Below are 72,089 nucleotides of genomic sequence, written 5' to 3' on the forward strand. Positions count from 1 at the left end.
GAGGTGCCCAAGACCTCCACACCTTTCTTTCATGGGTTAGAGTGAGTGACCCGAGGAGAAAGAAGGCGCTGCAGTTTTTTTATACGTAGATCATTTAATGGGGTGGATGGTGATTGAGCCGCCCCTATAAATAGCAGGTGTTTATACGTGGAGCATTTGTAGGGACGATTCAATCACCTGCCGCCCCTACAAATACCAACACCGGGGGCGGTTGGTGAGTGAGCCGCCCCTACAAATCAGACCCATTTGTAGGGGCGGCTCGTATTACCAGCCGCCCCTGCTGTTCCATTTGTAGAGGTGGCTGATCTCTAGGCTCCCGAGTACGTCACTATAGAGGCGGCTCCATCACCAGCCGCCCCTACAAAAAAATTTGCTCCGTTGCTACAAACCGTTTTCACGTAGTGCATAACTTTGTAAATCAAGTTTGTATCAATTAACTAGTACACCAGTAAATATGAAGTTATTTTGAATCAATTGCAATAGGCTCTAAAATTTGGCTGAAAAAGACGATTTCAAATATGATGGGAAATTAAAAGTTTAAAAAGGATTTTTAGTGTCAGTTCAGTTTGAGCGGAAGCGCACTTGCAAATAGATTTTCAGGGAAGCGGACTGTTTAAGCCAACAACCCATGAAAATGTGTTTTTAGTAGCGGTTGCATTGCCATAGACGTCGTTGAAAAACCAGTTCCAAGGACACCTCTGCAATTGCAACCGCATCTAGAAACTTGGTTGAGGGACGGTTGTCATACAAACAACCGGCACTGAAAATCAATTTACATGGGCGACTCTGTTAAGCAACCACCCTTAAAAATTAATTCGCAAAGGTGATTATCTATAGCAACCTTCCCTGAAAATCTTATTTTTAGGGAGTGGATATTTAACGGAACCGTCCTTAGAAATTGTTTTCTAGAGATGGTTAGATGTCCATTCTACAAAAGGCATATCTTTACAATTGATGGCATTATGGCGATTTTTTGAACCGGCTCTGAAAACCGTTTTTGACCATCGGCAAAAATCATTCCTATACTAGTGGCAGTGTTCTTCATTGTTATTACATTACAATCAAGCTAGCTTTACTTCTCCCACAATTTTTCTTTTCTCTATTCATCACATTCAGAAAAGCAAATCCCCAAAGACACTATCTTTATTTTCAAAATACTACAGGATACAGGAGCTTTGCCGAGTGTCAAGGGCACTCGGCAAAGCCCCCAAAACACTCGGCAAACCGTTTGTCGAGTGTTACACTCGGCAAACGGTTTAATGACAAACGTTGTTTTGCTGAGTATTTTTTATCGGGCACTCGACAAAGACTTTGTCGAGTGCCCCAAAAACACTCGGCAAACATTTTTTGAAAAAAATAAAAAAAACAAGCACCAGCCACCGGCCGCCACCACCGACCGCCACCACCACCAAGGCCACCTCCTGCTCTGCCTCCATCCATGCCACCACCTCCACCACCACCCATGCCGCCTCCCCATAGCAGCGTCGTCCTCCCCGCAACGCCCGACGCAGCCGCGCCACCTCCCCATGGTCCCGTCGGCCTCCTTGCGCCGTCCTCCCTGTGCTGGATCAGAGTTGGGAGAGATAGGAGAAAAGCTCGCCGAAACCCTAGATCTAGGAGGAGGAGGGCCTACCTCATCGGGGTCACTGGATCCGCGCCGCCGCCACACCGGGGTTGCCGCACCAGGGCCCGTCTGTGCCAGCTCTGCCGCGCCTGGGGTCGCTGTGCCGGGCCACTGCGCTGAGGGCCTCCCGCTGCTGTCCATGGCGCGGTGGGCGCGGTGGGGCGCAAGGAGGAGCGCAGTGGGGCGTCGTGGGTGGGCGTGGTGGGAGGCGGCGGGGCCGGATCCGGAGGGGAGGGGTGGCGCGGCGACCGGATTTGAGGAAATCCAGGGCGGAGGAAGGGAGGAGGGGGCCGGGAGCGGCGGCCAGATCCGACGAGGGAGGGAGGGAAGAGGGTTTCGGGAGCGGAGGGGAGGGGTGGTGGCCGGAGGAGAAGAGGGCGTCCGGGAGAGGAGGGGAAGGAGGCAGTGCCGGCAGGAGGAGGGGTGCTGGGGGCCGGGAGGAGAGGGGAAGAAGAAGGGGTGGGGACGGGAGGGGTGGGGCGCTGGGGACGGGAGGGGTGGTAGGATATTTTTTGTTTGCCGAGTGTCCAAGATCGGGGCACTCGGCAATGTTTTTTTTTATTTTTTTTCTTCTCCTTTTCTAAAAAAAAGAATTTATTTCTTTACCGACGGTTCTAGATCTGAGCACTCGGCAAAGTTTTTTTTTTATTTTTTTTTCTTCTCCTTCTTTTCCAGAAAAAAGATTTTATTTATTTGCCAAGTGTTTTTTTTGACACTCGGCAAACCCCCTCTTTGCTGAGTGTTTTTTTTAACACTCGGCAAACCACATCTTTGCCGAGTGTTTTTTTTTCGAGTGTTTGTAGCGCAGCACTCGGCAAAGATATTGTTCGCTGAGTACCCGAGGGAATACACTCGGCAAATATAAAAAAAAACACTCGGCAAATTTGAGGATTCCGGTATACAACATTACTTACCAGCTTGAAGACTTAATTTAATTGAGCAATCGCATGACTGCCATAAAAGTGATATACTATATAGGAGCTGCAACAGTTCAAACCGTTTTAATAAACATACATAAATTTTGCATGTATTCCGTGCAATTATCCTCCTGCCTTGATCAAGCATGTCAGTATGTGTGTCACTCAATGATGACTCAGCTGCATCCGTTTGGTCCGAAGCCAATCCTCCCTCCATCCACATCGAACACGACGTTGTGCGCCCTCTGCTGCATGTTTCCGACGATAACGAGACCCGCCGAATTGGTGGGCACGAAGGCCAAGCACGCGAGCGTCAGGGATGGCCCTGAGTCACCTTCTACCGGGAACACGAATACGATCCCGGACGCGTCCACGTCAATCCTCGCGCCGCCACCAAACTCGAGCGCCACCCGCGGCGCCGTCACGACGTCCTGCCCCGTCACGTCGTAGCACGTGTCCAGCAATTCCATGTACCCCTCCGGCAGCATCGTGTTCTCGCCCATGTGGCTCCTGAACTCGTCGCGGAGGGGGTAGTACGCGGCGGCCGGCATGTGCGTGACCACCGTGCCGGAGTCGATGACCGCTCCCACGGAGAAAGCCGACGCCGGTATAGGCAGGGCCGCGCCGTTGACGGAGATGCCGGCGAGGTTCACCACGTACACAGAGCTCAGCCGAGAGATAGTGGTTATCAGAGGCGTGAAGGACAGGTTCGACTACTGAGGAGCGGCGGCGCCGATGGTGAGGTATCCCGTGGAGCTCCCGCGTGGAGGGAGGCAGTACGAGAAGACTCCGCCGCCGCCGCCGCTGTTGCCCTGGCGTGTCTGCAAGAGGATGGACGAGGCGCCCCGGCCTAGACCAAGCAGACCGGCGACACCCATGTCCGTGTCGTTGAAGCCAGAAATATACTCATGGCTGCACCCAAACACGACTCCGGTGGCAGGCGGCGCTACCGGCGACAGAGTGAAAGTCTCCTCGGAAAGGTTACCCCGAGTCACAGATTTGTCGCCATACTTGACGCTGTACTGGCACGAGGTCCCCCCGCAGCTGGTTTTCTGTGCGCCACCGATGTGGCACTCCGGCGCGCTGCACGGGATGCCGACGTACGTCGAAGACTTGCTCGGGTCGAACAAGGGCTCTTCCTGCGGATAGCAGGAGGAGTCGAGGCACGGCAGGCACTGCGCCCAGGTGTGGTCGCTGCCGGTGTCGAAGAGGACCGTGAAGTTGCGCGGTGGGGTTCCGATGCCGATGGTGACCACGTACTCGAGACTCTCGATGGCGAGGCCGAGACGGGCGGGGATGGTGGTGGTTGTGGTCTCCGCCCCGGTGAGGCGCCGGTGGATGGACCGGACTCGGTGGCGGTCTCGGTGCAGGATGGCAGTAGTGTAGTGGTGGTTCGGCACTGTCTCGTGGTCGCCGGTTTGCAGGCACGCGCGGCGGACGATTTGGAGGGTGCTTCCAGCTGCTCCATGACGAGACACTGGAGGATCAAATTAATTAATCTTTCTTAAAATGATCAACTGTGACATTAAAACACAAGTTAACCTGGAACAGCAGATGCCGAAGAACACATCGAGATAGACAGCAGAGACTGGACGCTGATGGTATGACGGTCCTGCTGCCTCGCCGCGAGAACCTGTTGAGAGGACATGAATAAGAGGAGCAGTGCCAAATGTAGGATCCAGTAAGCAGCCATGATCGGCGACTTGCTCGAGCTCTTTACAGCCTTTAGCAACGGATCGGTACGGTGTCCTCTTGTTATACCAGCCTGCGTGCTTACGAGTCATTGCTTTTGGATTGTATATACCGTGGAGTAACGACAGAAGATCGCAGAAACCAAAGTGGTGCCACAAAGGAATTGCCATCCAACAGCTTTCGGCTTAGGATTACACGGCTGATCCTGGAACAAGAGACTGATGTCCTACGGGATGTATTTTGGTACATAAGGAAATTGCTTCGCAGTTCCCACGAGACAGATATGTTATCGGATTCACCTCATAAATATGTTTAGGAAATTGCTTCGTTCAGAGTTTAAGTTACACTCCAATCCATCTCAATACATGTGGATTGATGCGAATCCAATTACACCCAAACAAGTTATTAAAGTATGTCAGGGGCCTATTAGGCCTAGGCTGGCTGGATAGCCCGTTCGTGTTAGGGTTAATTAGAGATAAGGGTTGCTTGCTTAGGGGTAAGTAAGCATTGCTTAGGAGTCAAATAAACTTCTATATAAGAGAGGAGATGTATCAATCTAAAGGAAGAATTAAGAAGAAAAATCCCTTCTCTCTGGCTCGGTCATGGGCAAGGCCCCCGGCCGGCTCCTTCTCTCCCTCGCAGCCCCAGCCACCACAAACATCTGATAGGAACAGTACCCATGGGTACTGTAGCACAAAAGTCTCCACCGCTCCCTCAACTCGACCCCCTCAACCCTAGCAGCCACATAACATCTGGTATCGGAGATGTCAAGTTCCGCTGCCGATGGTTCAGTCGACGATAAGACCGCGTCTCAACTGATGGTGCAAACGGTGGTGCTGCCGACCGCCCTTGAGGCCATGACGAAGACCCTCTTCGAGATAGTCCAATGGGCACGTCTAGAGGCCGTGGAAACCCGACAATTGGTGACCACTACCACCACCATGCCGTCGGGGTCCCCTACGGCTAGCCAGACTATGGGACGACAACCGTCTCCATGATCGGCGCCCAACAGATCACAATCGAGGGTGAGAAGTTGCAGCAGATCAAGTAGCCGATGGACATCGCCATGGCACCGGTGGGGAAGATGCTTACCCGCCAGGTGTCGGCGGTGGTGAGGCTGCAGGCTGCTGCACGTGGCCTCCTAGCCTGTCGGCGGGTGCGGGAGATATGCGATCTTTAGTTGATTCAGCCTTGCACCCCTTCGCAGCTCCTCCAAGTTGTGCTTCGCCGTGCGGAGGACCTCGATCTCGTCCGCTGCGTCGGGGATCCTGGTCATGGGTTTCCCCACGTCCGGCGAGCATGCTGTTTTCCCTGCGGGCAGCGAACTCAAAGTCTGCGACGGCAACGGTTGGGGAGGTGCTCCCCTCGTCATTCTCCATCGAAAGCCCTTCGCTCTTCTCTGTGCGGTGCAGACCAGCAGCCGTCCAGCAGGGAGAAGGCATGGGGTCACCGGCGGGAGCGCACCGTGTAGCGCCGCCGCATTCCGCCACTAGCTGCCGGGTGGGCGCCTCCACTGGTTACTGTTGCGAGCACTTCTAGGTGGCCATACAAATGCACCACTTTTCATCCAGATGGTGTCCATGGGATCCTTGTGGTTATAAAATCGTTGGTCTGGCGTGCGGATCGTGTCCACCTTATGTTCAGGAGTCAAAAATAATGTCCAACTTATGTTCAGGAGTCAAAAATAAAAAGTCCCAATCCATTTCAGGTTGAGAACAATAAAATAAACCGAGATGTAAAAGGCTTGTTTTTAGATAAGGTTTGTGTCGAGTTGAGTCATCGTTATAAGTTGGTTAGGTTCTAGCTCGAGGATGAGCTGCATGTCCAGATTGGGTGTAGTGTTAGAGTACGTCAAGGGCCTATTAGGCCTGGGCTGGCTGGGTTAGAGTCCGTCAGGGGTCTATTGGGTCTGGGCTGGTTGGATAGTCTGTTAGTGTTAGGGTTAATTAGAGATAAGGGTCACTTGCTTAAAGATCAAGTAACCCTGGCTTAGGAGTAAGTAAACCTCATATAAGGAGAGAAGATATAACAATCTAATCAATCAAGAATTAGAAGGAAAGACCTTCCCTCTTGCTCGGCCGTGGGCAAAGGCCCCCAGCCAGCCCTCAATTCACCCTCGCTCAACCCTAGCAGCCACATAAACACAAGGCCTTAAAGAGTTCTCTAAACTTGACCGGACGTCAGTAGCACTGATTCATAGGTCACAAATGATCCCTTAACTTGCTCGGATGTCAGTATTACAGATTCATACATCACTACCGAGGTCCCTAATAAACTCGTTCGGACATCAGTAGTACATTCATACGTCAGTGCCGAGTCCAAATTAAACCAGGTATTACCGTCAAAATTAGTTTCAACAGAGGACAATCGACAATGATGGAGTTACCGGGTATCACTTTCTAGGATTGGAACTCAGAACCTCAACATTCAGCGTCCATACCATGTGCCCTACTCCATACTATTTGAGCAATTGAGTGATGCAACACCTGTGACTATACTACTAATGTTATTCTTTTAACTACTTATTTATGAATCTTATATTGTACATTTTGTGAAATTAGTGTAACATGATACCCGTTGGGGGTTCACGGTTGCGTGTTTATATAGCCGGGAACAGCCCCAGCGCAGCTAATATAAGTTGTCTTGTGTTATAAGATGATAAGAAAAAGGAAACAACAATCAATGTTATACATCCTATTCTAGAGATACACAAGATCATGCATACAAGGAACCAATCCTACTGGTTATCAATCACACATCTTAGCACATTTGACACTCTAAACTAAAATGATCTCCAATGAAAAAGATGTGAATTGCAAAGTTGTAGGTCTTGTGAAGTACAACAACCTTGATGTTAACTTTGTGTCCAATCAACATTGTTAATCATCTCAAATCCGATCTGAAAACTTATATTGAATATTTGACATATAAACCATCTCAAATTTTTAAAAAAATTGTCAACTAGAAATTTTATTACATGTTGATTTTTTGTTTGAATCTTGAGCATTGATAATAATGATTTGGCACAATTGTTTCACTGCTATGATTAACAAAAAAAAACCCTGCTTTCTCGAACTTGGGGCATCATTTATGCAATATTACTACACCCTCTATCTCAAAATATAAGACAGCACTGACGCTCATATTGTTCCAAAAGCATGAAGAGGACCAAGAAACAGATTACAACCAAGCAAGATCGCATGGAACAAAACATCGCGGGATCTAGCCCTGTGATCAGGCTGGAGCTACCAATCTGACCTGCTGGATTCTTTACACATCTCGGAAAGAGATGCATACTCTGTCTTGTACGTATGCACTGACGAAACTGGCAGGAGAGTGCAACAAGTATGTCGTGCCCAAAACATTGTAAACCTGAACTTTGGGATAGCTGTTGAGTTGTTAGCAGTTGTGATTATTTGTCTAAACAAACGAATGCAGGATTAGCCCGGCTGGTGGTCGATACATAGACCTAATTAAAATATGAAAAAACACAGACATCAAACAGAAACACCCTTATATTGTGATGGCATTTGTGCCTTCTACGCTTAGGAGCTAGAGACTCTAGATCAGGGATGAAAAAGATCAGGAAAACTCTCTAACCACTTTTGATTTCACATTTTTTCCAAAAACAAAAAACAAAACCAAAATCGGAAAAAGCAACTATAATTTCTGGAAATCGGGAACGTAATAATCGAAAACTGATAATTCAAAATGAGAACAACAGCACACATAACATTTCAAGTGTTTAAGTCGACGCAATGGAAACTACAATACATAGTAGATGGACAAATAGTGTCAAATGTACCATGTTCAGTTGATACTAGACAGATCCATGAAGGCACAAATATATGCGTAACAGCAGTGGCCTAATTAGGTTGACTCGCAACCGTAGTTTTTTTGGACAGTCAAGAAATAAATAGCATATAAAAAAAAGAAACGAACTAGAAATGGGAAACGAAAAGTACATGAACTGATGGTCTAATGTAACGAGAAGTGCATAGATCATTAGTTTTCCTAGATTATAACTGACTACCAAATATTACTGATATGAGATGATCAACAAGCATTTGGCAGAAATAAAAAAAAAACTGGAAAAGAAAAAAATATGGATAGGCTTCGAGTGACTACACTCTGCCAGCCTATTCGCTTATTGGTTTTAGCCAACAGTGTTTTTCTATCACAACAAACCAGCACCAGCCGGACTTATCAGTTCAGAAACCAACCAACGAACAGGGCCGTACGAGTGAAAGCATCCAAAGTGGGGCTCCATCTCATCCAATGCTTCATACTGGGCTAGTAGGCTTCCGCTTTGGTTGCGGCCCATTGAGCTAGCAAAGGACGCGTCATGTCCGCGTTATGCAGCACACTGCTAAAGTTCCCACCTCACTTCTGCAAGAGAAAAGCAAGATGTTGAGTTATGCCAAAACGGAAACAAGTAAATAGGATTACCAACATTTTTTTTTTGACGAATCTGGAGGGGCCGAGGCCCCCCTACAGTGCTTTATTAAAAAGGAAGGCAAAAGTTCAATACAAGTAAGTAGAAGAAACAGAAGAAAGGTAAGTTAAGTTAGACTAGGCAGGGAGGAGTTTAAGAAACAAAAAAAGAGACAATTACCAACGAAAATGTCTCGGAAAAATTTGGGAACCATAAATGTATTTAGGAAAATGCTTTGTTTTTTCATCCCTAATCCACTGAATTTTTCAAGTTTTTGTTTTTCTTCTCAACTTTTTGGATTTTTTTCAGATTCTCATTTTTTTTGAAAATACGGTCAGTGAATATGGCAAATGACGTCATTGAGATTCATGTCCTGTTTTCATCACTATGTGATTTGTTGTGTGGGTGTGTCTACAGTTATATCCCTCTAGTTTCACACTAGAGTCGTTGTTTATCTTAATTATTCTTCTATGTCGCACCATCCCTATTATTGCCCTGTTTATTTCCCGTGGAAAAACTTTTTCCCTGCACTTTTAACTCATTTTTTTGACAAATAGATCTAAACAGGTAGGCTAAAAATGAGCAAAAGAGGAGGCTAACGTTTAGTCTATTTGCACCTCAAGTGGTGTAAAACTAAGCTAAGAGCTTTGGGGGGTGAAGGACACCTTATTTTGCACTTTTAGCCCCTTTTTTTTGCCATGATCCAAACACCCAAGCAAGTTAATAGGGTCATAGTTACTAGAAATCATATCAAACAATTATCTTAACCACACACTCTCTAAGGATACGGTACTTGGAATGCTCCCTGCTAGAGTGTTATAATGATAATATGTGCGCTTGCAGTTAACTATTTAACCATAAGAAATATCAACAACCTATACATTATAGGAGGCTCTCAAATGTAGATAGAAAAAGAGTAAAAGAACGTTTTGAAAAAAGACTCAGCAGCTAGAAAGGAAAACATCTGCCAGCTGATGGCCTGGCGCCTAACACTGATTAACTCGTGCTTAGCACCTTGCATATGTATATGATGTCCTTTTTTGCGATCCGGAGAGAAGTTGTCAAGAAATTAGACTACTTATTATACCAACTCAAAAACCAAGGTGGGCTTGGAATTCACAATTTAGACATAAAAAACACGATCCTTCTGAACAAGTGGTTTTTTTAAAGCGTTCACAACTAAGAGTACTTGGCAACAAATGCTACCCAAGAAATACTTAAGATCTAAACCTCTTTCTCAAGGTCAATGGAAGAACGAGAACTCGCATTTCTGGGCTAGCCTTATGAAGGTTGTGGAAATTAAAACCTCCATTGAAGATCAAGGTCTTTCAGTGGTACATTGATGAGGACATCATTGGCTCAAATATGACCATGCCAACTACTTCTATACCAAAGGTGCAACCATTCTATATGAGGCTTATCATTGATGCATTTGATGAATTGGTGCTCCACCATAAAATGTGTTCATTCTCATTTTCAGAATTACTTACATGGATCAAGGGAAGGCTTGATTGCATATGGAAAGCATGGAAGGTTAATGAAGTTGATTGGGGACCAAATACAAGTATTCCTAACGTCCTCTGCTAGGCCACCACATCACTTTGGTTCCAAGGACAGAAAGAGTCCAAGTCCAACACGTTTTGAAAGTTGAATTCGGACTGCAAAATAGTCCCAAATTGCGACGGTCGCCACGACTTCATACGGACTCCGATTGGGACGTTCTAGCACTTTTTAGAAAGCTTATCAAGTCTATTTTCCAACGGATCTGGACTCATGGCTATATCTTATCTGATGCTTCCGTAGTCGTCATTTCAACGCTGGGACCTTTTCTGCCTTTGGTGCTGCGTCACCCTATTTTGGGCCGATGGTCCATGTATCAAGTTGGGGTCCATTAGGGACGCGTCCTAGGGTTGGAGAACGACCCCAACACCCCCCTGGTCGTTTCCCTAGGTATTAATAAGGATTAGAGCCGCCACAAATAGATTGGGTTTTATTTTGTTGAAAGTTTAGCCATTGCTACTTCCTTGTAGATGCGTGTGTCGACTAGACCATCCGTTCTACTCGATTCAGAACCCCAACTTTGTGATTTCAGATTGGTTTTCATCTCCACATTTGCAATTGAGTTGCTTGTTCTACTTGTTCTTGCTTGTTCCTCGATTGCTTGCAGGAATTACCCTAGTGGTTTGGTTGATCGTGCTCCACAAGATCGCGACGGCCGTTGGAGGTGGTGTATCGGTTGCTAAGGCGCAGCATCCTTGGATAGTTGTAGTCGGACTGTGAACGTCATCTCCATCCCCAAATTGAGTTATCCACCTTCTCTCATCGAAAGATCGGGATTCACCCTAGCGGGTTCATATCAGTTGGTAATCAGAGCAAGGTTGATCGGTGAGAGACTTCCAGTTCTTTGTTGTTTTTAATCTCCTATAGTCCAGAAAAAGCCAAAACAAAATTAGTAGATTAGTTCTCCATAATCCCAAATACCCTTTGTGCTTAATACTATTACTGCTTAGTTAGGGCTTATTGAATTAGCGGGTGCATCGTCATGTTAAGTTGCTGGTCTTAGCGTTTAGTCGTTTAGAGTTTCAAGTTCTAGTCACGTTTCTGTCACCATAGCAGATTTGAGTTTATTTGTTTCTCTCAACGAATCCGAGTGGATTTCCAAATTCTTTTGTTTTGTTTACCACCATTATCCTAGCCACATCCTTGGAGGTTTCATCCACGTCCATATTTCCATCTACAAAAAGGAAATCCAACAAGATCAAGATAGAATTTGATTCGGAGTCCTGTTTTATCCTGAAAAAAAAGCACCATATTTCCTTTGTCAGGAGTCTGAATAGGGAGTTTAAATACAATCTGGAAACCTTAACTTGTCCTCTTTCCAACGGATCAGAGCTTGCTCCGAAATTCATTCTGAGCGCTTCGCAATTGCCCTGGAGATTTGCGCGTCTGCTGGTTTTGCAAAACAGCCACTTGTTTGACTTTGCTACTGAATCACCCTTCCTAAGGAAACATTTAATTGTTTTAAGTAGCTTGTTAATTCTTGTTGCAAAAATTTCAGTTTTGTGCTAGTTGAAAAAAAACAGAAAAAAAAGATAGAAGAAAGAAAGAAAAGAAAGAAAGAAAAGAAAGATAGAAAGAAAGAAAGAAAGAAAAGAAAGAGAAAGAAGAAGAGAAGGGTTTTCTTTTGTTGTTATTCCTGTCCTTGTGATCCTTCTTTGCTGCAGCTCAGTGACTTTGTTTGTATCCAGGCTCGCGTCTCTAGCATGTACTAGCCTAGGACCAGCATAATAACGTCGTTGAGCATTTGTTCAATTTGCTTGCAACTAACGTGGTTCTAGTACTTCCTTTCTTTAGCCCACCTACAGCTCCACATATTCGACTACAGCTTGAGAGGTTTTTGTTGCTGCGGCACCGATACACTTCGCTCCACGGTTATAGACTTGTTGGTTGCCGTCACCTCCTGTTTGGCTTGGTAAGAACTTGTAAGGGCTTGTTTTAACAAGTTGAGTTTGAGAGAATTACAACCAACACATCCTAGTAGTTGATAGGAGGATACATATTATTTTTGTGTTTCTTGTTTTCTACTAATCATGGCAGGTGATATGGAGATTTTTGAGCTATTGAAACTAGACCCTCATATTCAGGATGTCATTCAACACTTGCCGTTATATGATGGTAAGTTTGATCCTCAAGCTTACATTGATTGGGAGTTAAAAGTAGACAATGAATTTAATGAGCATGACCTGTCCAAGAAACAAAAGATTTGTATTGCCTCCAATGTTTTGACTGAATTTGCTTTGCTAGAATGGAAACACATTCGTAGGCACAAGAAAGTTCTAGAATCTTGGGAAGACTTCAAAATTCTTTTTAGAGATGCATTCATTCCTGCATATTATGTTGATTATTTGCTTGCAAAATTAGACAACTTGAAGCAGGGTAGTAAGACTGTGAAACAATACTACCATGATTTTAAGATTTGTATCATGTTTGGTGGATTGGATGAATGCATGGAAGATGTTATGAGTAGGTTCATGAGAGGGCTCAATTCTGAAATTCGAACCTTGTTAATTAGCAAATCATATTGCTATATTGGTCAATTGTTTTGTCTTGCTCTCAATGCTGAAAAAGAAATTCTATTATCTGTGAATACTTGCCAGAATGATGTGACCCATAATGTCCAAAATTTGTCCTCATCATACATGCATAGGGGCGTAGTGTTAACCAAAGACAGCTAAACGTAATGGCAACAAACAGTGTTGTTCTATTTAACAAAGATGATACAATTAAGTCGTTCGTTAAGTGTCATATTACTCGCGTTGTATGGTCTGTATTTGGAAAGACAACAAACAATGTTGTTTTTTTTAACAAAGATGAGATAATTAAGCACTTGTCTTTAAGTGTCGTACTACTCATGAGGTCTGGTCTGTTATTCGGACGACTTCAGGTTTGTCTAAACCACATAGTGTATCAAGCATGTTTGGGTCTTGGCTCTGGGTCTTAGTATAGAAATACAATCATTATCTTTGCTAGGAGTAGAAGCTACATGTCGATTGCTTTGGTTATGTAGGAACAACCTGATTTTTTAAAAAAAAAAGAAACGGATTTCTTTTTCTTTACAGGTTATCTACTCGGCTATATATTGGCTTTGTATATGGACTGTTCCGCAAAAACCGATATTACATGTTTTGGTTGCAGCGGCATATCAACTATTGACACGGGTGGCCATGGAGTTTTATACCCAAATATGTGGATAGTAATCTAGTCTTCGGATTAAGTGCTATTAGTGTGTCTAAACTTTTTTTTAAAAATCTTTGGTTTGGCTATGTGTATCCTGCTAATACAGAGACTAGGAATGTTTCAAAATCTTCGTATCATCTCAACGTAACGATTTTAAAATGAATAAAAAAATTCCCTCATCGAAATATACTTTAAATTTGTGCATTTCAACCATTCAATCTCACCGTCTTATGTGCTTCTCAATTCATCAGATTAAAAATACTAGGACATATTGTTTCTATGTTTTCTCTATTCCAAATTTTCTAGAATTGTGCATTTGGAAGAGCAATGTATCCCAATGCAGCACAAGTTCGAGCATAGCTGACACCGGTCCTCTTGTGCAAGCAAGGCCACGGACGTCCTTTATTTGTGACACATGAAGGTTACCTTCCATGGTACCCGCTACGCGTCATGTGGTTGGTAAGATAGCAGTTTCTTGCTATTAATCCAGTTGGTAGGAGTCTCTCTCTCTCATCTCTCTCTCTCTCTCTCCTCTCCTCTCTCCTCTCTCTCTCTTCTCTCCAGTCCTCGTATCTGCCTCTCTCTCTCTCTCTCTCTCTCGCTCTCCTCTCTCTCTATCTCATAGTATATATACTATATATATATATATTATATATTATATATATATATATATATATATATATATATATATCCAAAGCTTATTCTCATCCTTTGCACCTAATAATTAGTTCAAAATCCAAAAAAAGAGAGAGGCTTTGGCTACTGTGTATATATCCTGTAACTACTAACATGATTGGCCTTCTCACCAAATCACTATATTAAATCGTTTGGCCAGACCAAGTGACCAGGAAATTAGAGCGATGAAAGCTACCGGCGAGATTCCCACACACACTCAAACATGATACAGAACCTTTCTCTTATATAAAAGGGCGATGATTGGCCTGTCCTCAGTCCTCACTCCTCACCGCACGGCCTCAAGAGGAAGCTTTCAGCTCGGGCGAGACCTCGGGAACGCCATGGGGATGGGGTTGCTTCCTCTTCTTGCTGCCTGCTGCTCCCTCCTGCTCACGGTCGCAGCTCCTGCCCGGGACATCACCAGCGTCTGCGCTTCGCAAATCAGTGGTACATATATTTCTGTTATAGCTTAATCTTGTTTAATTTGTACTCGTTTTAACTCTCTGCTCACGATTGCACTTGCACCAGTATGGCAGTTTGCAATCGTAGTCAATTGAGTGGTAGACGAACTAGGAATCCTCAGAGTCAGAGGATGTATATACATGTCCATCCAGAGTGCATACAGGAGCTAGCTAGTACTGAATTTTTTACAGTGAAAGACAATTTTTTCAATAGCTCTATATATAGTTTGCGATAGTCACATCAAATTCAAAAGACGTGAAATGATGGTTTGTTCTTTATTGGATTAATTATCAGATGTTTGTGTGGGTGTGTATATATATATATATTCGTCTGCAATCACTTTCTTTCTACGGCACTTGCAAAGACTACGGTCTTCTTCAGGCAATAAAGAATAAAGTGTACGTCAGTTGACAGACCGCATAGACTATAGAAGTATAGAACCAACCAACAGACCGTGAAACTTATATCAGGGACATGATAGACTTTCTCGAGAGAGATCAAATCAAATGTTTGAAGTGCCCCACTTTCCCTCTTGTCTCAAACGTCGTGTGAGTGAGTGTGACCCACTGAATGCAAGCATGCATTCATTGGATATTTGGATTAGGGTGTAGCAGCAGGGAGACGGCGGTGCGTTACTGCTGCCAGATCGATTTGCGCCATGATTTTCCACATGGATATCATATTGTGGCGTTTATATATATCCTGTGTTCCTGTGAGCGTAGTTGTTGCCACCTGCAATTCAGCGGCAACGGAACAGCAACAAATGTGTTTGTACTCAAGATGGTAAAACACCATACGTAAACAGTGCCATATAGTATTTCTTTTAAGATTTTGTTTTGGAGATCTAGTGCAAGCTTGGATAGCGAGAAGGGGCGTGTGGTAGACTGTAGTACGTAGATGCTGTGTCAAATGTCACTCGCTAGGTCCATAACTTTTTATATATATTTTTTTCTTATTGAAGGCTGATTGATTAATAATTATGATGTTGTGTGTGCTCCTAACGAGCCACTTTTTGTCCTTTGTCTTGTCATGCATGATAAGGCCGGGAAGACTGACCAAGCATTATATTATATATAGTTCCATATATTTTCTTTTCTCTGGTGGTTATACTTGTATTAATTAAGTTATTTTAATCCAATTAATAATTAATGGTAATTAATAAATAAGTAAAAATCCATTATCCATATCATAAAAAAATGCCAATATGATGATCTTCCAAATTATATTTCACTTTGTTTTATCCTAAGTTATTAAACTTCTTTAACATTAGCCAATGCAATTTTATAGAAAAAAAAAACAAACATCTATGGTATCAAAATAGTTTCATTATTAGATTCTCAATGAAATATCCTTGATAGTCTACTTATTTGAAATTGTAGATGTCAATATTTTTAAGAAAAAAACAAGTCAAAGTAAAAAACTTAGGACAAAACTAAATTGAGTTTTAATTTGGAACCGATAGAGTACCCCTTATGAACAGTTAGCGTTATGCCTTTGTACATGCCCTGGGACACCCTGAAGGACCATGGGTAGATTGCACCCAAACTTATCATCGCCTGATGTCCCACCTTAATCATGTAGTATGGACCTAGGTTATAATCCAGCATAGTACAGTCTTCCTCTTCCTTTGTCCTTTTTCTTCTTTTGCAGTGCATCAAACATACAAGGTGGCGCCTATTAAAAAGTTGCAACAGTTGTCCTATTAATTTTAAAGTAGGTGTCACATATGTTTTATTTGTGGTCCTCTTACATATCTAGTTGTTGGGAGTAAAGAAATCGCATGGCCCACTCTTGAATTCAAGGACTCATGTTTTTTCCCTCCCAAACACAGTATATACACACATATGCTCACCTGCACTCATATTCGTATTCATATATATACATGTACGCACGTCGCACATCCATATCTTTATGAGCACCTCTGAAAATTTAAACTAGCAGATCTCGAGATTGGCAAAGTCATCACCACAAATGTCTCGATGGTACGTGTTGCCTACCATTGTAAAAATAGCTTCGTTAAATCTTGAAATAAATATATGAAATATATATAAGCATTCATGTCAAGTCAAGAACTTCAAGTGTTTCGTCACAAAAAAACCTAACCAGCAGAGCTGCAATCAGTTCACGATCCCTTCAAGCTATATAGAGCCAGACCAAAACTAAGAGGATCTTTCTCAATATTTTGTCTCTAGATCATTAGGTTGACCTATAACTAATCGAATTAAACTAACTTAGATTTTCAAGTAAGAAAAGCAAAAGGGCATGAATTATATATTGATATAATACCTCGCATTGGCCATTGGTACGCACTTGGTTCATCACTGCGGCACTGCCTAAAATGTGTTGGTTAAGTACAGTACAGCTTCTTTACCTTTTTTTTTATGAGAAGTACAGCTCATGTACTTGTTTGGACGTGCATGCTAGGAAGAATAGACTCTGCATTGTGTACATGGGCAGGAAAACGGAAGCACAGAGATAAATGGATAAGATAATTAAGAATGTGTGAATGGTTTCCCTTCACCTGTAACCATCAACCTCTCTATTTCACTCTTGTTGACGTGTTTCTCTGGGTCGGACTTCGACACACGCGGTTGCTGTGAGACGTCGTGACGGATTAGACTGCCTCTTTGATGTCACGCGTCAGCTATTGAAGGAAGCAACTCTCACCGTCATAGAAGTATACAAATTCCTTAGTTTAACTAATTTATACCTAATAATAAAGAGGCAAAATTTCAGTCTATTTTTTGTACCCATTTTTTGGTATGGCCTCCTCTAACTAACTCCGTGAATATGGAAATTGTTTCACCTCTCTATGTCTCTCATGTTATATATATAATAACAGATGTAGGGCTTTTTAGGTAACCTAGATAGGTACGAATCCTAATCAAATAGATCCTAGAAAAAAAGTTTTTTTAACCTGTCGTTTTTGCTTTTTTATTCAATCGGTCGTGGCATCCAATCCGTTTCCGTTTCCGTTTCCTGTTTTGTCTGTTTTTTTTGTTTTTTTTTTTTGCTTTGTGTTTTTTTCCTGTCTGTCCATAGGATACTTTTCCTTTCATTTTTTTTCCTTTTCATCAGTTAGCAACTTCAAAGTTCTTATCTCTTTTTCTGTTTCTTTTGTGTTTGTTTCCTATCCTATAAATATCTATATATCTATTATCTATTACCTATAATATATATAGCCGAGCTCATCTCCAGACAAGATCACGACTAGATAACAGATTGCTCGGATATAAAAACATGTTTCATGGCGAATTTTAGGTAGTTTGGTACATCATCTAAAAGACGCAAATAATGTTTCAAATCCTTGATATAAATGGTATGTGGCTCTAACTGATATATTTTGTGAGGAAAAAAATATCTACAATTTTAGGTAGTTTAGTCCAATTTACACCTTAAAAGATTTTTTTTGGTTTCTCTAAGTACAAATTGAGTTTTAGTTTCAAATTTTGTGTGGTGATAGAGGACAACATATTTGTGCTCGAAGTATACATTAGCATTTTTCATTATTATATGTTTTGTAAGATATTATATATCTCTAGTGTTAATTTATTATTAAATTTCCAAAGCTATCAAAATACTAGGAAAAAAAACTTAGACATATTTTTCTAACATAACCTAGATGTCCTCTATCAGGTCACAAAATTTGATATTATTACTCGACTTATACATGGAGAAACAAAAATAATAAATCCTATCGAGGGCTAAACTAGCAAATGAAATAGATGGAGGGAGTAAATTGAATTAAATGTTAATTTAGGGTTATCTCGACATAGACCAAATTTCGAGGGAGTAATTTGGACTTTTTCCTTATTATATATAATAGATAGAGCAGTTACGTTCACAGTCACGCAATCCGTTGTTTCGTTCGTGGTGCCCGTTTCCATTTGTGCAGCGCTGTATCGTCGTCTCTCACTGGTTCAGTGCGTGCTAGCTAGCTGCATGCGTCCACGCTGCTGAATGAATCTCTTTCAATTGGTGCTGGGTCGCTGTCACATTTCGCGATCGATCGGCGCGGGACGACAGACCACCCACCAGAATTTGTGGGGGACACACCGCCACAATCATCAACCGGGCAAACGGTGCACGGCAACTAGCTAGCCAGCTGCTTGGCACCGTAGCTTGCTGCTGCTGTTAGCTAAGCTAGCCGAGGACGTAATCATTGGTGCTTGGTGCGTTGCATTGTTCTAGTATAATGACTCCACGAGCTATAGCAGTTTCTGAAATGGCCAAGGGACTCGGACTTTCGGCATTTGAAGTATATTAAGCTTTTTGTCACATCCCTTAAAAAAAGCCTTTTGTCACATGAAAACGATATGATAGTGCTATAGTATACATTTTTTTTCAATTGCTATGACGCGTACCGAACGCACGTCAGACTACCATTCACGACTTCACCGACCGCGCCTCGTCTTATCTGCCTGTCCGACGTCGCTTCACTTCACCCGCTCCCCCCGCACTCGCACTTCACCCGCTCCGCCCGTTGCCCCGCAGTCGCTCTCTCCCACAGTCGCACTTCGCCCATTCCCCCGCCCTCGCTCTCTCCTACACTTGCTCTCCGCGCCGCTTTCCTGCCCGCTCTTCGTGCCGTCGCCGCAGCGAGCTCCCTCCCACCCTCAGTCCTCTCCGTCCCTCGCCCCTCCGCGACCTCCCTCCCTCCCTCCGTCCCTCGCCCTCCATGACCTCCATGCACCCCCACTCTCCTTGCGACCCAGCTCCCGCACCCCACCGGAGACGAGGACGACAGCGGCGGCTCCGACGAGGTAGGTTGCGGAGGGATCTGGATATGAGGTCTTGCTCCTCCTCCTCTGGATCTGGATCTGAGCCCTCCTCCCCCCTTCTCCTCTGGATCTGAGCCCTCCTCCTCCTCCTCCTCCTCCTCCTCCTCCTCATCTGGATCTAAGGGATGCAGCAGTGGCTAGGGTTCCAGGCGAGCTCTCAGGGGGTCAGATCTCGCCGTGTCGTAATGGTTTTTTTGGATATTGCAACAAATGATTTCGAATGTTGCAATGGTTCTTTTTTGTTGTTGCAACAGATGTTTTTCTGATGTTGCGGTAGTACTACTTGAGATGTTGCAGTATAGTTTTAGTTGCTTCAATCTCATGTCGCGGTAGTTGTTCCATGTTGTTGCAAGTGTTTTTATTTCGAGTGTTGTTTCATATGCTTCACACCAGTGTTGCAATAATATGTTCCAAATGTTTCAGCTCCTTCAACCTATTTGTTGCAGCAGTTTGTTCGGTGTTGTTGCAATAATATGTTCTAAATGTTTCAGCTCCTTCAACCTATTGTTGCAGCAGTTTGTTCCGTGTTGTTGCAATAATATGTTCATGGTGTTTCAGCTGTTTTAGCCTAATGTTTCACCTGTTGTTCCTTTGTTGTTGCAATAATATGCTCATTGTGTTTCAACTGCTTCATCCTAATGTTGCAGCTGTTGTTCCTTGTTGTTGCAATATACATGTTCATGGCGTTTCATCTGCTTCAGCCTAATATTGTAGTAGTTGTTTTCCGTATTGTTGCATGTGTTTTATTCTAGCTTTCTATGTTGTTTGGACGGGGAGGGGCGAGCCGGGACGAACGGGGGCGCGTGGTTTGCCAGGGCCTAGCGGGCGGAGGTGCTGGGGCCGGTGGACGTGGGGTGTTGTGGCTGTGGGGGGCGCTGGGCATGCAGCATGCTCGTCGCGGGCGTGGGGCGGACGGGATAGGCTGCGGGGGCGATCTGGGGGCGTGTGAACACAGAGGCTAGCGGGGCTCTTCGTAGGCATCGTAGGTCGTGGGTTCGTCAGTATTAGCGGGGCTCTTCGTTTGACGAAGACGCAGCAGCGGTAGTTCGCGCGAGCGCGCAATCTCAGGGCGGCGGCGGCGGTCCATGATGCTGCCCCGCCCTCGTACCATCGCCCAGCGACGAAGGCAGCGGTGGGGCTGGGGGGGGGGGGGGGGGCTCTAGCCCCCCTACCGATCCTGGGCACGTGGAGCCCCCCAAGCCCTCTCTTAAAATTATATATATATATATATATATATATATATATATATATATATATATTAGGTAGGAGGGGCTAAGGTTAAGAGAAAATAAAAAATCTCTATTCTTTTGTTCAGTCCCTCCTAAATTTTTTTCTAGCTTTGTCACTGTCATCGCCAGCGGGTCCGCTCCTTGCACGCGTCACGGGTGGCGTGCTGGTAGCGTGTGGTGCGGAACTGGAAAGGAGACGGGCGCACTGAGGGAGTGCATCCACAGAACAGTCCGATAGATCTGTATCCGTTGAACGTCCGGCCGCCGGGGCTTCTCATAGCAAAATGTTTGATACAATGGTCAATAATATGTAACGGAGGCTATATCGATATCCCAAACCGTTGGTAAAAATGAACGAGTAACTAGCCCAGGACTGACATATATTCTTTTGCAGATTTCCCGCACCGGAATAGCTCGGGCCTCCACCTGACGCTGCACCACCCGCAGAGCCCCTGCTCGCCGGCGCCGCTCCCGTCCGACCTCCCCTTCTCCACAGTCCTCACCCACGACGATGCGCGCGTCGCCCACCTCGCCTCGCGTCTCGCCGCCAGTAAGACGCCGCCCCGCCGCCCGACATCGCTCCGCAAGCCGAAGGCCGCCGGCGGCAAACTCGACGACTCCCTGGCCTCCGTACCGCTCACGCCGGGAACGTCCGTGGGCGTGGGGAACTACGTCACCGAGCTTGGCCTCGGCACGCCTGCCACCTCCTACGCCATGGTCGTCGACACGGGCTCGTCGCTCACCTGGCTGCAGTGCTTGCCCTGCGTCGTATCGTGCCACCGCCAGGTGGGCCCGCTCTACGACCCCAGGGCTTCCAGCACCTACAGCCTCCGTGCCGTGCTCGGCATCGCAGTGCGACGAGCTCCAGGCCGCTACGCTCAACCCGTCCGCCTGCTCCGTCAGAAACTGTCTGCATCTACCAGGCCAGCTACGGCGACAGCTCCTTCTCCGTCGGCTACCTCAGCAAGGACACCGTCTCCTTCGGCTCCAGCAGCTACCCGAACTTCTACTACGGCTGCGGCCAGGACAACGAGGGGCTCTTCGGCCGCTCCGCGGGACTCATCGGCCTCGCGCGCAACAAGCTCTCGCTGCTCTACCAGCTCGCGCCCAGCTTCGGCTACTCCTTCTCCTACTGCCTCCCGACGTCGGCGTCAACGGGGTACCTCTCCATCGGGCCCTATAACTCTGGGCAGTACTCGTACACGCACATGGCCTCGAGCTCTCTCGACGCCTCACTCTACTTCGTCATCCTGTCCGGGGTGTCGGTCGGCGGGAGCCCACTCGCGGTCTCCACGTCGGAGTACAGCAGCCTGCCCACGATCATAGACTCGGGCACGGTGATCACGCGCCTGCCGACGGCCGTGTACACGGCGCTGAGCAAGGCGGTGGCCGCGGCCATGGCAGGGGTGCAGAGCGCGCCGGCGTTCTCCATCCTGGACACGTGCTTCGAGGGCCAGGCGTCGCAGCTGCGCGTGCCGGCCGTGGCCATGACGTTCGCGGGCGGCGCCTCCCTCAAGCTGGCGACGCGGAACGTGCTCATAGACGTGGACGACTCCACGACGTGCCTGGCGTTTGCGCCCACCGACAGCATGACCATCATCGGCAACACGCAGCAGCAGACGTTCAGCGTCATCTACGACGTCGCGCAATCCAGGATCGGCTTTGCGGCAGGTGGTTGCAGCTGAATATATAGCTGACGGGTGAACTCACGTGACCTCTACTATGCAGCAGGGCAGCTCAAGCTTGGTAATTGAAAATGCATACAAAACACATGTAAATTCATTGAAGTTTATGAAATGGTAATGCTACAAGCTACTGTATTGTTGATTTTACGCTCCTGGCAAATTGTACATCCTTTTACAGGTAAATTGGAGTGTGTATAGATTTTTACAGGTGTAAGGTCAAAAACAGAAATGTAATGCTTGGATGATTTGGTCTATTATTTATATTCTTGCCCTGCCTTTATCACTGTGATAATAACGAGTGATAAGCGACACTACGACACGAAGGTACACAGAAAGCATACACAAGTGATACTTAAAACAATCAACATCACAGCTGTAGGACTAGAGACGTGTCAATCCACCACGCGTCTCTGTTTAGTTTGTCCAGCCCACGTAGGTATAACACCTGTCACTGATGAATTAACAACAGAGACTCAGTGTAGCCATCTCTGATATCTTATAGATGCGCCTCTTTGAAGCCCGTCTTTGCTAGGAAACGCACTAGAGATGGGTACTGAAGTGACCATGACGCCTAGGGAGTGAATCAGGCTTTCAAAAAATCTACTTCTAAAACCAAGGCCTCTAATTTTTATCTAGTTAAAACCTATGCTAATAAATAATCTATCTAGATGTGCAACTAAGGTTTTGCTAGGTGTTAATAATCTAAATAATTTAGGATTAACCCAGTGCCCTTTGTTTAGTACAACACACTTTCATATTTTGGACATAATGCATACAAAACACATGTAAATTCATTGAAGTCTATGAAGTGATAATGTTACAAGCTACTATATTGTTGATTTTACGCTCATGGCAATTGTACATCCTTTTACAAGTAAATTGGTGTGTGTATAGATTTTTACCGTTGTAAAGGTCAAAACAAAAATGTAATGCTGGGATGATTTGGTCTATTATTTATATTCTTGCCCTTGCTTTATCATTGTGAGAATAACGAGTGATATATTGTCAAGCGACACGCCGACACTATGACAAAAAGGTACAAATGATGCATTCGACCCAAGTGGGGTTGGCCGAGGCCCAATAAATTAAGGCTGCCCGGACCCCAACAGTTCTCAGGCACACCCACTCGGGGGAAGGCCCAATGTCCCTAAAAGACTAGTCCAATAGGGGAAGGGTGGCTCTCCCTTTTAAGGTGGCTTCCTCCTCCCAAGCTAAGCAAGGTGGGATTATTCAGAGGCTCACACGGTCGCCGCCCGACTACAACTAGGCCACTTGGCCCCTTTGTTGCGTCTTTGCCAGCAGTTAATAGTGGAGGATGTCCTCATCATTCCCACCCCCTTAAACAAGGGCCCAGCTTTGATACCAAATGATACATTCAACCCAAGTGGGGTTGGCCGAGGCCCAATAAATTAAGGCTGCCCGGACCCCAACAGTTCTCAGGCACACCCACTCGGGGAAAGGCCCAATGTCCCTAAAAGACTAGTCCAATAGGGGAAGGGTGGCTCTCCCTTTTAAGGTGGCTTCCTCCTCCCAAGCTAAGCAAGGTGGGATTATTCAGAGGCTCACACGGTCGCCGCCCGACTACAACTAGGCCACTTGGCCCCTTTGTTGCGTCTTTGCCAGCGGTTAATAGTGGAGGATGTCCTCATCAACAAAGAAAGCATACATAAGTGATACTAACCATCAACATCACATATGTAGATTAGAGACGTGTCAATCCACTATGCGTCTATGTATAGTTTGTACATCCCATGAGTCTTTGATGAATTAACAACAAAGACTCGTCTATCAGTAGCCATCTATGATATTTGATAGATGCGCCCCTTTGAAGCCCAGTCTTTGCTAGGAAACGCATTAGAGATGGGTACAATTTTAAAGACATGTGAAATTTGGTACACTGTCTCTTATTTGATTTATGTTTCGGAGACGCTTATTTTATTAGTAGTGGGTGAAGTTTTCCACATCTCTCATTGTTGATAGTATCAGGGACGCATTGTATCAAGCCCCATCTTGGTGTACATCCTTATATTAGAGGTGCATTAAGTTAATACGAGTCTCTAAGAGACCGCCTAACCTACGGCTTGTTACTCACTAGCTAGCAAGAGCACTACCTAGTAGCACCACCCTGCCGAGCTAGTTGTCGAAAAAGTTCCAATGGATGCAAGGTGAAATTGGACTTAGGCATTGTGGAGATCGACAGTAATCAACACCTCAAGCAAGACATTGGAGCTGCTATAGACTGACCAACACTTGATGCTACAAGTCCAAGATGAGATGAAAGAAGCCGGGATGCGAGGACATGAAGAAACAAAGCAAAACCAGCCAACTTAGTACCACCAAAAGTTCTAGTGCTTAGTGGTTTTGCACCATCGAAAAAAGCGGTCAGCAGTCAACCAGAGTCAATTGTGCCACCGAAAATCTCCAGTGACCCCAAAGAAGTTGCACTAGATAAAGAGGTCGCGTATATGAGGTATTTGTGTCACCGGAAATGCCTGGTGCAACGCACTGGATAAAAGGTCTTCTTCAGTGAGTTCTTGCAGAGGAACCAGGGCATAACACATAGGAAATTTCTGGTGAGCACTGAAAAAGGAGCACCGGACAAAATGTTGCCCAACGGACAGCTAACGGCTAGTTCCAACAGCCACAAGAAATCTCCAATGGGGCCTAACCACTAGAAATCTTCGGTGGGACCACCAAAAATTATGGTGCAGTGCACAGAATGCTGCACCAACGGCTAGTTCTCAAGTGGGGACTATCTATACCCCCCAAATTGGCCATTTGAAGGGGTGAGGAGCCAAGGGATCATTCCAAGGGAGTTGTTGCTCCACTCTAGTTCTCTTGCCACCATATGAACTTAAGTAATCATTAGTTGATAGTGTAGGTGCTTTGTAAAGTACTTAGGCTAGTTAGACACTGCTAAATGTGCTTGCTCTAGGTTTAGGGCTAGTGATTAGTGATGTTTGCCCACCTATCACCACTCGGTGCTTGTGTGTACCATTATTGTACATCGGAGGGGCTTGTAGTCTTGCAGGCCAAGATCACGCGAACCGTGTTCGTGGTGTGGCTGCCACCGTGTATCGGAGGAAAACTGAGGCCCGCGATGGTTTGGCCAGATGCTCGATAATGAAGACAACTGAGAGTGTTCCAGGAGAGGCCATCTCAGAGACTCACTTGCGCATGAGGAAGGCCCAAGGGTTATCCACAAAGTTACCCGACCGGGAGCTTGGCCCTCGCGAAGGGCTCCAACGAGGATTAGGGGAAGCGTGAGCTTATCAATACCTCTTTAAAAATATCAGAGTCATCGATGGGAATTTACATCTTATCTCATTTAAGCTTCTGCATTTTTATTGTGTACTTAGGTTGTGTGCTTTACTATTCTAGTTTAGCTTGCTAGGATAGTTAATAGGATTGGAACCTAGGTTGGATAAGACTTTTGTGGTAGAGAACTAGAGATAGAAACACACTTAGTGTCGTTGTTTTGAGAACCAACTAGTAAATTTATTACTACGCTACTCAAGGGAATCGATGGCTAGCACTCAGAACACAGAGGATTTATACGGGTTCAGGACTAAGCCCTATGTCTAGTTGCTGGAGACCTATGAGTACGTGTTCCTCAATGCCAAAGTGCTCCAAAAGGCTTACAACAGGGGGTGTACAAGCTATAGTCTTACTGGCAGTAAGTGTTCGAGGAAGGGGAAGATGAATGTCTAGAGTCCAATCTACTGAGAGTCGATCGACCAGAGTCCCCTATGGAAGAAGGCCTGGCTCCCCTTATATAGTCGTGAGGGCCAAGTTACATGCAGAGTGGGGTTCTCCTAGGTCGAGTGGCTAGGATCCTGAGGGATGGAGAACCTAGCGTTCTTCCTAAGCAGACTATCTAGTCTTGTCATTGAGGCATGGTCGTCTTGTGCTTGCTCCTTATGCCAAGGGGTGATCGTACGGTGGAGGTACTGTTCCAGCTATGGCGGCGCATGGGGAGTGGTGGTTGCTTACCAACTCCCCTGCCTGGTATGGCTTGCTTGCTATCATCATGGTCTTTGTCCTAGCGCTCCATTTCTTTAGGGAGAAGGATGGCACTATACGAGGAGAGTTGCCCGCTCCCTAGGTCAGGATCCCATTGCCCTAACCTCCTAGGGTCAGATCGGGGTCATAGGATCTAGTCAGAAGGGAGAGCTGACTCCTTATTGTGGCCCCCACGTCATGGCGGGTATGATCGTACATCCATCCATCAGGCTAGATGGGACTTGGGCAGTGCAGAGCCACACGGCATGGCATAGTTGTGCCCTGGTGTGGTCTTGTCTACAGCGAAGTGCTGATCGAGGTGACACTCTGTCGTAGGGTCGGACAGTCAGAGGGGTTGTCGTCCTTCCTATACTTGGCGGAGTGCGCGTGCACGTCCCCTCTAGGCAGACGTGATGAATGTGCTTTTCCCACCTCTCGTCCTTTCCTTAGCGGCTAAGGAAAGGGGAGGTTGTGATACCACGTGGTGCGAGAGGTGGGAGAGGTCGAGGTGGACCTCGTACGGCCCGGAGCTCTCCCACCTCGTGCTGGCCATAGTTTAAGAGTAGAAGTTTTAGAAAGACTAATTCAACACCCCCCTCTTAGGCATCACAGACCGTACAAGTGATATCAGAGTCGGTTAGCTCAATTTGGACCTTTGGCTTAACCACCATTGAGTACACATTACTAAGAGAGGGAAGGATGGATACCCTCTAGGCCTCCACACTTTGATGGCACCCATATTGGAGTGCTTGAATGGTTTGCTACCTAAAAGCGGTTGATCTAGGTGTTTGGGGAGTCACTTGTGATGGAAGAAGCCCCTAAAAATCCTGAGAAACCCACTACAAGTGATGAAAAAGAAATTCATCTAAATGCAAGAGGTAAAAATTGCTTGTATGAATCTTTTAGCATAGACATCTTTAACCAAGTGTTCATCCTAACTAAAGCAAATGAAATTTGGTTAAAGTTGCATGAGATCCGAGATGGTACAAGCAATCCCTGTGAGAAAAAACATTGTCTAACTAGGCAAACCTATGATTCCTTTAAAATGAAAGAAAATGAGACTATAAGAGACCTGTATTCCTATTTGAATCTAATTGTCGATGGGTCGAACTCTATAGGTTTGACAAAGTTAGAAGATGTGAACATTATGAGGAAGATCATCTCCATGATTCCACATGACAAATATGCATCAGTCATTACCATTCTTCACAACAAGGATGACTTGAGCAAAATGACCCCCACACTTACCATAAGCAAGCTTGTGGCATTTGAGATGTCACGAAAGATGGGTCAAGAAGAAGCTGCTTCATTAAGCAAAAGCATAGCTCTCACATGTGATGAGCACAAGAAGATTAAGGGCAAGAAGCAAGTTGAGATAAGCTCAAGGTCAAGTAAAGAAGAAGAAGATGATGAAGCTTCCACATCCTCCTCCTCCAATGATGAAGAAGTGATGCATTTGATTGAAGGAGTGAAGAGGATGCTTCGCAAGATGAGAGCCAAGGGTGCGCCCATCACAATTGAAGATATCATGTTTACCAACCAAAGAAGAAGGCAAAGAAAGAATGGATGCTTTGGTTGCGGTAGAAAGGGGCACTTTGTGGAGGATTATTGAAACAAGTGCTGGTGCTTCTTAGCGTAAGCAGAAAGGTCCGCAAGCGCATGGAAGTACCGGTTATAGCACTTCACCCAGAAGTATTCAAGGTATCATATTCTTCCAAAGGAACGGATGTGTAAGTAGTCTCTTAGCTAGTTTTCCCAGAAAGATAAGATGAAGAGTAACTCGGGTAGTGAGGTTCTTCATAGGGTAGAAACCTTAAGTGAAGATAACTTTGCTACTACAAACTCACTTCGGGCATCGGGTTGCACCTAGTCTGCTAGGCGATGCCGGCCTACAGCTCTACTGCCGTATCCGAACATGGGGGATTACTGAAGGACGGATATGGCTGTCACCACCTTCCGCCTACCCCTCAACCGGGGGATACGAGGCAAATGAAGGTAACCTCTACTTAGACACCACATCTACGCTATTGGTCACTACTCTAGCAGTTGGCCAAGAACTTTTGTCTTTATCAGGAGTCCTCTACTAGAGCACCCACCACGAGGATAGATGATGAACCCGCAAGTAAGTAGTAACAACGATAACTTGCTTAAGAAATCAATACCGAAGTTGAACACGAACTTCTTACTCCAACTAGTAAGACGATCGTAGAGGTACAAGTGTAGAGGGGGCTGACAAGTCCTGGCACTCTGTCCACCTGATGTACAAGGCTTGTCGAGTACAAGAAGTAGAGGGAACCGCTACTCCTGCTATTCCTCTAACTCTTCCTCCTCACTCCCTACTCTAGTCTAGCTAGAAGCTAATGGAAATGTGGCTTGCTCTTCTTTTCTTCCAATGTGTATGATCCTTATGAATGTGAACAGGGGCCCTCCTTTTATAGCTTGAGGAGGTCGGTTTGGTGAGGTATTTTAGGAAAGCACCCATGCAACCGACCTCCCTGTGCATTGAATGCACTGCCTGAGCAAGGTGGGGCCAAGCTGAGCTGGGGGCGCTGGGCCAGCCCACTCGCCATCGCCTTGCTCTGGTGGGTTGCGGGCTGGGCCTGAGTAGCTCCCATGCTAATGCTTGGCCCAAATTCGTCGGTTGTTTTGGGCTTTGCTTGAATGTGCCTTCTCGGTTGCGCATTTTAGTGTGCTTTCACGTGTTGCCCTGCAAAACACATAAGTACCAAAACTCGTGGAGATTGCAGTGCTTTTGGTCTTTCAAACGCAAAGAAGCAAAGCTAAGGGAGGAGTTGCACATGCTACAAAATTCCCATTAAGGTCGGTTGTGTGTTGTTTAAATTCCTTTTGAATTGGTACCAATAACCAACTATTGATGCTTTAGTACTAAGTAACTATATGTGTTTGCTTATTTAACTTTGCAGGCCTGAAATTCCATGGCAACTCTTGTGACTTCTACACTACCCATCACATGGCCTTAGCAATGGTGGCCGCAACTTTAGAAAATCCCGAGGTATATATATGTGTATGCATCTAATTCGCTTGTATATAGAAAAGCCAAAACATCTTATAATTCGGAACGGAGAGGGTACTAAACATCCTGTGAATTCCGAAGTTAATCTTCCAATTCGCTTGTATCCTTTTTTATTCCCGTCCTCAGTCAGTTCTTTGGTCTCTCGTTTATTTCTCCGACGTTTATTGAATCCTTGAGTCAGATATTCGCCTTCGCATTCAGACGGTAGAAGCAGAAGATTACGGATTCAACATTTACACCTCAGTATTTAAACTCATGAATTTAAATATGAATAATTTGTATGGATTGCTAATTTTAGAGTTTGAATTGCTGTGGCGAAAATAACAAAATATATGAATATGTGTGACAAGAATGTATGGTCCTAGTTTGACAGCCCTCGCTAGAGTTTTGGTTAAAAAAACAAAACCATAAGGAGAGTCCTCGATTCAAAAGTAGAGGCTATAATTTGAACTTTGAGGGCTATCTCGAGTGCTCAAGTGAGCAAAAATCATGGTGTGGACACTGATCATATATCAGTTGGTTAGGGTTCTTTGTGGTGGAACCTACCCACACAGGTTTAAGTCCTCGACTTGGCACAGGTGCTCGTAATTTCTGAGATTTATTCTAGGATTTAACGGCGCTATGCTTTTAGTGGTAGGACAACGTCCCTGTCGACGACGAGACACCTGTGGTGACTTCGTGAATCTCAAGATGTGCCGGCTCAATTCTTCGAATGTACTTATAGGGGTAGGATTTGCGTAATTGTGTTCATAGGGGTAAGTACATGCGTGTTGTGGACGTCTTTGCTATATTGTGTAATTCTCAAAAAAAATAATCATGGTGTGGTAGTATGTTGTACTACTCAACAGATTGCTCGGAGTCAGAGTACCTCCTGTAGGTAGCCATATGTAATTTCCTTCTAGAGTAGAAGCTTCCTTCTAAGCCACAGGATATGTTTGCATACTACTCCACAGGATATGTTCGTTTGAACTTATTAGCCATGGTTAAGTGTTCTCTCATAACAAAACAACATCGACCGGCTTATCAGTCGTAAAAACCATCAGCCGAATAGCTTGTGGCTTCTTCGTGCATTGTAGCAAAAAGCCAGAGTTATTTAGTACTCTCTCCGATCAAAATTATAAGATGTTTTAATTTTTCTAGATATATAACTTTTGCTATGTACTTGAATATTACACTATATCTAGTCTAGATATATAATAAAAACAATGTATTTAGAAAAGTAAAAACATATTAGCCATGTTCGGCTTGCTGAAACTTGGCTGAAATTGGCTGAAAAACAATGTTCTAGCTGAATTGTTGTGAGAGAAAAATATTATTTCGGTTGAAAAAAGAAGTCGAACAGACCAGTTTTAAGGTAAGCTGAACAGAGCCATTATAATTTAGAATGGAGGAAGTACGGAATAACTCTGGCTCTTTGCTAAGAAGCCATAGCCTGTAAAGCCAAAAATAATAACTTCTTAAGCTCCTAATTCAAAAAGTCAAAACAAATTATCCTCCCTCCGCTCCAAACTATAAGTCACATTGTTTTTTTTTATGGTTCATCCATTTTGCTCTATATTTAAACATATTATTATATCTACTAGATACATAGCAACATTGATGTAAAAAAAAGTCAAAATAACTTATAATTTAAAACAGAGGGATTAATCTAAAGTGGTGGAAGTACTAAATAACGCTGGCTCTTTGTTACGATGCACGAGAAAGCCATAACCGGTAAAGCCAAAAATAATAACTCCTAATTTATTTTAAGAGGAGAGATAAAAACGGTTCCTTACAACGGATGAAAGAGCCAGAGCCGACATCGGCCGGAGCTCCACCAAAACAGATTTATTTAGTACTTCCTAAATACAACTTGGAACGGGGAGGGGGAGGAGGGCTTGCTTTGGATACTACTCGGGGTCCAGCACAACAAAAGGCCCAACAAGCATGCTACCACTATAGGGCGAACCACTTCAGCTAAGCAATCAAACGACGACCATGCAACATCTACACAACAAATTTCATAAGCATACAAACATCAGATTCAACTTAACATGCAAAGTTCTGACTTTATGGATTCATCTCACGCTATAACGAATTGAAATCTAACTTATGATTTCAATCCTGACACCTTATACCTATCTCAAAGCAGAGTAGCAGACTATTGGTGTCTATAAAATACAATTCTTTATGTACACATAACAGGGTACAAGATCCTTTACGGGAATACCAAGCTTAATTAAATTTGATTTGGGATGCCTAATCTGGGTTGATTATCAGCAAGGGAAACACAAGACGGCCAACACATATTTTCTTTGATTGACCTTCATAGGAGTGAGTCGAGGTATGAATAGTCATAGAGGCGGCCAAACTGAAGTAGGCTTCCATATGTCCTATCCGAGATTCCAACGTAAAGTGTGTCCGTGTCGGGGCTGAAAGACATACCGGATACCTCACCAAAGAAATCCAGCTCCTGTCTCTTATTGTAGTCACTTTTGATGTCAAAGATGTGGACAAAGTCTGCTGCCTCTGCCATCGACAAGAACTGCCCATCAGATGTAAAACGAATAGATCTTATTGCTCCAACGTTGCCTCTCAAGACATGGACAGACTGGGAGAGATTTCTGGCATCCCAAATCCGGCAAGTTTTGTCTTGGTTACCAGTGGCGAATGTCAGACCATCTGGGCTCCAAGCCGATGCAAAGGAGTAATCCAAGTGACCTTTCACGGAATGAATAGTCTGCTTCCAGATAAAAGGCATATTAACTGGAATCCATGCACTAACACATATTCTGACTTTTAAACCGATTTTTGCAACAAAACACTCACCTTTCCTGAATTAGCATCAATAAGCAAAGCATCTGTGTCATCACCAACAATAATAACAAGCTTTCCATCAGGGCTCAATGATGTGTGCTGCATCAACAAAAGGAACAGAGGTACTAAGTCAAATAGGAGAGAACATGCAAGATCTCATGAATCATTACCATTTTCAGCTCACATTTGCACCCAACTATGATACATTACAGATACAGACGAAATATGTTCTTGTGATGTCAGACACAAATAAACAGAGTGTTTAAAGTTGACAATCACTTCTGTTTTTATCCTTTGCACACTGGTAAAGAAAAAAAAAGATCAAAACACAACAGAAGATTCATTCAACAAGAATATAGTTGCAATACTAAGCATTCCCAAATTACGTTCTTACTGCACCATCAGCAATTCAGTCGTCATGTTTTCAAAGGTTGTAAACAAAATAGTAGCAAGACCAGAAACAATAAATACATTGAACAAAGTTTGTCCTATCATGGTGGTATTAGAAAAGCACCTTGTAAAGACTGCACTTAACTATGTTATAAGTTGGTCCTCGGGATGATCTAAGCTAAAAGCAAAAATACCAGGATGGTATTAGAAATGATGTGTCACTCTCATCGCCGTCGTCGACGTGAGATAGCACAGGAGGAACAGAATTCGGCAATAACAGGGAAGGGAAGGAGATACCCTTTTACCCTAGGTCAGTTCTGTATTATGAATTCAACATAGTTCTCTACATTACAGGCTCACGGCTTATACAGCTCGCACATGACACCCCTTCCTCCACACGCGGGTGGACATGCACACACAACCCATTCAGTGTCTTGGCGTACTGGCGCTTCTTGCCTTGTTACTCTCTGTACTCGGCACCCCATCCGTAGCCGCCATGACATGATGGTGTCGAAAGAGTGCTTGATAGATGTATCTTTGACAAAGTCCACACTAACCACCACCACTGGAAAACAGTTCTGCTGGCAGACATGTAATAGGCTAATAGCTTAAGGAGAGCTTTCAGGAAATTCCAGCCACATACTTGGGTGCTCAATGTCCAGATGTCCTTTTATTCAATATTAACCTATGCAATGATTCCACTATCAATTGATGTCATTTAAGCCCTTTTAGCCTATCTTTTTTCACGAATACGAAGGAGAGCTTCGTATCTTTGTATTATAGAGAGAAAGAACTGACCCCTTACAATCACCACCACCTCACTCCGAGCCGAGCCATGAGGGGTTGAATTTTACATGAACAGGACTTACTCTAAAGAAACACGGGAGAGATGAGACCTGACCCAGAAATAGCGAGGAAACAAACTAAGACAGCCCCAGCTCGTCTCCCTGACCTTGACCCAACGCTCTCAGACTTTCGAGCTCCAGCAAGACACCAGAGGTGTTGCACTTCTCTGAACATCCGGAGGTCATTGATGCACGGCCACGCGCCGTCAAAAACACATGAATTACGGTGTTTCCTATTAGGATATGTATATATCAGGATCATTAGAGAGATCCCCTAGATAGGCTAGTTGCTATGTATAGCCTAGTTTCCTTACATTAGGATAGCTTCCTTGTACAGGTAATAGCCTCCTATATTTGTACTTGCCATGTGTGCCTAATTGGCCCTATATATGAAAGGCTCCCCACCCACTTTGGGTGTGTGGTGATTCTCTCTATTCTACATGGTATCAGAGAACTAGTTCCTTTTTCTTTCTCCCCCCCTCCCGCACCACCAGCGGCCGCACCACCAGCGGCTCTCTTCCCAGGCACCATGTTGGCCTCCTCTGCCACCACTGCCTCCCACTCCTCTGGAACCTTGCCGACTGCGGACTCCATCTCCGCTCCCGCCATCCTTGTCGCCCCCTACACGACAATCTCCGTCAAATCCCATGTCCCGGTGACCTTGGAGCTGAACCACCTAAACTTCAACCAGTGGTCGCCGTTCTTCACCTCCCTCTGTGGGAAATTCGGCCTCCTCCCACACATCGACGGCATGGCGGCGGCCAGGCCCACTGACCCTGCTTGGGCCATTGCGGACTCCTGTGTTCGCAGCTGGCTCCTCGGCACTGTCGGGACCGACGTCCTCGGCCTTGCTGCGGCTCCGGACCAGACCGCGCGCGAGCTCTGGGTTGCCATTAAGCGCCTCTTCGAGGCCAACAAGGCCCCACGTGCCATCTTCCTCAGTCACAAGTTCCACTCCATGACCCAAGGCGATTCCTCCATCGACGAGTACTGCCAGCAGATGAAAGCCACCGCCGATGCGCTCCGCGACGTCGGCCGTACCATCACCGACCCGGAGCTCGTCCTCAACCTTCTGCGCGGCCTCAATCCCCGCTTCGCCAGCACTGCGGACATCGCTGACTCGCACCCGCTGCCGGACTTCGCCACCACTCGCGAGAAGCTCGTTCTCAAGGAACTTCGACTTGCCAACGAGGGCACGGTCGCCGCCCAGACAGCGTTCAACGCCACGTGCGGTCCAGCTTGTCGCTCGGCCTCCCCCACCGCGGGTGGTGGCTCCTCTGCCGGTCGCCAGGGCGGACATGTGGCGGCGGCTACGGTGGCCGCAGCAGCAGCGGCGGCGGCAGTCGCTTCAGGAAGAAGGGACGGGGCGGCCATGGTGGCGGCAGCAGCCCCCAGTCTGGGGGCGGGCCACGGGCACCCACACCGCCCGCCGGCCCCTGGTTCTGCTACGCCCCCTGGACAGTCGGGGCGCAACAGCAGCAGTGGCGCCCGCCGGCGGCGAACCTAGCCTGGCGTGGCCCCGGCGTCCTCGGCGCCCATCCTCAGGCCCATACCGCCTTCGCCCCTGCCCAGTTCTCCGACTGTGCGGCCCCTCCTCCTTCGCAGCAGACCGGTGGCTGGGATCAGGCCGGCCTCGTCGCTGCCCTGAACCAGATGTCCCTCCAGGGGTCCAACCCCTGGGTCCTCGACACCGGCGCCACAACTCACATGACGCCCTCGGATGGTATACTTCTGTCCCGTCACCCCCCTCCTGCCTCTGGCATCACGGTTGGCAATGGCAGCACCATTCCTATTACATGCCGTGGCACCTCCACACTGTCTTCTCCCGACTCTACTTTTTGCCTCACTAACGTTCTGGTTGCGCCGGCCCTCGTGCGCAATCTTCTTTCCGTTCATCAATTCACACGTGACAATGATTGTTCTATTGAATTTGACGCCTTTGGTTTTTCTGTCAAGGACCAACAGACGGGGCGCATGACTCTTCGCTGCAATAGTGGTGGCGACCTCTACACCTTCCCCTCCACACCAGCGCACCACTGCAGCATCGCCACCACCTCATCGCTAAGGCACCACCGCCTTGGTCACCCCGGTCCTTCTAGCCTCGCCACTCTACAGAGCATGTCGGTCATCTCCTGTAATAAGAGCCCATCATCTCTGTGCCATGCCTGTCAACTTGGCAAGCACGTTCGGCTCCCATTTAGTCATTCTACTTCTGTGACCACTGCTCCCTTTGCTTTAGTTCACTGTGATGTTTGGACGTCCCCGGTCCTTAGCACCTCCGGTTTTAAATATTATCTTGTTCTCCTAGATGATTTTTCCCATTATTGCTGGTCATTTCCACTTCGTCACAAATCCGAGGTGCACCGCCACATAGTTGATTTCATTGCCTACGCTCAAACACAGTTTGGCGCCACACCCAAATCATTCCAAGCTGATAATGGGACTGAGTTCGTTAACCATGCTACCACCTCCTTCCTCGCTAGCCATGGCATTACGCTACGCCTCTCATGTCCCTATACCTCTCCATAGAATGGCAAAGGCTGAACGCATGCTTCGCACCACAAATGACACCATTCGCACCATGCTTCTTCATGCGTCCATGCCTCCTCCCTACTGGGCTGAGGCTCTTGCCACTGCCACTTTCCTCCTCAATAGGCGACCATCCTCCTCCATACAAAACAATATATCATATCAGCTTCTTCACAAAACACTCCCTGACTACTCCTCGCTTCGAGTTTTTGGATGCCTCTGCTATCCAAACCTCACTGCCACCTCCCCCCACAAACTAGCCCCCCGCTCAGCACCCTGTGTCTTCCTTGGCTACCCATCTTCTCACAAAGGGTATCGCTGCCTCGACATGTCCACTCGGCGCATCATCATCTCTCGCCATGTTATTTTTGATGAATTGGTGTTCCCCTTCTCGGCAGCACCAACGGCGGCCTCCATGCCGTCTTCACTTGATTTCCTGATGCAGGGACTATCTTCCTCAACAGCACCTGCGCCCACCGCTCCGCTGCTCGCTGGCCCTACGGCTCCCACCTCCAGCGTGGACGAGTCCCCGGAGCTCCAGCACACGGCCATTCTCCAGCTGGGCCCCATGGCTCCTCCTGCGGGTGGACCCCGGTTGGGCGGCCAGCGCTTCGACACTGTCTACACTCGTCGTGCACAGCCTCCTGCAGCGCCGACCGACCAAGCAACAGCTCCTATGGTCGCAGCAGTGGCACCTGCTGCAACTCCAGCAGCACCAGCAACCGCTGTTGGCCCTGGTGCAGCAGCTTCTCGGGCTGCCGCGCGGCCTATGACGCGCTCACAGACCGGCAGTCTCCGCACCGTCGAGCGCTTCGGATTCTCCGCCTCCGCTGCCTCGCCCCTCCCGGCGAACTATCGCAGCGCACTTGCCAATCCCAATTGGTGCGCTGCGATGGCGGAAGAACATAAGGCGCAGCTCGACAATGGCACTTGGCACCTCGTCCCTCGCCCGCTTGGTGCGAACATCGTCACTGGAAAGTGGCTGTTGAAGCACAAGTTTCACGCCGACGGCTCCCTCGCCCGACACAAGGCGCGCTGGGTCGTCCGTGGCTTCTCCCAGCAGGCCGGCGTCGACTACGATGAGACATTCAGTCCGGTGGTCAAGCCGGCCACGATCCGCGCTGTCCTCAGCATCGCCGCGTCTCGGGAGTGGCCTATCCGCCAGCTCGACGTGAAGAACGCCTTCCTTCACGGCCACCTCGACGAGACGGTCTACTGCGAGCAGCCGTCCGGCTTCGTCGACCCCGCTGCCCCTGACTCTGTCTGCTTGCTGCAGAAGTCCTTGTATGGACTCAAGCAGGCGCCGCGTGCTTGGAACCAGCGCTTCACCACGTTCATCCGCAGCATCGGCTTCACCCCCTCCAAGTCCGATGCCTCCCTGTTCGTCTACAAAGTTGGCGACGCGCTGGCCTACCTCCTTCTCTACGTCGATGACATCATTGTCACCGTGTCGTCGCCGGCCCTTCTCCAGCACGTCACCGCACGCCTCCGCTCGGAGTTCGCCATGACGGACCTCGGCGACCTGCACCACTTCCTCGGCATCTCGGTGACTCGGGACAGCCGCGGGTTGTTCCTTTCCCAGCGGCAGTATGCTGTAGACCTTCTCCAGCGTGCCGGCATGTCTGAGTGCCACTCGACAGCTACCCCCGTGGATGCCCGGACCAAGTTGTCCGCCATAGAGGGCGCTGCCATCGCTGACCCCTCAGAGTACAGACGCCTTGCTGGTGCGCTCCAGTACCTCACTCTGACGAGGCCGGACCTAGCCTATGCTGTCCAGCAGGTCTGCCTCTTCATGCACGACCCCCGCGAGCCGCACCTTGCGCTGATCAAGCGCATCCTGCGGTACGTCAAAGGCTCCCTATCGTCCGGCCTGCACTTGGGCACCGGCACCATCGACCAGCTCACTGCCTACTCCGACGCTGACTGGGCTGGCTGCCCCGACACGCGCCGCTCCACCTCCGGCTTCTGCGTCTACCTCGGCGACAACCTGGTGTCTTGGCCCTCCAAGCGCCAGATGACGGTGTCTCGCTCCAGTGCCGAAGCAGAGTACCGTGCAGTGGCCCATGCTGTGGCCGAGTGCTGCTGGCTGCGTCAGCTGCTCCAGGAACTCCACATCTCGATCCCGCGTGCGACGAGCGCCGTCTACATGACTGCCAACCCCGTCCACCATCGCCGCACGAAGCACATCGAGATCGACATCCACTTCGTCCGCGAGAAGGTTGCTCTAGGACAGTTCCGAGTTCTTCATGTTCCCTCCGCGCACCAATTCGCAGACATCATGACCAAGGGTCTACCCGTCTAGCTCTTCACTGATTTCCAGACCAGTCTGTGCGTCCGTGATTCTCCCGCTGCGACTGCGGGCGGGTATTAGGATATGTATATATCAGGATCATTAGAGAGATCCCCTAGATAGGCTAGTTGCTATGTATAGCCTAGTTTCCTTACATTAGGATAGCTTCCTTGTACAGGTAATAGCCTCCTATATTTGTACTTGCCATGTGTGCCTAATTGGCCCTATATATGAAAGGCTCCCCACCCACTTTGGGTGTGTGGTGATCCTCTCTATTCTACAATTCCAGATTACTCAGGCACCCAAAATGATAATCGAGTTCAACCCTTTTCTTGTATCTTTCTGAATCTTTTTCACTGCTTTTCTCCACCAATCTGCAAAAGACAATTCATCACGACTTGGAACTCGATCTTGTAAGCCCAAAGGTGCAAGAACCTAGAACCAAAAATCCCGGGAGAACACACATGTGGTGAGCAGATGTTGAATGTCTTCTTCCTCCTGGTCACATAGTGGACACTTGGGCGGATGCGGAAGGCCTCGCCTCGCAAGTCTGTCCGCTGTCCAGCACTGGTTCCGGATTGCGAGCCAAAGAAAAACTTTGCATTTTGATGGTGCCCAGGATTTCCATAGCCGACGCCAGTGCTCAAAAGGGATTGCTCCATTGAAGAAAGCATGATAAGCAGATTTGGAGAAATTACCCGAGCCATCCAGTTTCCATATATGCACATCTTCCTCCTGGGAAAGATGTATGCTGATTTCATGTGTTCTTTGCATCCTTGTATTTTTCATGTTATAAGTCATTCTTATATTTGCCATTCGGCCATTCCTATTAATATTAATATTATGGAAGGGCAGACCTAGCATACTGGTAGTATCTACTTGTGTGCTGGAGGTCCTGGATCAATCAGACTCCCTGCGAAATTGGCAAGGTTAAGTCTGCCTAGAAATTCCCTACCCCAGAGCCCACCTTGTATGGGAGCTTTGGGACTAGTACACCATATTAATCTGAATATTATCAGACGGATCCTTCCCTATTGAGAATCCAGCAATAGCTCCGGTTGGTAGAACCTCCAGCTTACCCTGGTTCAGACCTGGGAGCTCACAGGTCATGTGGGGGTCACCCTACTCTTTAGACAAAGCCTAGAAAACAACAACAACAACAAACTCTTTAAGTCCCAAACAAGTTGGGGTAGGCTAGAGTTGAAACCCAACAGAAGCAATCAAGGTTCACGCACGTGAATAGCTGTTTTCTAAGCACTCCTATCTAAGGCTAAGTCTTTGGGTATATTCCATCCTTTCAAGTCTCCTTTTATTGCCTCTACCTAAGTCAACTTCGGTCTTCCTCTGCCCCTCTTCACGTTACTATCCTGTTTTAGGATTCCATTACGCACCGGTGCTTCTGGAGGTCTCCGTTGGACATGTCCAAACCATCTCAACCGGTGTTGTCCAAACCATCCAAACGTATATCATCGTTCCGAACTCGATTCTTCCTTATATGACCGCAAATCTAACACAACATATGCATTTCCGCGACACTTATTTGTTGAACATGTCGTCTTTTTATAGGCCAACATTCTACACCATACAACATAACAGGTCTAATCGCCGTACTACAAAACTTGCCTTTTAACTTCTATGGTACCCTTTTATCACATAGGACACCAGATGCTTGGCGTCACTTCATCCACCCTGCTTTGATTTTATGGCTAACATCTTCATCAATATCCCCGTAGCATTGATCCTAAATATCGAAAGGTATCCTTCCTAAGCACTACTTGACCTTTCAAACTAACATTTTCCTCCTCCCGAGTAGTAGTGCCGAAGTCACATCTTATATACTCAGTTTTAGTTCTACTGAATCTAAAACCTTTGGACTCCAAGGTCTCCCGCTATAACTCCAGTTTCTGATTTACTCATGTCTGACTTTCATCAACTAGCACTACATCGTCCGCGAAAAGCATACATCAAGGGATGTCCCCTTATATGTCCCTTGTAACCTCATCCATCACCAGGGCAAATAGATAAGGGCTCAAAGCTGACCCTTGATGTAGTACTATCCTAATCGGGAAGTCATCCATATCTCTATCACTTATTCGAACACTAGTCACAACATTGTTGTACATGTCCTTAATGAGCCCGACGTACTTCGTTGAGACTTTATGTTCGTCCAAGGCCCACCACATAACATTCCTTGTTATTTTATCATAAGCCTTCTCAAAGTCAATAAAAACCATGTGTAGGTCCTTCTTCTTCTTCCTATACCGCTCCATAACTTGTCTTATTAAGAAAATGGCTTACATGGTTGACCTTCTGGGCATGAAACCAAATTAGGTCATAGAGACCAGCGTAATTGCTCTCAAGCGATGCTCGATAACTCTCTCTCATAGCTTCATAGTATGGCTCATCAACTTAATTCCCCGGTAATTAGTACAACTTTGAATATCCCTTTTATTCTTGTAAATCGGTACCAATACACTTCTCCTCTACTCGTCAGGACATCTTGTTCGATCAAAAAATACTGTTGAACAGCTTGGTTAGCCATACTATAGCTATGTCTCCGAGGCATCTCCACACCTCGATTGGGATACCATCCGGTCCCATCGCCTTACCTCCTTTCATCATTTACAATGTCCTCTCTGACCTTAGATTCTTGGATTCTCCGCATAAAGCGTCTATTGGTGTCATCAAAAGAGTCATCCAACTGAAAGGTTATATCTGTATTCTCACCATTGAACAATTTATCAAAATACTCTTGCCATCGATGTCGGATCTCATCCTCCTTCAGCAAGAGATGCTCCCTTTCATCCTTAATGCACTTAACTTGGTTGAAGTCCCTTGTCTTTCTCTCACGAACCCTAACCATCCTATAAATGTCCTTCTCTCCTTCCTTCGTACTCAAATGTTGGTAAAGATCATCGTACGCTCTACCATTTGTCACATTTACAACTCGTTTTGCAGTCTTCTTTGCCACCTTATACTTCTCTATGTTGTCCACACTCCTGTCATGGTACAAGCGCCTATAGCATTCTTTCTTCTCCTTAATAGCCCTTTAGACTTCCTCGTTCCACCACCAAGTATCTTTAGCCTCACCTCCACTTCATTTGGTTACTCCACACACCTCTGAGGCCACCTTCCGAATGTTGGTTGCCATCTTCTGCCCAATGTTCGCCAAGGCGCTATTCCGCGCCCGCCTAGGCGCGCATAGTCGCTAGGCGGAGGGGTACCGCCTCGCCTAGGGGGGTAGGCGGTACCCTAGGCGGCGCGGACGTCGGGTGGTGCCGGTGGAGGAGGTAGGGATGTTGGGCGGGTGGCGGAGGCGGAGGTGCGAACGTCGGGCGATGCAGAGGGAGGAGGGAACGTTGGGTGGCACCGGGGGAGGAGGGGACGTCGAGCGGCGAGGGCAGAGCTGGAGACGTCGGGCGGCGGAGGTGTGAGCGGCGGCTGAGCAGGAGAGTGTGAATGGATGGAGGGATGAAAAAGTTGAGAACCGGACAAGGGTTGGTCGATTGGATGGGCTTGGGCTGCTTTGTTGGCCTCTTTGACTAAGTATAGGCCCACTGCTAGGGTTGGAGAAAGAGAGAGGGACCAGGAGCTCTCACCGCCGCTGCCAGTCGAGCTCGACTCGTGCCGTCCCGATCTGCTCCCGCCGCCGGTCGAGCTCGCCCCATGCCACCCCCGATCTGCTCCCGCCGCCGGTCGAGCTCGCCCCGTGTCTCCCTGATCTACTCCCACCGCCAGTCGAGCTCGTGTCGCGCTACCCCGATTTGCTCCATCAACGCCCGGTCGCCATGAGCTCGGACTCTTCCCTCGCTGCGGTGAGTCTTCCCGTGCCCCAAGCGGCCAAGCTCCTCATCTCCTCCCTCCTCTGTTCTTGCCTCCTCTGCTCCCCGCCGCCTCCTCCTTTGTTCTTCCCTCCTCTGCTCCTGGCCTCCTCCCTCCTCTGCTGTGGTTCTCAGGCTCGCCTAGGAAACGCCTAGGCAAGCCTAGGCACGCCTAGGCTCTAGGCGAAGGGTCACCGCCTAGATCCCGCCTAGCGCCTTTTGCAACCTTGCTTCTGCCACATGTTGTTTATGTCATTTTCTTCCTTCCAAGAGCCCTCTTTGATAACCCTTTCCCTGAATACCTCTGGTGTCTCCCCTTTCAGTTTCCACCACTTTGTTCTTTCAATCTTAAGCTTGTTTATCCTTACAGGCACGCACCTAAAAACGAAAGTCTACCACCAAAAGCTTATGTTGAGAAACAACACTCCCCTGGTATCACCTTACAACCCAAGCATGCTCGTTTGTCCTTTCTTCTTGCGAGAACAAAGTCAATCTGGCTAGAATATTGTCCGCTACTGAAGGCCACTAGATGAGATTTCTCACTTTCTAAAGAAAGTGTTGGCTATCATCAGGTCAAAAACTACCGCGAAGTTCAGAACTTCCTCCCCCTCCTGATTCCTACTACCATACCTAAAACCTCCATGAATTGCCTCGAAACCTAAGCTTGTAGTACCTACATGCCTATTAAGATCTCCTTCTATAAAAAGCTTCTCACTACTAGGTACAACTCTAATCAAGCCATCTAAGTCTTCCCAGAACTGTCTCTTAGCACTCTCGTCGAGGCCTACTTGGGGGGCATACGCACTAATTACGTTCAAGACCATATCACCAACGACAAGTTTGACTAAGATAATCCTATCTCCTTGCCTTCTTACTCCCACCACACCATTCTTGAGGCCCTTATCAATCAAAACTCCTACTCCATTTCTATTTGCGACTGTCCCTGTGTACCAAAGCTTGAAACCTGTATTGTCCACCTCCTTCGCCTTTTAACCATTCTATTTAGTCTCTTGAACGCATAATATATTTACACGCCTCCTAGTCGCGATATCAACTAATTCTCTTAACTTACCTGTAAGCGACCCTATATTCCAACTATCTAAACGGATCCTAGTTGGTTCGACTAGCTTTGTTACCCTTCGCACCCTGTCAACTTAGATGTGAAGATCCTTAGCTCATTTTTCACTACACCCAGGTGCCGATGTAGCGCACCACTAAGGAAACGATGACCCGATCCTTGCTCACTTGACATCATGCCCAGATCGCAACACGGTGCGTCACCAAGGGGGTGCCGACCCGGCCCTTGCCCATTTAACACCATACCCGGGTTCCGATATGGCGCTTCGCTAAGAGGGTTACGCCCCAACAGTTTTCTTTCTAGAAAACATCTTTTAAAAAAGTGAACTAGGAAACGAAGGCGGGTTTTTTTGCCCTTAAGGGCATGTGCTACCAGCACACCCACTATTGGATTCACATTGAGAAGTCTGCACACACACATCTCAATGCAGATTCGCATTGAGATGTGTGTGCCAACAGCGTAGTGCATAGGGGCACATGTCCTTAAGGGCACATTTAACTTTCTCACTAGGAAACATCTTCTCCCCATGGTAGCTTTATTTTTAGGATCCTTTTCTAGCGTTCTCGTCAATAATAAATATATAAAATTAAGGAATAAAAGAAATTGGAAAAGTAAACAGATGTACTTACATTCACTGGCCAATCAAATCGGAAATGCTTAAACAACTGATATCTTTCCATATCATACTCTCTTACCCCACAGTCATTGTTAGATGCAATGAAGTGAAGAGCTCCACTGAAAGGAACAGTGAGATCAATAAATATGAATGCCAATTGCCAATGCCAGTTTCATAAAAGTTCTGTTGACAGCAGTAGACACCAAAGGAGTAGGAATGAGAAGACAGTAGTTGAGCTAAGATTTGATTCAAATGCTCTAATTTTAGGCTCTAACTTCTACTCACTCTGTTCCAAATTGTAAGTTATTCTAGCTTTTCAAGATGCAAAGTTTTTACAATGTATCTAAACATAATCTATATCTAGGTATGTAGCAAAACGTATGTACCTAGAAAAAGCCAAAACGAACAGAGGGAGTATTTTGGAATTGGAGTCACAAGATAGGGTACGAGCGCAGCAAAAACATAATAATAAAAAAGGAATCCAAACAAGGGCCAAAATGGGCTTTTACACTTGATCTGATGTATGTTTCACAAGGTTAAATGGCTAGCCTGATCACTTACCTAGATGTATTGAATATCTCCAATGCATTGGTAATTGCATTATCATCATATGTTGTCCTGCAGCAAAAACTTATTCCTTCTCGGTCAAGGTGCTGCATCATATTTACAATAATAACATCAATAAATTATCAGTATCACAAGTTCACTAAGATTTCAGCATTCCCAAATTTAAATGCAGTTAACATAGAAATTTTACTTTGCATATTAGCTCTCCTTGGAAACCACCAGCTACTAGCAAATTATCCTTCACTGCCATGGTACTAATTTGAGTTTGAACAAAACCTTCTAATAAACTTCCTGGGTGCTTCTGCAATAAGATAGGGCAACAGCATGAATAATTGAATATAGGTCATAAATGATTAAAAGAGAGAATAAATGAAGAATTGTTCCCCACCTCACTTGGTGCAACATGTCCATGTACATCCATAATTTTTGTATCCACGCCATTTAAGGCCGACCAGTGAAGTACAGAGTAATGCAATAACAGGTAGACATCATGTTTGGATGTCGCCCATACTAAATTTCTCAGCTGTAGGTATAAAAAACTCATTTTTTTTGTTAACAAATAACATTTATGCACTGGAAACAGATTAAAGCAGCAACAATCAAGGCCGACCAGTGAACTACAAAGTAATGCAATAACAGGTAGACATCATGCTTCGATGTCGCCCATACTAAATTTCTCAGCTGTAGGTATAAAAAAAGTCATTTTTTGTTGAACAAATAACATTTATGCACTGGAAACAGATTAAAGCAGCATCAATTAAGACTTGCCACAATTCATTTTTTTCCTGGAAAAAGTCTACTTAACTCCCTTAACTATTGGTGGTTGTCTACTTCACCCCTTCACCTATAAAAACAGTTATTCTATCCCTCAAACTATTGAAAACTATCTAAATAACCACCTGAGGCGGTTTTGAAGATTGTTTTGCTGACGTAGCATATTAGAAAGTCTACATAATATCCATGGTTGACTACATAACCCCTTTAACTATAGAACATGATATTGGTCTTTAAAAGTATCTAATAATAATGTTCAAATGACCCCTGATGGTTTTGTAGGGCCGTTTGGACACCGTATCCGGCCACATTGGCCTAAGTACCCATGCTTGCACATAGTCCCATTTATTGCCTCCAAACCCTACTCTTTCTCATAGTTCTAAATAGCGTCGGTAGCACCTGTACCTCTACCGCTACCGCTACAAAGTAGTAGACAAAAGATAGCGTGTTGGAATTTAGTGGCCGCTATTACTGTTGTTAAGCCACTATCCACCATGTGGATGGTTCAAGTGATGATGTGGATGGTTCCAATAGTAATAAAAATGTTAAGATGATGGTATGGACCATTATAAAGAATGATGGATGATTAATGGTATTACTTACAATTAATATGAGAACTTAATGATTATTTATTTCCACGTGTCCTCTTTAAATATTATTTATTTTTCTGCTTCTATGTGATTCTTATGTCATTAAATGTAATAATTACCTAAAAACTTTCCATTATTTAAGTAGACATGATATTATTGGCATATGCTCCAAAATTTGACTAGTTTTAATATTTCGCTATTAGAATTTAGAGAGGGGGGTCATTTGAACATTATTAAATGCTTTAAGGGCTACAATACCAGGTTTTATAATTGAGGGGGTTATATACTCAATCCTTGATATGGTTGGGACTTATGTAGACTTTTTAATATGCCATGTCAGCGAAACCATCTTCAAAACTGCCTTAGGGGGTTATTTAGATGGTTTTCAATAGTGAGGGGTAGAATAACTGGTTTTGTAGATGAGGGGGTGAAGTAGACAAGCACCAATAGTTGAGGGGGTTAAGTAGACTTTTTCCTTTTTTCCAACCTAAATATACAATTCGTTAAACAGGCTAGGCCATAAATTTAACTCATCATGTGGCAATCAATCAAACCACTTTGGTTCTAGAGGTTTGGTATCATGTAGGGCAAGCGCTATCCAAGAGGATCAAACGCGGCATGCCGTAGGCGCCATGTGCAATGCAGGCAACTGAAAGCATGTAGAATTAGTGTTAAGAGTACACGTTACAACGAAAGGAAATATTCTATTCTGGTGGTTGTGCCACGAACACTGAGACTGGAACGAAACTCGATGAAGACACATGTCGGCAATCCCTTGGTGAAGATATCGGTGTACTAAGACAAGGTTGGTACATGTAGAACGCGAACCGCCCCAGTAGCAACCTTGTCACGAACAAATGGAGATCAATCTCCATATGCTTTGGTGCGCTGATGTTGGACCGGATTGGTGGATAGATACATGGCAGTCACGTTGTCACAAGCCTAGAACGAGACACTGTGTGCTGACACTTGTAGGGCCAAGAGATCAAGTTGTCGCCCAGAAAAACTGCATAGCTGGACGTGGAATGCTGAGTGTCGGGACAACCAGCCCAGTTAGCATCAGAATACGCTGTTAGGGAATGCTGAGTGTCTGGACAGCCAGCCTAGTCGGCATCAGAATATGCCGCTAGGGAAGACAATGACGAGGAATAGAGTTGTAATCTGAAATCTAGTGTGCCGGGTGTGATAGTCTGTAGCATTGGCCATGGGAGAGCCATCACTGGAAACCTTGCCAGAAGTGTCAATGAGCGTGGTGCAAGGTTTACAATTAGACATGCAAGCACGCTCAAGAATATCCAACATGTACTACCACTGTGAGAGGAACAAAAAACCATCACGCTTGGTAAACGGTCACACCAAGAAAATGATGGAGGGGCTCAAGGTCCTTCACCAAGGAATCCTTAGTGAGGGCTGCAATGATGCGGCGAAGAAGAGCGTCGGACAAGACAGTGAGTACAATGTCATTAATACAGAGGAGTAACTATGACAAATCAGAGCCATGCCGATAGATGAAGAGCGATGTGTCAGACCGAGCACCAATTGTAAGATTGGTGTATAATGCGTGGATGTATTGCTTGTGCCCCTTGGGCTGATTATATAGGAGTACATGGCTTGGAGGGCAAGTAGCCTCTCCTAGAGATAAGGAAGGTTATCCCAGGATTACAATCAATCCTAAACTAAACCATATCCGGAGTTGCCTAATATACATTCCCCCGCTGTCACAACGGGAGCGCGCAGACGATGAGACTCGAGAATAAACCGAAGAGATGACATCCTCCCACAGTCGCAACCGTCGATGTGCTGCAGATGTTGTGGCTGGAATGGGAGCCGAAGAGGCTTGTCAAGTAGATGGTAGCCCCTTAGTGCCGAAGTAGCCGAGGTCGAGGTGGACGTGATCGAAGCCGTGGAAGAGGGCGCGGGTCCGAAGCGTCAGCGAAGGCGCCCAAATACACAAAATCAACAGCTTCTTGCCGACAGGGTCAGCAGGATGATAGGCCGACTGCGATGGTAGATGGTGCAGCTAGAGAGCGCAACTGCATCTTCCTTCAACAATATCGGTGGCGGTGTCCGTGAGCGTGCGGCAATAGGCGCGGACTCGGACCGAGAGCCAGCATGACGAGGACCAGCAGCATGGGTGGCGCCACCGCCTGAAAAGGCGGTGTCGCCGGCGAGGATGGCTGGATCACAAGCGTTGCCGCAGCAGCCTGAAGGGCACAACGACAACCTCATCTTCGGGAGTGTCGAGGATGAAGTGATGACGAACGGCAGGGCGACGCAACCCGATCTTTGATCGGGAAAAAGAAAAAGAAAACAGCAGCAGCAAGACGAACCTTGGGGTACAATCTCGGATGCCCCTAGCAGTGCCCCATCCCCTCCCTTATCTCTTTCCAGGTCAACACGGACAAAAGGGAATAGAAATCAGGGATAGGAGGAACCGGTCGTCCAGCGACCGAGCAGCAGGGGGCAGCGAGATGGGGCGAAGCCCCCACGGCGCGGCAACCCGCCAACGTGCCGCCCCCGGGGAGATCGACGCTTGACAGGGGCGGTGAAGATGGCGGCACTCGCGGCGGATCCTGGCAGCGATGGGAGAGGTAGGTCCTTCTGTTGTTGGTTGACCATGACGGCACGGCGGATCAGAAGGATCGATCGCGCATCCTACGAGGGCGCTGCCCCCGGTGGAGATCGATCTCCCCGGGGGTGGCGCGAGGGCAGCGGAAGCCGGAAGCCTAGAGTTAGAACCTAGACTCGTGATACCATGTAAGATTGGTGTATAATGCGTGGATGTATTGCTTGTGCCCCTTGGGCTGATTATATAAGAGTACATGGCTTGGAGGGCAAGTAGCCTCTCCTAGAGATAAGGAAGGTTATCCCAGGATTACAATCAATCCTAAACTAAACCATATCCGGAGTTGCCTAATATACTCTAACACCAATAAATCCCAGAGATAATAGGTGAGAGGCAAACAAACTGTACCAGGCATGCGGAGCTTGCTTCAAACCATAGTGAGACCTCTTGAGATGACAAACATAATCAGGATGAGAAGAATTCACAAATCCGAAGGGCTGCTCACAGTATACAGTCTCCTAGAGGGTCCCGTGAAGAAAGGCGTTCTTCACATCCAATTGATGAACTAGCTATTGATGCGCAAAGCAACATTGACTGTGCGAACAGTGGCTGGCTTAACAACCAGACCGAATATCTCATCATAATCAACACCAGGACGCTGAGTAAAACCACAAACCACTCAGCGGGCTTTGTATCTGTTGAGAGACCCATCAAAGGCAAACTTGTGGCGATAGACCCACTTGCCAGAGACGACATTAGCCCCAGCTAGACAGGGCACAAGGTCCCAAGTATGATTTTGCTGTTGGGCGGTGAACTCCTCAATCATCGCCGCGCACCAATTAGGGCCAGCAACGGCATCACGGTACGTCATGGGAACCAGTGACAGTGTGGTGGCCTGAAGATTGACACCAGACAGGAATACGAAAGCCCTGTTTGCCTCCAGTGACCATGACATTGTCATTAGTTGGGGGTTGCACAGGCACGGCGTGCAAGGCAGGGGGGCGGGGGGTCGACGGTCACTGCAGCCACTGATGCTCTGCTGGCAACAACCGAGGGTGGAGCACCGCTCGGGGCAGTAGAACTAGGGAGTGGCGAAGGAAGCCCCAGAGGGCCAGCCGTGGTTGGTAAAGCTGCGGCGGACGCCGGGGCGGCCGAGGCACCAGCAACGATGGCCGCCGGGGTAGTTGAGGCACCAGCAGCACTTGCCGTTGGGGCTAGAAAAGCGCCAGGGGACCCGGTGACACTGGAGCCAGCAGGGGCAGCGTCACTGGCCAAGAAGCCGACGACCAATGGGCTGCACAGAAAACCCTTCATCTGCCAAAAAAATCATAAGTAATTGGCAGCAATGGAGCCTCCAAGTTAGCGAATGGAAACATGATCTCATTGAACACCACATGGCAAGAGAGAATAATTCAATTTGTGGAGGTCCAAACAGCGGTAACCTTTATGTTCCAAGGGATAGTCAAGAAAAATGCACATACTGGAACAGGGTGAGAGTTTGTTGGCGGTTGTGGCTCAGAAGTTGGGATAGCAGAGACAGCCAAAGACATGTAGATGGGAATAGGAGGGTTGAACCCCGTATAGGGCGAGATAGGGTGTGGCAAGGTTCAAGATTTTGGTGGGACGGAGATTGTGAAGGTAGGTGGCTGTATGAAGGGCTTCCACCCAACAGGAGGTCGGTAGGCTGGCTTGGAACATGAGGCTACGGATGATGTTTGTGGTGCGAATGATGCGTTCGGCTTTTCCATTTTGCGTGGAACGTATCTGGGCATGACATGCGGAGAGCAACACCATGGGTGTGGAAAAAGGAGCGCATAGATGAGTTATAAAACTCCTGACCGTTATCACATTGCACACTTTTGATGGTGGTGGAAAACTGGGTGCGAACATAGGCAAAAAAGTGTGCGAGTGTGGAGAACATATCTGATTTGAGATGAAGCGCAAAGGTTCACAGAAATGAGAACAATCATCAAGAATAACTCGGTGATATTTATAGCTAGAAATGCTGACGAGTCAAGAGATCACAATGAATTAAATCAAAATTCCTACCAGCACAAGAACACAAGGCAGGAAAAGTTAAACGACAGTGGCAACCGAGTTGACAGGCATGGCAAATGGACTCGGTGTCACATTTACTACACTCGAGGGCTGCAATGGAGATGAGTTTCGTCAAAGTCGGCGAGCCAAGATGACCAAGACGATGATGCCAAAGCAAGGTGGACGCAGCAAGGAGAGGCATGGCAAATGGATTCGGTGTCACGTTTGCTGAAGCCTTTGATATAGAGCTAGCACCTAACAGGCAGACAAGCCAATTGATAACTTATCCTCCTAACTAGATATCTGAACTAAGTGAAGATGCACGCTTAATCTCCAGGCTGCGGTCGATGCTCAACTAACTGAACATGCAGGCAACTCAATTGCTGAAGACATTCATTCAGGCTGCTGGAGTTGCCACTCCTCTCACAGCACTGATAAGTGCAGCTCACAAATGCATCCACTACAACTTTACAGTTTATTTGTAATTTTGTATGATACACAAAGAAGGAAGGTAAAAATCCAAGTGCAAGTCAATAAATAGGTGAGAGGGATTCTCTAATTTATTTAAATTCTGCTGGTTATGCTTTTGAAGAACAAATACTTTCTACTGAAACATTTTCAGATAAGTGAACAATATCACTTTAATAAAAATTAATGCAACATTTTAATTTGTCCTGCATGTGCATGACACTAGGAAAAGAGTTTCAGGCATCTGATTTGAAATGTTTCAATCTAATTATGCCTTTTGTAATTATTTTACAGAAAATTACTTTCATAATAATCAAAGGCAAGATGCACATGTGCTGATGTCAGTGCACTCACCTGAAAGTGAGAGATAGTGGATTTCACGGATCTAGTATTTCGTCTGAATTCGTAATATGTTCTTCCTTTCTCGGTAGATTTGCATGCCTGTTTCAACACCAATATAAATCCCAATATGATAAGTTTTTTTAGGTTGATTTACAAACTGTACCATCATTGCTGCTTCTCCAGAATTAGGTATGTTCTCGTAGTTCTTGTACTGCTCTAGTCGGGCCTGCCTGTATGTTTCTCTTGTGACTTCTATCGTCTCCCAGGGTATTCCTTGAATATCTTTCCCACTTCTTGCGTCTGCTGCTGATGTGTCGGAGAGCTTATGCTAAATAAAATAGAGATTTCAGATAATTCCATGAACTGTAAAAGTAATTGAAACAAAACTTCATGTAGATAAGCTCTATGGCATATTCTTGACTCCAATTTCAGTTGCTCAGAACTAAACCACTGTATAAATTAAGATTTCAGCGATTTTTTCTTTGCGTTACACATGAACACTGAAATGTAATGTAAAGTTGTAGATATAACAAATAACAAAGTATGTAAGGCTGAGAGAAAGGGAAAATAAGGTGTCGAGGAATGGCACATGGAAAATGAATAGGGCATTCAGACAACACTATCAATATCCTTCGAAAGATTATGTTTCATCAGTAACCCTACTAATTGTAGCATTAGTTCAACATCATCTAATATCTATGCATCTCCTCGTTGCCACATTTATTCACACCTCAGAGGTTTAAAATTTAAGTAAATGAGCTCAACCAAACTTCATAGCCTCAAAAAGTTATGTTTATTAGCAGAACCACTACAAGTAAACTAAGCACACACAAAGTACTACTACTAGACATGTCTCCCAAAGATAAAAGAAAAACGTTCAAATTAATAGCCACCTACCAATTGGTCCGCATCGTCTTCCTCCTCCGCATCAGAGTCCCTAACCACGAGCTCTTGGTACTCATCCTCCCCCTCCATATCATCGACTGCCTCGTTCATGTCGTACTCATCCTCCATCTCTTCAAAATCGCCGCTGTGATAATGACACATGCCTAGTCCTCGGCAAGGGACATTCAAGATTGATTGCTCAAGCCAAGGAAAGCCTAGGATAAATTTAAGGAAAAAGTCCCGGCGACAGCGCGAGGGGGCTCGGCGCCCGGCCGTCCCGGCGGCAGCGCTGCAGGACAGGCGAGGGCGAAGGCTCCGGTGACAAGGGGCCGCGGCGGCTGCTGAGGGGCGGCGGCGCGCTGAGGGGGTTGGGGCGTGCTGCCGGCGAGGGCGCAGGCACGGCGGCGTCTCAGAGCAATTTGGGCGGAGACGCTGTGCAGTGGATTTGGGCGAGGAGATGCACGGAAGGGAGACGGATTCTGCCTCTTATGCGCCACATGTACCTGAAGGCCCAAAGGCCACCGTGGCCAACTGAGCCAGGCTGTATGTCCACGTAAGCCAAACCACATGTAAAACCACCACGAGGGGTATTTTAATTTGTTTGTAAAACTTTAATGTGTCAAACAGATAGTTTTATACTTCAGGGAATTAACCGACACCCTGTTATAGGTGAAAGGGTTATCTAGAGTTTTTCCATAAATTTAAGAACCCGAGCAAGTTGAGGCTTCCTCACCGACAAGACGAATAAGTCCGAACAGAATTTCCTCCACCCGATGCTATCCGACTGAGCAAAGAATGGAGAATAGAAGGGAGGCTGGTGGCGCCGACGAGGTGAGGATGCGGGTGTTAGGGCTTCGGATTTGGGAAATTTACCAATTTGGATTTGGAGAAGAGTGGAACGGCGGTGGTCGGCAAAAGTTGTATGGTTGAAGGGAGCCTTTTTATTTATTACTAGGTCCTGGAAATAAATATTTGATTGGAGAAAAAAAATAGTACTATCAAACATTGATGAGAAAAAAGCACCAAGATTATACATACCTATTTATATTTTAACCTTTCGATAAAATTTTAAAATGAGTCTATTTTATGATTATTGTGATATCCATAAAACATAAGTTAATATTGGTAATAATATTGCAATGTCCTATTAAGTATCTACCAAATTAAAATGATAGTTTTTTTCTCTTTTTGCAAAGCACTAAAGTATTTTACTTGTAAATATATCGTGATTTTAATTTTCATATTATTCATGCATTGATACAGTTAAATATCGAGTTCAGTGACTCCCTTTATGGATGTATAAAAAATTATAATTCTACTCTCTTATTAAAGTATAGTTGCTAGGATCAGATCGGAGATCGAATCGGTGAGGTCATCGGTTCGCTGATTCATGGGTCTACCATAGAACTCGTTGATCTGCTGGTCCGATAGTTTTGGACGGGATGAAATGAACCGCCCACAGATACTTCAAACTAGTGCGATATTGTAATATACAATAGATAATTAGCAACATATAATTGATCATATATACAAATAAACTAATAAAGAACACAATTATATAACCAACTTCCAACTAATATATAGCCACAAGTCAACAAAAGGTACTCCAAAATTATCATATGTCTATTAGTGGTTCTTAACTCAAATAATGTGTGGCAAAAATATAATAAAATGACAATATTGCATAATGCATCATAGTAAGATGGGTCTTAATTTAATAAGTTTCATAAGTTTTGGAGCTCCAGAGTTGTTTTACGGGATATACCAGAGATACACATGAAAAGATAATATACAAAGCATTTATGAATTAAAAAAGACTTAATTCAAATATTTACTATCACTGTCCAATGGTCATTCCAAATAATTTTTTTAAGACTGCCTTTAATACCCTGAGACTCTCACCAACCTCACCCTAAACCTTGACTTGAACCCCTTGAACCAACTTATCTCAAGTTACTTGATGACCTTGCGCAGGCCCTCCTTGCCGAAGAACAGTCTCATTACCATTCCCAAGGACCAATATCATTCTCTATTAGGAGAAGGACTCCAAATTCGCTATCCAACTCTATCACTTCCCTCTAATCAGCCTAAGTCCCCAAGGACCAATATCATTCTCTATTAGGAGAAGGACTCCAAATTCGCTATCCAACTCTATCACTTCCCTCTAATCAGCCTAAGTCAACTAGGGTCAACCCTAGTCAACACTTTAATTGATCCGACAAAAATTCTCCAATATATTGTTCCAAAGGTACGGTGTTCGCTAATTCTCCAATGGCCGAGATCAACCTCTTGAATGAAGATGAAATCCACTAGATCAAACCCCTTTCCCTAAATCAATTTTCCCAAAATCAGTGATCCCTCAGACCATGTGCCCAATCACTTCTTCAGCAGATTCAGATTCGATGACCTGTCTTCCTCATCCTCCATTTGGACCCACATGTTAGCATGAATTGGATAGCAAGACCAGCAGAACCATCTCACTCCCACTGACTCTCCCTCTCTCTCTCCTCAAGTGAAGAACAATATGAAAGAAAGAAAGGAGAAGAGAAGGAACAGAAAGGAAAGAAGAAAAAGAAGAAGATCAAGGAGTGTTCATGCATCACCATTTCAAGAAGAAGGTGGAGATCTTCATCTCCATCTCTATTCTTGGGTGAGATCAAGAAATCCCCTTTCCATTTTCTTGAAATCATCTCTCGAACCATAAACCTTGATTTCTCCATGCATGTATGCAAGATGAAGATTTCTATTTACTCCATCATCTCAAGTGTAAGCTCAATAATGCCATCTCTTACTTAATCCTCTCATGCATCTCTCTAATTACCCTCTATTGGAATTTTAATGATTTTTGCAAGAAAATCATGATAAGGCCAAATCCATCTCTTTCACTTGGAAGCAAGGAAGAATAAGGCTCAAGCATGGCCTTGATGGCCCAAGGGTCAACCAAATCTCAAAGATAAGTTGCCATGCCCAAGTTTATGGATTTCTCTCTCTTTCATGGTTGAAACTAATCTCCAATCCCTAGTTTCACTTTGCATTTAGAGCTCAAACTCTAGATTTCATTCACTAGCCCAACACATCACCTATGCTCCCCTAGATACCCCCTGCACATGCATGGTAAACATCATCCACAAGCCAAGTCACAACAAACAAGAAGACCAAGAACATGTACAACATAGTTTTGTCGCCGTTCCCGCGGACCTAACTGCTAGAACCCCAGACCATCCACGAGAACACCCATAGAGCACAACACAACCAACACTTAGCCTATATAGTTGATGTTCCCGTGAACCAACCGCGAGAACACCTGGATCGACCAGTAAAAATTCAATATCTCTTTGTCAGAACCCAAGAGCGCCTTTCTCAATTCTTGCAACTATAGACCCTCCACCATATCATCGGCCCATCTGTGGAAACACTTAGAAAAATGGCTAAGTTCATGCATGTGCAGGATTGTTCTGGTGAATGATTGTTGGTACTTCTTAGCATCACTAGTAATAATCACACTCAAGAAGTACTTTGGTATTTAATTGTGACTTAGAAAGAATATATATAAAGAATTCTGCAAGTGCATAGATATACCATTGTAGCACTTCACCCGGGAGTATTCCAGATATCGTTATTTATATTTTTACCTCAGGGAAGGACTGACAAAGGAGATACATTGATAACTTATATTGATGGATGAACCAACCAACATTCTACTCTAAATAGGGGTAAATCAAGAGATATGATATAATTGATAAATGATAAATGAACACTCAGAGTACTCCTTAGGATAGCAATAGCAAGACTAAGTAGATACAATAGAGAAACTAATTCCTAAGTCATTCTTAATTATAAGCCAAATCTTATATTGATTAGTGCAATTATACTTAATAATTATGGCAAAGGATTAACTTCATATCTACACATAAGGGACTATTACTAAGGAAGATCAAGAACAGAGCCTGACTTTCCTTCGCAACTAGGTCCTACTTAGCTTATATTCGAGGAGTGGACTACAAAGAACTCAATGAGAATGTCACACTCACTGATCTATCACATAGCCTAGAATGTAGGGTGCATCTATAGGTAAACAGCGTATAAGAACCACTGCTTACACAATGTCGACCACTCACCCCGTACATACATAAGAGTGAGCGCTTTGTGAACTTATGCATAAACATAATGATAATTCTAGCTATACTAAGCATATAATCAAAGTAGACGATGAACATAATAACTAAGAACATGAATAATATTAGGAACAATGTCATAGCAAATGTAGCAAACATGAATAATTAAGGATACAAGAGAGGATACAAAAGGCTTTACCAAGCCACTGCTCTTGACAAGATCATGAATCCAAGCAGATGGCTTGCCTCTCTCTAGATCTAACTTAGCTAGCTATGTCTATGACTATTTGTGGAGCTCTAAGGTTCTTCTCTTCTCTAATGATGATGATATCTCTTGATTCAGATGATGGAGGATGCCCTAGGGGTATGGGGTGCTATTTATAGGGGGAACCAGGGGTCCTGTGGCCCCATGAATCCATGGCAACATCAAATCTGAGCCCTCGATAGGAACCGACCTTGAGCAATGGCGTAGATTGAACCTAGGAGGCGGTGGAGAACCGATGTACGAAGGAGGGGCTAACACACGGGGGCCATAGGCCGATTGGCCTACAAGTGGGTCGGTTGGCCCACCCTGCCATGTCTCGGGTCGGGTCACGATGTGTTGTCTTCTAGATGCTTCTAGAGTACGTCTTCCTATGTTTCTTTCATCACGGATAAACGTGATTTGATCTGACGATTGGGTCCACCTTGCTCATTTTTGGAATAAATCTAGCTGAAAACATAGATTCACCAAAACTCGTGGAATTTATTAGTTTAAACCATGGCATTGTCAAATATGTGCCCTCGAATCGAACCGACTTTGAGCAACGGTGTAAAATTAATCCTTAGAGGCGGTGGAGAACTGATGTTGAAGCGGAGGCTGACAGGTGGGGCCCACATGTTGGCTGGCCTGTAGGTGGGGCCGGCCAGCCCCACCCTGTCAGGTCTTGAGCTGGGTCATGGTGGTTTTCCTTCTAGAGTGTTCTAGAGTCTTCCTAAGTTGGTTTCATCGCAGATAAACGTGATTTAATCTGATGATGGGTCCACCTCGCTCATTTTCTGAATAAATCCTTCTAAAAACACAGATTCACCAAAACTCATAGAATTTATCAGTTTAAACCCCTAAACCTATCTTGGTGATTATATTCATGCACTTATACAAGTTATATTGACGGTTTATGATGAGTGAACTATCATCAACAAACTCTCCCAAGCTTAATGTGGCAGAACCTCCTAAATTATAGGACCCACATGCACTTGTCACTGTCCAACGACTTCTGACAACTATGCATATGTTCCTGGTAACTTAGGAAGACTGTCGGGTGTCCTCGGGGAACCCTGAATCATCCACGATTTCTGAGCAGGATCACATTACAGAGTCATTGTAGTATTACAACATTTATTCAAATATCTACATTAGAGTAAAATAGCGGAAGTCTTACGATAACTTAGTTTACAAACCAGTTGTTTCAAACCTTACAAACTAAGTTCAATAATTATTACAAACCATAGTAGTAGTGGAGTGGCATAGTATCATAATACAAACACACAAAATAAGCATCCTGCCCAAGGATCACACATTCACTTATCGTCATCGACATGAACAACAGTCATGCAGCAAGGTCTAAAACAGATCTGCTCATGAGGCTCACCTGCAACAAGGGTCAATGAACCCTAAGTACAAAAGTACTCAACAAGACTTAACCGGAATAAAAACTGAGAAGACTTAGGAATGCAGGCTCAGGGATTCAAGGTATGGCTTTAGCAATAATCAAAGTTCTTTTGCGTAAAAGCTCTTTAACAAAATTCTTTACTTCAACATATAAAACTTTATAAGAACCACATATGAATCTGCCATGATCCATAATGAGATCATGAACTTCATATCAAACTCTTTCTCAAACCTTTATCAAGTTTCAGTTATTAACTACGATGATGAACAGTGAGTTGAGTCTCCATAACCGAGGAGCAACGACATTTCAAACCGATTATAACCCAGCTGGGAATTCCAGACCACACGACATATGCAGGTCCCCGACCTACATATACCAACCTACCCTCAGATCCTCTAGGACAAGAACGGGTCCATGCCACCCGAGAATACAGTACTCCACCATTCCAGCCCATGGCCACGTGGGTACACGCTACTCTCGCCATCTCTCCACTCCTAGTGCGTGAGTAGCCATTCTCGTAATAGAATAGCCAAGTTAAGGCTTACCGGAGTATGTGGTTAGTACTACAAAGTCTCACCTCATGCAATTCAACAATGGACGGACCTTAATCGACACAGGAGGAAAGAAGCCACTCACAAGACCTCCATGTCTTGTGGCTCTCACACACCGAGTCCGCCCCGTCTAGATTTATTACTTCATATGCTCATATCTCATGATAACATAAGTAACCAAAGATCCATTTAAAACTCACAGGTGACAGGTAATCACTTGGCTAAGCATGACTAAGCATAACTAGGCATTTACGAATTAAAACTGGTAACAAGGTAGATATGGAAAAACAAGGTTGGTAATACACCAATTAGGTTTCCACTTGACTCCTAATCACTTAATGCAGTATATAAAAGCAAAAGCGATAAAAATTTGTAAAACATAAGGTAGGTTTAAATGCATCCGGGGCTTGCCTTGGTTCACGGAAAAGTCAGGTTCCTGAGACGTTCCATAATTATCAGATCCGACCTCAACAGACGGATTAACCTCCTCCATAACTTGATTAACTACCACGTGTTCACCTTCGTTCACTACACGTAGTAACAATGCCATGTTTAACATGATGCGGGATACGAAACATGATACTTGATGATGGATACAAAATTAACAACTTGAATATAACTTTCCTTCGCAGTACAGTTGCAAGTCAAACTAACTAAACCTTTTTCGTAACACATACTTCAATTGCCAAGGATCATTACTAACTAATGACCCAAGGTCATCACTCAATCCAAAATTCAAACAAAACCTAAATCATTAAATGTTACTATTTGCTATTATGAATTAATTATTTAATTCAAAATTATAAAATAAATCAACTTGTTCCAATTGAGCTCAAAATTTTTTGCAAAGGTTCATCACATGATAACTAAGTGGCAAAACAATTTTCATAAATTTTGGATAATTAATTAAGCCTAGAAAAATCATGGAAACCCATTTATTAATTAATTGAGCAATTTTTATCACATTCAAAAAGTACTAAAAAACAACATTTCATATTTTTCTTAAATAATATACATCGTAGAGAGGTCACACAAAAATTTTCATAATTTTTGGAAATCTAAATAATTCTACACAAAAATAACAAAAACTATCACTATTCATTCAAATCTGCAAAATAGAAAAATCCATTTTGAAACACTGAGTCACTGACATGCCGCGGGGAAGAAAGACGCGCACCGCGGGTTCTCGGCGGAGTCAAGCTTCAAGGGTTGGTCTACTGGGTGCGCAAGGAGCAAGCGGAGCTCAGACGCTGCTTTGCCAAGGCTAGTTTGCGCTGAGGAGGCGAGGCGAGCTCGACGGAGCTATGGCGGTGGCGTCGGGAAAACAGAGGAGGAGAAAGGAGAACGGCGACGACGTTCCAGACTTAACCAGCGGGCGAAAAGCGGCGGTGAACGGTGCGCTTGATAGGCCACGACGACGTGGACACGTCAAGGCCAGAGGTGGTGCTTGTGGGTGCGCGTAGAAGTTGGAGGAAACATGACCGGCGGTGGGATGTCGGCCGCGAGTACTGTTCACCGAAATTACAGAATTGCCACCCGCCTATTTTCCCAAAGTACTCCCAAATTTACATAACAACTCAGAAATCTCCAAAAATAAAAGTTGTTCAAAATCTAAAGTTCTACAACTTTGCTTTTTATAACAACCCCCTAATTCGGTCTACATTTTGAAATGCAAATTTGAATTCAAATAGGGGATATTTAAAGAATTTTGCATTTTCAAATTACTTCAAATTTTTCATAACAACTTTGAAAACTCCAAAAACAAACTTTGTATAACTTGACATGCTCTACACTTTTTCTTTTAGGCTCAACCCCTAAAATATGCTTAGATTTTGAAATGAGTTTTCAGGGTAGGATTTAAATACTAAAAATCAGGGTTTTCTTGAAAATTCAAATCCAAACAAAATTTTGAACTTGATTCAAACAATACAATTCAACACATACCACATAAAGGTAAACTTGTTTTAGTGTATGTATATCAAAATTTTCACTAACACATGAATGATATGCTATGCATATGATGACATGGCATGTTTTAATATTTAAACACTCGAGGTGTTACAATCCTTTCCCCTAAAAGAAATCTCGTCCCGAGATTCAAAGTTATAGGGTAAGTAATGGAAAAGGAAATGTGTCGCGCGAACACATACAAAATCTATCCATAAAACAGCTAAGGTCTCTTTACAAAAGCACAATTTGTAACAACCGAGCTTAACTAACATTACTCTATATTGACGTAATGAAACTCTGGAAATTTTTCTAGCAAGTAATCTTCAGATTCCCAAGTAGCTTCTTCTTCAGAATGTTGATTCCATTGTATCTTGTAAAACTTGATTGTCCTCCTTCGTGTGACATGATCTTTCTGATCTAGAACTCAGATAGGATATTCGGAATAGGTCAAATCAGGTTCAAGTTCCACTCCTTCAACCTCAACATTCTGCTCAGGCACTCAGAGACACTTCTTTAATTGAGAAACATGGAACACATCATGTACGGCTGAGAGATGTTCTGGTAATTTCAAGCGATATGCCACTTTTCCATACCTCTCTAAAATTTGAAATGGTCCAATATATCGAGGTGCCAACTTGCCTTTAACACCAAAACGGGTAACTCCCTTCATTGGTGATACCTTCAGATATACAAAATCTCCCTTGTTAAACACCAATGGTCTACATCGTTTATCTACATAACTCTTTTAGTCGGGACTGAGCTATCTTCAAATTACTTTGTATCTGCCTAACCTTGTCTTCTGTTTCTTTCACAAGGTCAACTCCAAAGAACCTTCTTTCCCTGGGCTCAGACCAACTCAGTGATGTTCTGCATCTACGACCATAGAGTGCTTCAAATGGAGCCATTCTAATGCTCTCCTGATAACTATTGTTGTATGAGAATTCAGCCAAAGGCAAACATTCATCCCACTTATTAGAATAGTTAAGAACACAACATCTTAACATATCTTCAAGTACTTGATTGACCCTTTCAGTCTGACCATCGGTTTGTGGATGATAAGCTGTACTATACTGTAGTTTGGTACCCAATGAAGAATGCAGTTGTTTCCAAAAGCTAGAGACAAACTATGTACCCCTATCTGACATAATGGTCTTTGGTACTCCATGTAGACTCATGATTCTTGCTAAATACATCTTGGCATACTGGATAGTAGGATATATACTCTTGACTGGAAGAAAATATGCTGACTTAGTTAGTCGATCTACAATGATCCCATATTGAATCAAAACCTTTTGATGTCTTGGGTAGACCAACAATAAAGTCCTATACTAATATCCTCCCACTTCCAAGCTAGAATAGGTAATGGCTATAACTCTCCAGCAGACCTCAAATGTATAGCTTTCACCTTTTGACAAGTATCACACTTGGCTATATACCGAGTAATTTCTATCTTCATTTTGGTCCACCAAAACCTCTATTTCAAGTCATGGTACATCTTATTACTTTCCGGATGAATAGATAACCTAGTAGCATGTGCCTCTTCAAGAATTGACTGTTGCAACTCAGGAACCTTTGGTACCACTAAGCGATTCTTGAACCATAACACACCTTCATCATCTACTTTGAAGCATTCCGCTTTCCCATTCTTGATTCTTTCTTTGATATGGGCTATACCCTTATTTTCTTTCTGAGCAGTAATAATCTGGTCTCAAATAGTGGCTTCAACAGTTATATTGGTCAAACTACCTTGTTGAATTACCTCTATACTCAACTTTTCCATCTCTTGGCATAAAGTCAGATCCATTGTTTTTACTGCCAGACAATTGCAATGACTCTTTCGACTAAGGGCATCTGCAACTACATTTGCCTTACTAGGGTGATAATGTACTTCCAAGTCATAATCTTTAATTAATTCTAATCATCTTCTTTGTCACATGTTCAAATCTGATTGAGTAAAGATACACTTTAAACTCTTGTGATCTGTATAAATATGGCATGTATTCCCAAGCAGGTAGTGCCGCTAAATCTTTAGAGCATGGACAACTGCTGCTAACTCTAGATCATAAGTGGGATAGTGCGCTTCATGTTGCTTAAGTTGTCTGGAAGCATAGGCAATGACTCGGCCTTCTTGCATTAATACACATCCAATACCAATACCCGAAGCATCACAATAAGCGTCAAATGACTTCTCAATATCAGGTTGGACTAATACTGGTGCAGTGGTTAACAGTCTCTTCAAAGTCTGGAAAGCTTCTTCACACTCAGATGACTAGACAAACTTGGCTTGGTTCTTCAATAACCTAGTGATGGACTTGGATACTCAAGAGAAATCTGGAATAAAACGACGGTAATACCCCGCCATTCCCAGAAAACTCCGAACTTGACGAACATTGGTTGGTGGTTTCCAATCAAGCACATCCTTGACTTTGCTCGGGTCAATAGCAACTCCTTCAACTGATAAGACATGTCCAAGAAACTATACTTCCTTAAGCCAGAAGTTACACTTACTGAATTTGGCATATAATTGATGTTCTCTTAAGCGGGTCAGGACAATTCTGAGATGTTCCGCGTGTTCCTTCTTGTTCTTGGAATAAACTAGGATGTCATCAATAAACACCATCACAAACTTGTCTAGCTCAGGCATGAACACTGAATTCATCAGATATATGAAATGAGCTAGGGTATTTATCAAACCAAAAGACATTACCAAGTATTCATATAATCCATATCTTGTGGTAAATGCCGTTTTGGGAATATCTTTAGGCTTAATCTTGATTTGGTGATAGCCTGACCTCAAATCAATCTTGGAGAAAACTTTGGCTCCAGCCAGTTGATCAAAAAGCAAGTCTATCCGAGGTAAGGGATACTTATTCTTAATGGTTACTTCATTCAACGGACGATAGTCAACACATAACCTCAGGGTCTCATCTTTCTTTTTCACAAAAATTGTAGGGCATCCCCAAGGTGATGAACTAGGTTGAATAAACCCTTTCTCAATCAACTCTTGCAACTGAGTCTTCAACTTGGCTAATTCCTTGGGAGGCATCCTATAAGCTCTCCGAGAGATCAGAGCTGTTCTAGGTTTTAACTCTATGTTAAACTGAACATCCCTATCTAGTGGTAGACTGGGTAAATCCTCAGGAAAACATCAGGGAATTTACAAACTACTGGTATATCTCTAATCTCCTTGACAAAAGTTGCATAAACTCTTTCCACTGATCTCCTTAAGGTTGGAAGTTGGATAAGAAGCTGAGAATTACTATCAGGCAAACTCACCCTTAATGCCCTATTCAAAGCATCTATAACAGCCTTATGCTGATACATCCAATTCATTCTCAAGATCACATCTATATCTTGATCCTTGAGAATAATCATGGTACTGGGAAAAATATGCCCACCCAGGTTTATGGGTACCTGGTATACCATTTCCTTAGTACACAGGCATCCCCCGGGCGACTGTATAAAGAAATTTTCCTTTGTTTCCCCAATTGGAATTTCATGCTTTACAACAAAGGTTCTATTGATGAATGAATGAGATGCACCAGAATAAAAAAGTATAACAGCAGGATGATCGGTGATAGGAAACATACCCATCATCACTGGCTCCCCTTCTGGAATTTCCCCAGCTTGAATATAGAACACCCGTCCTGTCTTCCTTTCATCTTTGCCCTTCTGAGCATTCTGAGTGTTGTTCTTGTTCTATGCTTGACCCTATTGTTGATTGGCAGGGGTCTTCTGATAATTTTAATTAGACTGCTTGGGATACGGACATTCCCTGGAGAAATGACCGAACCTTCCACAATTGTAACATGGATAATTGTGACCCTGGGATGTTGGAGCATTGACACTAGGAACATTTGTCTGTTATGAATTTAGGTAAGTTATAGCAGGATGGACATTTGATTGTTGCCCGGCTTGGAACTACGGCGGACGATAAGGAGGACAATAATGGTTGACTAGATGATAGATTATCTTTTGCCTCTTTTGATTTCCACCAAAAGATCCAAACGGCACACTCTTCTTTTTCTTGATCTCCTTATGCTGCCGATACTTTTCCTCAAAAGCAATTGCAATATTTACTGCCTCATGATAAGTAACATTGGTACATGCAGTCATCATTGTCTGTAATTTGATATTCAGACCTTGCATGAACCATTTCTTTTTCTTGGCATCTATATTGACATGTTTAGATGCATACTGTGACAGGTGATTGAATCTACCCACATATTGCATAACCGTTTGATCCCCTTGCTTCAAAGCAAGGAACTCATCTAGCTTCATGGCCATCACTCCTAGAATATAATGAGCTCTGAAGGCAGTACGGAACTCAGCCCAAGTTATTGGAATGCCAGCTGGTTGCATAGCCACTAGATTTGCCCACCAAGCACCTGCTGCACCTCTAAGTTGCTGGGCGGCAAACATAGGTTTCCGCATCTCCGTGCATGGAATAAGATCAAATTTCTGCTCTATGGTCCGAAGCCAATCATCAGCCTCCAGTGGTTCATCGGCCTTGGTGAACACTGGTGGTCTCGTATCGGTAAAATTAACATACGTAGCCTCCTGCCTGTTATGATTGCGGCCACGGTTTCCTTGCACCATATTCTGATTACTCTGAGCTATATCTCGAAGTAATCGAGCATTTTCTACGGTCACATGGACCAGTGCTGCGATAGCATTAGCCAAAGTTGGCGGGACTGGTGGTGGATCAGGAACACCACCCTCATCCTACGAAGAACCAAGAATATCCAAAGCACGAGTACGAGGCATCTATTCATGACAAACCAAACTTTACTCACAAGCTTTTATTGAAATATTAAAAGAGCTTACTACAAACACATTACATTGGGTTTACTTATTTAAGCACAAGCCCACACCTAAACAAGACTACTTAACTTAACTAGATCTCCTATTTTACAACTCTACTCTTCTCCTCGACCACATCAAACCTCGTGATTAGTATCCATTCCGGAAACATTTCCGCCTTCATTATCACTTTCATCGACCATCACTAATTCTTCTGGATCTTCTTCTTCTTCCTCTTCAAGTTCATCATTATCAGCAATGATGACACCAGGGTCCATTGCATTAGCTTGAGGTTCATGATTTGGAACTAGGAGGTTGCTCAGCCTATGGACTTCTTCCTGCAAAGTAGTATTATGTTCTTCTAAATCTTCTACATAAAATTCAAGCTCATGCGCTCTAGCTCTAGCTACATCTTCTCTATGCCAATTCTCATTTCTCCCTTCCACCATACGAACTAACATACGCTCGCAGTTCTTATGAGCGGTGGTGCGACACCTCAATTGATCCTTTAACTTGCCCACCTGGATGGCATCCAAGGCCCTATCCCTAGTAGCCTATGCTAACTCTATTGAAAGCCTCTGTATCTCTGCCTAGGGATTAGGCCTAGAGCTGCTACTGCTAGCACCGTCATTCCTAGGGGCAAGCTGGTGACGAGGAACTCCTTTTGGTCCAATGGACTTACGGGGTATTACCTTGGTACGAGCCATACTGTAGGAAGCAAGATTAATCCAATTAAGACAATCTGATCAAAATCTAAAGAGCAGCTAGGATGGATTACATAACTCAACCCAGACTCACTACCCAACCTAGACTCAGAGTGAAGGAAGTAACAAGTGAATTAATCATGATGCATGAATCGTTCTTATGAACAAAAACATCAAAGCTTATATGGTACATAACCACAGTTATTTTTATATAGGGCATAATAAGATTACTACTCCACCACACAAAGCCTTTTTAATCAATTAAGGAATGGTGAGAATGAAATAAGATAAGCCAGAAGCAATTTGGACCAAATTAACAAGTTATAGCTGTTTGTCCCAAATCATTTTGAAGTTTTTGTAAAACAATACAACAAAGACTTTGTAACGATCGCTCTGATACCATTCTATGGCAGAACTTCCTAAATTATAGGACCCACATGCACTTGTCACTATCCAACAACTTTTGACGACTATGCATATATTCCTGGTAACTTAGGAAGACTGTCGGGTGTCCTCAGGGAACCCTGAATCATCCACGATTTCTGAGCAGGATCACATTACAGAGTCATTGTAGTATTACAACATTTATTCAAATATCTACATCAGAGTAAAATAGCGGAAGTCTTACGATAACTTAGTTTACTAACCAGTTGTTTCAAACCTTACAAACTAAGTTTGATAATTATTACAAACCATTGTAGTAGTGGAGTGGCATAGTATCATAATACAAACACACAAAATAAGCATCCTGCCCAAGGATCACACATTGACTTATCATCATCGACATGAACAACAGTCATGCAGCAAGGTCCAAAACAGACCTGCTCTTGAAGCTCACCTGCAACAAGGGTCAACGAACCCTGAGTACAAAAGTACTCAACAAGACTTAACCGGAATAAAAACTGAGAAGACTCAGGAATGCAGGCTTAGGGATTCAAGGTATGGCTTTAGCAATAATCAAAGTTCTTTTGCGAAAAAGCTCTTTAACAAAATTCTTTACTTCAACATATAAAACTTTATAAGAACCACATATGAATCTGCCATGATCCATAATGAGATCATGAACTTCATATCAAACTCTTTCTCAAACCTTACTCAAGTCAAACTAACTAAACCTTTTTTGTAACACATACTTCAATTGCCAAGGATCATTACCAACTAATGACCCAAGGTCATCACTCAATCCAAAATTCAAATAAAACCTAAATCATTAAATGTTACTATTTGCTGTTATGAATTAATTATTTAATTCAAAATTATGAAATAAATCAACTTATTCCAATTGTGCTCAAAATTTTTTGCAAAGGTTCATCACATGATAACTAAGTGGCAAAACAATTTTCATAAATTTTGGATAATTAATTAAGCCTAGAAAAATCATGGAAACCCATTTATTAATTAATTAAGTAATTTTTATCACATTCAAAAAGTACTGAAAAACAACAATTCATATTTTTCTTAAATAATATACATCGTAGAGAGGTCACACAAAAATTTTCATAATTTTTGGAACTCTAAATAATTCTACACAAAAATAACAAAAACTATCACTATTCATTCAAATCTGCAAAATAGAAAAATCCATTTTGAAACACTGAGTCACTGACAACCCGACCCCACATGTCATCCCCTACCTCCCGTGCTGACCACGGCGACAACAACTTTGACCGGCGAAATCTCACCGACGGCGATGTCACCGGCGACGGCCAACGTATAAACATGATCACAACACCACGGCGCATCGATTTGTGACACTAACTAGACCAACTATGGACTGGACCGAGCACTATGCCGGCCATGGCGGCCATGACTGCACGGCTATGCTACGCCAGCGACAGGAGACTGGTAGCGGTGAAACAAACAACTCAGGAAGAACCAGGAGCTCACCCTGATCACGTTGAAGGCGATGGATGAGCCGGAGGAACAATAGAGAGACAGGTCGACGGTCATAGTGATCACGTCAGTGCGAACCACGTCGGCGACGGTGTTCAGGCGACTACGATGGTCAAAAGGATCAAATAACCGGTCATAGAGCAACACGGGATCAAGGCAAAGCTAGAGCCACGCTGAGCAAGGATAAAGACACACCGTGGAGCTCCAGCCACGGCGACGCGCACACCACGGTGAGGTTGCCGGCCGCGGGTAAGAAAGACGTGCACTGCGGGTTCTCGGTGGAGTCAAGCTTCAAGGGTTGGTCTACTAGGTGCACAAGGAGCAAGCAGAGCTCAGATGCTGCTTTGTCGAGGCTGGTTTGTGCTGAGGAGGGGAGGTGAGCTCGACGGAGCTATGGCGGCGGCGTCGGGAAAATAGAGGAGAAAGGAGAACGGCGACGACGTTCCAGACTTAACCAGCGGGCGAAAAGCGGCGGTGAATGGTGCGCTTGACACGCCACGACGATGCGGACACGTCAAGGCCATAGGTGGCGGCTGTGGGCGTGCGTAGAAGCTGGAGGAAACATGGCCGGCGGTGGGATGTCGGCCGCGAGTACTGTTCACCAAAATTACAGAATTGCCACCCGCCTATTTTCCCAAATTACTCCCAAATTTATATAACAACTCAAAAATCTCAAAAAATAAAAGTTGTTCAAAATCTAAAGTTCTACAACTTTTCTTTTATAACCACCCCCTTATTCGGTCTACATTTTGAAATGCAAATTTGAATTCAAATAGGGGACATTTAAAGAATTTCGCCTTTTCAAATTACTTCAAAATTTTCATAACAACTTTGAAAACTCCAAAAACAAACTTTGTATAACTTGACAAGCTCTACACTTTTGCTTTTAGGCTCAACCCCAAAATATGCTTAGATTTTGAAATGAGTTTTTAGGGTAGGATTTAAATACTAAAAATTAGGGTTTTCTTGAAAATTCAAATCCAAACAAAATTTTGAACTTGATTCAAACAATATAATTCAACACATACCACATAAAGGTAAACTTGTTTTAGTGTATGCATATCAAAATTTTCACTAACATATGAATGATGTGCTATGCATATGATGACATGGCATGTTTTAATATTTAAACACCCGAGGTGTTACACTTAACCTTTGCTCATCCTTGAGAAATGCTAGACTCAGCAATGGATTAGGAGTTGGTACTGATGTTTTCACTCCTCAAAAGTACACATGCGTTCAATCAAAAATTCTCCACCAGATTAGAATAAACTGATCTGACTTTCAAACTTACCCATACTACCTTCAACTACGAGGCTTCTCAGCCTTCACTTAGGTCTTGAGCAAATGAAAGACAAAAAGATCAAGTCAAGCACTATGTCTCAGGTTCTTTGCTCTACCATTGTTCCAGAGTTTTTATAAATTTTCAAAATAAAACTCAGAGCTTCTATTGTATGTACACACTCAAGTCTCTCAATATATGTGGTATTTGTGGATCCTCACCAAGGCAATAATGATGTTATGCCTTTTATCTTCCTACAACTAAGGCTTATGCGGATCTCATAGGAGTGAAAATAAGAGCATACTTGCAATACATATATTGTAAAGTCAAACCTCAGATCCAAAGAGAGTTGAGTCATACAATCAAATCAAGATGTGCATGTATGTGGATATATATGGTGGCTAACCTAATTCTACTATGCTCCTTGAAAACACATCTCTCTTTTGAAACTTCAAAATATTTATGCAAGAGAAGAGGGGCTATGCTATTCATCTCTCTTCTGTTCTTTTTAGGCGGGCATCTAAGTACCCATTGTTTTCAATATATTGGACACTTATCTATTTTTTATCAACTTTTCTCCTTTTTATGAATATCTTTTGCATAGCCCATGCCTTTTTTTCGCAACAAAATTTTTGAGAGATAGCAACAAGAACTTGGAATATTTATTTGATGGATGAAAAACCTATCAAGCATGTTTTAGGTGTTTACTCCCAGTGTAGGAGTAAAACATTTTTGGGTGGATCTAAATGGGATGCATGTTTGTGTGCCTACCCCCTAGTGTAGGAGTAGTAGCATACGTGGGTGGTGTGTATGTGATCTTGATTTTAAGAGCATGACAAACCTCTCATAAGGGTCAACAAAGCTTGACGAAACTCAATGCAAAACAAGCAGCATATAAGAGTGAAAGTTTTCCTAGCCTAAATAACATGTATGGCTCTGATTGGAATTCAAGCTTTGTCATACATGAACTCATCATGTAGCATTTTTTATGTTTTTCAAAAGATAAATCTCCAAAATTTTAGTATCACTTGAAATAAGATAAATAGCAGCTCAGACCTTGTCATATCATATCCGTCAATTACCTAGACTTAGATCAAGCATATGCTACCTACGAGTTTCAAGTTCAGAGTAAATTCTTATATCAAAACAATCTTATCCAAAACTCGAGAGAATTCAAAGCTGAAAACTAGGTACTTGAAAGGAATTACAATAGAGCAACTATTCATCATTTCCATTTTAAGAGATTATCTTCAGAGTCCATTTTATTTTATTCAGCTCTTAAAAACAAAAACTAAAGCAAACTTTATACACAGACTTTTTATTTTGTTTTCATTTTTTAGATCACACATTACTAATATATTGTCTAATACAAAGATAAATTTTTATTTTGTTTTTAGTTATGCATCTTTTTTAGCAAATATATATAGCAAACTTAAAAATAATAAAATAAAAGGAAAATAAATACTTATCTGGATACACAGGGGATGCCCTTCCCCAAGCTAGTCATTGTCGTGGTTGCTCAACGAGGTGGCCGGATGTGGAAGTTCTGGAACAAAATATCCCAGTTCTGGGTCTGTTGTTGCTGATGCTGTTGGAGATTGGCCAACTCGTGTCCCATTATCGTTCGCCATTGTGAGTGTTGGTGTAACATACTTTGTATGGCAACATTCGTCTCCTCAATGGCCATAAGTCTGTTGTCAATGCGATGCTAGGTCTCATAGAAATCATGGTACCCTCGACTAGAGAAAGACATGCAGCCTCCCTGATGCCCACTTGAGGTTTCTTCATAGTTCTACCCTTGATAGTTGTGAAAGTTCCTGTCTTGCCACTGCTCACTTGGAGCTTGTTGCCTAGGAGCCGCCTGAGTGATCAGGTGTAGGTTGGCTCTAGCAAGTGTGCTCTTATTGGAATAAATGGGAAGGTTCTGCTTGCTTGAACCTATGTAACTCTCATAGGCTGGTTCTTGTGGTGTTGGATCAGCAGCATAATACTATGGGTGTAATGTACGGGTGATTCTTGTAGATGAACTCCTACTGAGGGGCTGCTTCATTCTTCTACAAATTCAAGGTTAATGATTGCACAACATACAAGCCATAGTTCCGGTTAGGTAACAGAATCTCAGTTGTATATCCGTAGTACATCATGACAGTTCTTCCATTTTCCTTTTTAAGTATGTGAGCTTGCTAAAAATATTCAAAATCAATGTAAGGGCGCTCAGTGATGAATGAAACAAAAGATCTTTGCATGAGACCCATGTTGGTGGCAATTCTAGTGACCAAGGTGGTACACTCAACATCACCAACAAGAGTAAAAACTTCCAACCATTGACTCATCATGAATTGGACAGGGGAAACTTTCTTCCTCTTTACCATAGCATACATCCATTTTAAGTCATCTATCCTTACGGTGCGAGTATCATTCCCTAGGAAATAGAGTCATTCCTAACCATTTATGCATGAAGCGTAAAGTAGGGTTGTGAATATCATTGGTTCTAGGACGGAAGCAATCAGTTTTCCCAGAAATTTCCCTCCAAAATTTTGCCTTATCAAAATCTTTGATAGCAGAGTCTACATCTACTACACATTATGCATCAAAAGCTAGGAGGAGACTAAAATCTTTCCATGGAGTAGAGTACTCCTTCCAAAAAATATCTAAAGTTTACCCCGTGTCTATGATGTTTAATGTGCATAAAAATTCCATAGTTAAAGCTCTAGAGCCTTTAATGGGGACAGAGATCCTAATCTTCCGTTAGGTAGAGGTAACTATTGTTGTGGTGGAGAATGACACACCGATCCGGCTTCAGATTGAAAGATTGAACCCTACAATCTTAGCACCACAACTCCTCTGGTTATCAACCAAGACATGAATCTAGTTGACCTCACCAAGAAGGCTAATCCCTGCCTGTGCAATGAAGAACACAAGCAAGAACAAGAAAGAGGACAACCAAATTGCAGATAATGATTAATCTCACAATGTTGGGGTCTCATAAACCGATGAACGGCGAAACTGTTATTGACAGATTAATCTAAGCAAAACCCAAACCCTAATGGAGGGGTGGTGGCTATTTATGAAGACTCTAGGGTCATGCAAGTCCCCTAGACACTGCCCCCTAATGGGCCCAAACACGATAAATGGTCCAACGGACCAAAAGACAGTGTCGCAACACCCTGATAGATTCTGGATGCTGAATTATTTTGATGATCCCCATTGAGTTCGAAAGGCTTTTGACATGAGACCACTTGCATTGGCTTCCTTATCTAATTAGCTTTCCA

The 72,089-nt window shown here is 44.5% G+C and overlaps 2 protein-coding genes and 2 pseudogenes across 2 annotated transcripts; 2 read left to right on the plus strand and 2 right to left on the minus strand.

Moving 5' to 3' along the window:
- Positions 1–2,717: 2,717 nt before the first annotated feature.
- On the minus strand, positions 2,718–4,234 carry LOC136522758 (aspartyl protease family protein At5g10770-like; annotated as a pseudogene).
- Positions 4,235–14,325: 10,091 nt separating this feature from the next.
- LOC136520167 (aspartyl protease family protein At5g10770-like) lies at positions 14,326–22,494 on the plus strand (annotated as a pseudogene).
- An 8,766-nt stretch (positions 22,495–31,260) lies between these two features.
- LOC136521634 (uncharacterized WD repeat-containing protein C2A9.03-like) lies at positions 31,261–52,339 on the minus strand. Its single transcript, XM_066515386.1, has 9 exons — positions 51,880–52,339; positions 51,146–51,310; positions 50,995–51,081; positions 44,594–44,728; positions 44,396–44,506; positions 44,200–44,291; positions 43,652–43,757; positions 32,082–32,168; positions 31,261–31,992 (listed from the first exon to the last, which is right to left on the minus strand). Exons 1-9 carry the CDS (start codon positions 52,027–52,029, stop codon positions 31,579–31,581), a joined length of 1,347 nt encoding a protein of 448 aa, XP_066371483.1. The 5' UTR covers positions 52,030–52,339; the 3' UTR covers positions 31,261–31,578.
- Positions 33,834–34,811, plus strand: LOC136521635 (uncharacterized). The gene has a single exon (XM_066515387.1). The coding sequence runs from the start codon at positions 33,834–33,836 to the stop codon at positions 34,809–34,811; it is 978 nt and encodes a 325-aa protein (XP_066371484.1).
- Positions 52,340–72,089: the final 19,750 nt, after the last annotated feature.

Source organism: Miscanthus floridulus, chromosome 18, assembly GCF_019320115.1.
Source record: "Miscanthus floridulus cultivar M001 chromosome 18, ASM1932011v1, whole genome shotgun sequence".
In the NCBI taxonomy this organism is placed as follows: domain Eukaryota; kingdom Viridiplantae; phylum Streptophyta; class Magnoliopsida; order Poales; family Poaceae; genus Miscanthus; species Miscanthus floridulus.

Coding starts and splice junctions, on each gene's coding strand:
- LOC136521635 (XM_066515387.1), top strand. CDS start 33,834: ATGTTGGCCTCCTCTGCCACCACTGCCTCCCACTCCTCTGGAACCTTG.
- LOC136521634 (XM_066515386.1), bottom strand. CDS start 52,029: ATGTGTCATTATCACAGCGGCGATTTTGAAGAGATGGAGGATGAGTAC. Junction 51,082..51,145: donor CTGGAGAAGCAGCAATGATG/GTACAGTTTGTA, acceptor GTGTTGAAACAG/GCATGCAAATCTACCGAGAA. Junction 44,729..50,994: donor CCACTATCTCTCACTTTCAG/GTGAGTGCACTG, acceptor TTATACCTACAG/CTGAGAAATTTAGTATGGGC.